General features: G+C 41.4%; 3 protein-coding genes across 3 annotated transcripts; 1 reads left to right on the top strand and 2 right to left on the bottom strand.

The window, feature by feature from the left end:
• Window positions 1–546: 546 nt before the first annotated feature.
• Window positions 547–6027, bottom strand: LOC124141212 (ADP-ribosylation factor 1-like). Its single transcript, XM_046509150.2, has 5 exons — window positions 5684–6027; window positions 4604–4681; window positions 3924–3997; window positions 3475–3709; window positions 547–2442 (listed from the first exon to the last, which is right to left on the bottom strand). Exons 1-5 carry the CDS (start codon window positions 5745–5747, stop codon window positions 2207–2209), a joined length of 687 nt encoding a protein of 228 aa, XP_046365106.1. The 5' UTR covers window positions 5748–6027; the 3' UTR covers window positions 547–2206.
• Window positions 6028–12228: 6201 nt separating this feature from the next.
• Window positions 12229–20394, bottom strand: LOC124141211 (ADP-ribosylation factor-like). Its single transcript, XM_046509149.2, has 5 exons — window positions 20126–20394; window positions 18756–18833; window positions 17186–17259; window positions 14478–14724; window positions 12229–13226 (listed from the first exon to the last, which is right to left on the bottom strand). The coding sequence occupies exons 1-5, from the start codon at window positions 20265–20267 to the stop codon at window positions 12958–12960; spliced, it is 810 nt and encodes a 269-aa protein (XP_046365105.1). The 5' UTR covers window positions 20268–20394; the 3' UTR covers window positions 12229–12957.
• Window positions 20395–25978: 5584 nt separating this feature from the next.
• On the top strand, window positions 25979–61579 carry LOC124141215 (protein mono-ADP-ribosyltransferase PARP14-like). The gene is made up of 18 exons (XM_046509153.2): window positions 25979–26053; window positions 26979–27099; window positions 30499–30891; window positions 31347–31408; window positions 31646–31759; window positions 34442–34675; window positions 35257–35481; window positions 35815–35896; window positions 36663–36794; window positions 37711–37776; window positions 38742–38918; window positions 43598–43804; window positions 44965–45164; window positions 45834–45914; window positions 46538–46862; window positions 47996–48141; window positions 55515–55671; window positions 58888–61579. The coding sequence occupies exons 2-18, from the start codon at window positions 26994–26996 to the stop codon at window positions 59196–59198; spliced, it is 3018 nt and encodes a 1005-aa protein (XP_046365109.2). The 5' UTR covers window positions 25979–26053; window positions 26979–26993; the 3' UTR covers window positions 59199–61579.
• The last annotated feature ends 10510 nt before the right edge of the window (window positions 61580–72089 follow it).

Raw genomic sequence — 72089 nt, 5'->3', positions numbered from 1 at the left:
ACGTGAGCGAACCGTGATTCAAACCCACGATTATACGGTTCTGGCACCCCTAAGGGACGCAACTCTGCACAGCGAATCGCGGAGCGTTACTTCGACGACTTGGCTACGTACGTATTAGTGAGTTGGGTATAACCACGCTTTAAACAGTAAATCAGATATCCAACTAATTCCAGTTCCGCGAAACCCACGAGCAATCGAGCAGCAATATACTGGTGATATATGGAGTATAACACGACAGAGAACCAAAGATCAGCTGATCCTGGCACAGCTAAGGGACGGAACTGAATTGCGGTGTCCCACTTGGACCCCACATTATTCTTAAAAGGGGTTGGTGGATTTATGAGTCACCGAGGCTTCAGTTTCAGCAATATACCGAGATAACCTACCTTCTTATACTTTAATCACCTGACTGTACAGGACTAACTATCTAGTGTTAGTGGTTACTAAATCCGAGGGTTGCGGGTTCGAATCCCAGATTCACCACGGCTTGTCCGGACATTTCCCACCTTGGTGACCAAACAACTCCGTCACAAATAACAATACTTCTTTCAGGCAACGATATTTATTCCCAAGAGGTGAACATGTGATACAATTAACTCTTTGAATTTGTTGTTTACATGTGAGAATACAAACCGATTCATATGCCGATATATTGGTTCATCAACCAGTTCATATAACAAGTACAAGATGTACACCATAATCCGTATTCAACCATGAAGGAGGGAGTACTCTGTCAATATGTCCTCATAGTCACCAACAAATCAAAGAATATCTTCTTATTGCCGATGCAAGATTAAATCTTTCCTCGCTCACTATCAAATCGAAGACAAACAGTTTTCTCATTATTATCCAGTATTAACTCCTCTCGGCGAGTCTAGATAGGCACCCTATTAAACTTGTCCTTCTAACGTCGGAGGGCTTCAGCGAGGCATCAATATCTGTTGCACATGAAGCCCTTTACACACACAATTACAACCAGATACAGGATTTGGCAAAAAATAGGGGTGCGTTTTATAATTTGGCAATTTTCATAATAAGTAAGTTATAGTGTTGTAATTAGTGTACTTCTAGTATGCCTTTTCACCTTCAAAGCTTCCAAATGTACCGATGTTTAGTATGTTTAGTTTTGTTTTTCATAAAATGGCCGGTGTGGGGTATGTATTCTACTCAACGTTTGAAAGGGATAAACATGCCATTCTGTTTAAAAAACCCATTTGACATATGAGAATCAGTTTTGTTTATTATGGAAAAAAAAATATCCCTGTTAAAAGTTGAACAGTATATATAGAACATGCCGTTTTGACAATTCTGATTCCTGTGCAGTCTCACTCCATCCCCTGGCTTTTGCCGCTCCCTACCTACTACATCGGGCTGCAACAGTGGTATGGTGTAATCCTAGACGTAATTATGAATGTATCAAGGCGATTATTGCTTCTTTGCTCCGACTCAAATGCCAAGTGTATTCCCTTACACAGATTAACAACTGATTAGCTGGTATATATGTGCTATTTCAGTGCTTACAAATCAAGCGACAGGTCGACAGTTTGGTACAATTTGAAAACGTGACCAACTCATGAATGAATGAACTTATAGTACTACGTATATTTCCATATTTAGCGGCCTTAGTCTTGCAGCCCACCAGCTGTGTATACGTGTATGTCACGTGATGCACATTATCGATTTTCTTCCTGCGAATTATTGTTCGTGCTTATTGGCAGGTGTCGAATGAAAAGCTGATCGTCAGAAAAAAAAACTTGGTTTGTGTTCAATATGTATAGTAGTATTTGTAGACGTGACGTAATGTTTTTGAAGGTCGTGATTAAGATTAGTGCAGTTACAAGCAAACATTAACACTGAACACTTTCATACACTTTGACAGATAAATAAGTTCCGTGGACGCTTTCTATTTACATTTCAGTGCATTTCAATTATACTTATAACATGTTTTAATACTTTTAGATAGCAATTTTGATCTAATGAACCAATATTCTTAAAGGACGTCCTACTTTCGGGTACTCGAGTACGAGTCGAGTTTCCCTCCTCGGGTACTCGAGTCCAAAAAATTGGACTCGTGGAAGCCCTACTGTGCAGTACAAGCACATAGCTAAGATGACTGTCCCTCAATCTTATGGTCTCTGATATAACATAACATGTGTGCTTTATTTTCTCGAATTAAACCAAGACCCGTTATCGTACACGTAGGTGTTCAACCTAGTTTCGGTAAAAACGCTTTCAGAGACTCCAGTGTTCCTTTCATGTAAGTGGACAGAGACCAGGGAGACTTTTCAGTCTTCTTCTCCGAGGTTGCATCTGTTTCCGGGTCACTAGGGTTAGCATCCGGGCTTTGCCGTGACCTCCCCTCGGCAAATTCCTGTGACATCCAGTGCAGGGCGTCATTAAGTCCCTCACCTGAGATAGCACTGCATCCTATGATGGTCGCTCCTAGAATAAGCCAATAGTGAGCATTTTAATGTGTTTCATTTATCATAACTAAACAATAGCGTCACGGCACTGTAGTTCCCCTACAACAGCTTAACTGTCAGACCGCTTCCTTGGTCTAGTGGTAGAGCGTCCGCCCGGAGAGCGGAAGGTCCGGGGTTCGATCCCCGGCCGCGTCATACGTCAAAAGACGTTAAAAGATGGTACGTGTTGTTACCCTGTCTGGCGCTCGGCATTAAGGGGCTAAAACAAGGACTGGTCGGTTTGGAGTCAGTATACTGTGTCTGAGTGGGGTATTCATGTTAAACTGCGGCATGGTATTTCACCTCACCTTAAATGTCAACAAAAGTTATGTCATCAAATATTTATAGGGGGCGGTCGGGTAGCCTAGTTGTTAGGCTCGTCACACCGAATGCACGGGTTCGATTCCTCACATTGATACAATGTGTGAGGCCCATTTTTCGTGTCCGCCGGCGTATTGCTGGAATATTGCTAAAGCGTCGTAAAACCATACTCACTCACCCACTCAATGTTTATAGTGTCACAGGCAAATTTATGCCACGTCTTTCAAACAATAGATTGACTAAGATGATGTCTTTATGTGATTGAGAAACACATGTGTCCGCAAGCCTCGGGACTTATACCATTTATTCACTCCGTACAGATAGTCAGTAACTTTTTGATCGATGGTAGAGGGGCAGTGGGGCAGCCAACTGGTTAAATCGTTTGAGTGTCACTCTGAAAATTCGGGCTCGATGCCCACATGGGTACAATGTGTGAAACCAATTTCTTCTGTCTCCCACGGTGATATAGCTGGAATATTGTGTAAAACCATACTCATTCATTCATTCGTTGTTAGAATAGTTCAATATGTCAAAGGTGTGAGAGGGAGTTCCCAAAGTTCCCACTATGAACATACACGCATGGGTCCGAACATGTACAAGGATGTTCAAAGTGTCTAGTCTGGTGATCATTTCAAAGTATAAGTTTACAAAACTATAACAATCTTACACTTATATTATTCTTTCAACTTACTATGAGTTTTCAGTATCCCCTGGAAGTCCACTGCCTTGGCAACCTCTGGAACTGTCATGGCGCCTGGCAGGTCCTGCTTGTTGGCCAGTACGAGGAAGACGGTGTCCTTGAGGTCCTTTTCCTCAAGCAAACGTACCAGCTCGTCCCTGGCTTGCTCCATACGTTCCAGGTCATTGCTGTCAACCACGAACAGGACGGCGTCGGTGCCGGGGTAGTAGTGGCGATACAGGGGGCGCTGAAAAAAAAAGACAGTAAGCATCATATGCTTGGTCGAAATATTTATGACGGTTGGATGGCGGGACCATGGATTACAGCAACGACATAAGCTCACATGGACTTCCGGTTAACCTGAGCTAAAAATGCAAATGAAAGCATGAGTTTTAAGTGATCTGCACATTATTTTTCACAATCGACAAACAAAAAATACAGGAATGAGCATCCCAACTCACGATAGCGCCTCTGCCACCCACATCCCAGGACGTGATGTTGATATTCTTGTATGTAACCGTCTCCACATTGAAACCTGAAATTTCGAACAAAGCGTGAATTAAGAACCATTTTAAATTTCAATCGAAAATTTTCCCTACCATGAAACCCATGAATATGCGGGTTTGAATTGGTCTTTATGACTGCAAACAGAAGTATAGAATGGATGTTGTCAGATTCTTGATGAATATATATATTTTTATAAGGCCATCCTATCGCTGGACCCGTGAAGAACCCAGGTAGAATCGGTCTTCAGCAACCCATGCTTGCCGTAAAAGGCGACTACGCTTGTCGTATGTGACGACTAAAGGGATCGCGTAGTCAGACTCGCTGCCTTTGTTGATGCATGTCATCGCATTCCAATTACGTAGATCGATACTCTTGATGTAAGTCACTGGATTGTCTGGTCCAGACAATTTTTTACAGACGGCCGTCATATAGCAAACAAACAAAACCCTATTAATGAGCTGTGCAGTACAGTGCAGTGATTGATGACGGGAAGCTGACAGTTACGAGTTACTTGTTCTGTATTAATAAGCCCATTAATCAGAATTTGAAATGCTTCGCTCATTATATAATGTCGGCCCTCAAGGGATATTCTAAACATTTATAAATTCAGAAAGTTATCTCCAATCAGGCTCACCAATTGTTGGAATGGTTGAAACAACCTCTCCGAGTTTAAGCATGTACATTATCGTGGTCTTCCCTGCAGCATCGAGTCCTGGAAGTAAATAAGGTTGACCATGCATCACCCCGCATAAAAAGAACATTCTTACATCACTCAGTTCTGTAGAATTGTGTTTTATCATGAGTTGTAGATTGTTGTTTAGCTCGTTCAATGAGGACAAAATCCTGACTATACGGTTGGTTTCAGGTCGACCAATTAACACAGATGAGACACAGTTTATTTGTACGTGTTATCTGGTTCTCAACTCAAGAAAATACACTTCCTTGTTGCAGTCGCTATATTGCCGATGCGACTTTAATTTTGAACTCACCTACTCGCTATCCAACTATGCGTGTGACATTGTCAGTTTATCTAATCTGTTGAGATCAAATACCCTCGATTGCACGACCTGTTCGCTACCATGGCGTCCCCCGGCAAGTGACGCCACTATATCAACTTCTTATCAGATATTTCCCAACGAATTTCTCGCGCACACGAGTCTACGTTGGTTGGACTGCTATATTTAGCATCGCATAATTCAACGGGGGCTCAAAACAAAGCTATATGGTACAGTGGAGTGAGTGAGTATGGTTTTACGCCGCTGTTTGCAATATTCCAGAAATATCACGGCGGGGGACACCAGAAATAGGCTTCACACATTGTACCCATGTCGGGAATCGAACCCGGGTCTTCGGCGTAACGAGCGAACGCTTTAACCACTAGACCGCTCCTTCTATATGGTACAGCATGGAGATACTATTATTATACAATGTATAAGTCACTGTGTCAAGGCAAACATTTTTTCTCCGAAATGAGAGTCTATTTGTTACAGTTTAACTGGAACATTTTATTTCTTAAATCCCATCCCAATTCGTATGGTCATGTTTTAGAAACAAGTATGTATGCCTGATAGTAACATATAAGCAGTACATAGCTTCGACTTCGGAGCTAGTGCTTCATGTTCGGATCTTGAGCTACCAATATTTTCGATATTTTCCAAACGAAACTATATGGTAATGACTCAATAGGAACAAAACGAAATGAAATTATACCTACCATGCATAAGCAGTCTAACATCCTTCTTCTTAAACCATCCAAGTTTGCAGAAATACTGCCCCATGTTGAGTTGGGACAAAACACACAGCAAATACCTTTTCAGTTGCTAACACGGTCGGCTCTTCCATAAACCTCCCTATCTCGTTGTTTTGAAAAGTATGACTTGAGTTAGGCTATGCATAGACATACACCTCTAATCACCTCATACACAATCTAATCATCGCCTTCGCTGTTACACACACTTCATCTTGTTGCAGTCGCTATTTTGCCAGCGTGGATATGACAGGTAAACAAAACAACGACCTCGTGGTTTTGTTTACCTGTCAAATCCACGGTGGCCGGAAGTCGTTGCACTGTATAATCCGGCAAATTCTAATGTTAGAAGCGCGCGTAAAATATTCACGCTTGGAAACACACACACAAACATTCTTCGGCAATAGGTTTTTGCTTTATTTTAGGCAGTGACATCAACTCTGCAACGGCTTGGTCAATGCGCTGTGAACTGTCGGAGTGGATTGAAACCTCATATCCCAGGGTTTCATACACCTTGAAGCCTCGCCGTTGCAAAGGTTTTACGTCGTCGTCAATCGTTGCACTCGCTGAAAACATCAAATTAATGACACTTAGCATGTCCACCGAACCATTTAATATATGTGTGTGAAACCTAAGAAACACACACACACACACACACACACACACACACACACACACACACACACACACACATCCCTGAATTAATAAATTTAGTGAATCAGTCGGGTTTTACGTTTTGCAATATTTATATATTATTTATTGCAATATTCCAAAAACATCCCAGTGGGGGTCACCGCAATATGCCTTCATCCACATTGCACCCACCCATATTGAGAAATCAAACCCGGATTTCCAACTCTTAAACCAGGCTACCCAACCAGGCGAGGTGATCAATATACCCGGCACATTTTGCCTTCTTTCCCGGTCTTCATATCACCTGACAAAATTAATGTTCTCTGTGTGTGACATTTAAATTATAGTGACATATTACATTTAGGGTAATATCAATTAATTGCCGTTTTGCCGTCACCCAACTGACATTGCTTTCATATACTAAAAAACTCACCAAGTTGTTTTCTCAAGGAAAAGTCTGAACATTAATGTGTCAATGTGTAAAAAGAGGCCGACTATTTTTGATATTCATATTGTTACTGCCACAAATATTACATTGCTGAAATGCATAGGGTTTTTTTTAGTTTTAAAAAATATCTGGTTTTGCAGCTGAAAAAAATATCTGGTGTGGATATAAAATCCCAGCCCACCACCCACGCACCCCACCCCACATCACCCCACCCCACCTCCACACCACACCCAACCTCCCGAATATCAAATGGTCGGTCTCTAATCCAATACTTTAGACGTCGCGCGAACCTTTGACTAAATCAGTTATATCAGTCTTACAATAGGCTATTATTTTCCAACCTATTTTAATATTTGCTTTAATGGTGAAAAAAAACGATGTTAGAACTAGAGACACCGGAGAACGCTTGACAGTTTTTTTCCACTTGTTAGAGAGCCATAAACAAAACCTCCTGTTTCTTCACTGGGGGGTATTTCAGGGAAGCACATGGCACAACGGTATAGTCCAAGGTGGTTTTATTTAAAACAAGACATACATATAACGGTATAAATATTGTATAACATTCGGAAAACATATTATTTTTTAGACATGCTGAAATATGTACATGTTTTACATATTATATTTTTTAATATCATATAAATATTTTCCTTTTTTTGTGGCAAGAAATACAACCCGTAATAGAACACTAAAAGTAAGTTATCATACATAAACCTAAAACTGTATTTATATTATTTTGTTATTCTTTTCATGGTTTCAAATTGAATCAGGTAAATGTATATTCAGTAATGGTTCAACATGCCGCACACTTACCCCATTTCTCATTTACCAGAGCTACACACCGTATAAACCCATGAAGTGTTTCACAAAAAACTACCATTGGTATGATCTATATCATGCTTGGTTCTATCTCGAAGGATCTTTGTCCAAATCTTGAAACTGAATTCATCCAGAGGCGAAACAAACTGACCCAAGCAACATTTCAAGAGATGCCCTACAATGCTTGAACACAAATAGCATCCGTCGCGTAACCTTGGATGTCCATATCATCAGATGCTAAATGTCGACGGTACATCAATTTCTTCGGGTTAATTACATATGAGCAATTAATCTCCACTTTACATCTATCATAGTAGCATCACAACAGAAAAGATTCATCTCCTCTTTAACAGAGATTCAAGATTTACACATGTTAACATAGTCAAATCTCAAAGATACTATAAAGACATAGCTTACATACACATTGCAGATTTATCACGTGGAACTTCAGACCGATCAATCATCCAAATCTGAAAGTTCAAGTTGAAAGTGTCCTTTCACTGTCCCTTATGCTACAAACATATGCTAACTGCTTACCTACATTCATATGTAGGTCTCCTCAAACGAACACAAACATGCATGTTTCTTTGTGTAGGACAAAATTCGTGTTACAATGTCCTTCTCTTGTGTTGTCTTTTCACAAGTGATGAAGATTCTCAAATATTCTATTTCAATATATCGATCTCATCAACAAATAGGTGGACCATTTCCTCATCTGTACAGGAAAACTAAAATTAACGAGTATGTCTTTCACAAGATCTCAAGATAGCGTAATTGTTTCAAGTTGAACATCAGCTTAGCACAAAGTAAGAGGTCCATTTCCTCATGTGTAAAGAGGGCATATAATGGCAAAAAAATCACTTCTGGAGCAGGTATTGTTTTGTGTCCTTTCACAGTCTTATTTCCAACATGGTAGTTCCATTTCGAATTACACACAGAGAGGCCAAGTTGGTTATTTTTAGAGGATGCTGTAGATAAGGCAGTTTTTATTAGGCCAGATCACAAAATGATGTTTCATTGTGCACTTTTGTTTATTGCACAAGATCTCGCGCACTCGTTGTGTGATCTTCAGTCGGACTTTGCAGGAGAACGAATTTTCTCTGACCTCCCGCAGGTCTCCCTCTCCTATTTTAGATTGGCCACACCCTGGACGGCATCGAGACCTCTACTCCTCCACCTTCCCCTCCTTCTTTGCCTCCTCCTCCTTCTTCTTCTCCGCCTTCTCCCTCCTCTTCTTCATAGCGTCCTCCTCTGCAGCAACGCTCAGGCCGTTGACGATCCTGCGAGCCGATTTGTCAGACTTTGGTACCAGGAACGTCCTCTCGACGACCCGGAATCCATCGTCTCGGGACACGTGGTCATGGTTGATGATAATCTGGCTGTCCCAAACTGTGAACACCACAGTGACCTCAACCTCCTCCTCTTTCTCTATTGGTGGCATGACATCCCGACGTGAGAAGCCGAAGGGCGTAAGTTTCAGAGACTTGGGGTCAGCCATCACAGACTGCATGCATGAGCGGCGATAGACCTCCTTCTTCTTCTTTGGTTCGGGTTTCTGAGATAATTTCCCGCTATGGTCAATTGCCAAGAAAACAGTAGTTTTATCCTTTGGGACTGTCTTTGTCTTCGACCTAAACAGCTTCTTAAACCTAGAGAATCTGGACTCGGACCTGAGCCCCGGCTTCTCTTTGTCTGCAGTTGGGGCCGGACCCACGCGGCTATGGATACACCCCATTCTCAGTGTCTGCTAGTGTCTAACAGTCGTAGCATCATTGCGACATACTGACATGGCGCACTGCATCAAAGCGACCAATTATGCCCAACGCCATATTGCTGACTGTTCCATGCTGTCGTCTCCAGGCAAATGCCATTGGGCGACGACGTCGTCAAGCCTGTGACGTCATAGAAGGGCAGGCCAATCACGACGTCGTCCCTGAACGCGGATATGTAAATACAGGAACCTCTTTATAAAGGGGATACATCAATATATTACATTTCAGACAATTTCATTAATTTAGAAATTGAACATTATACTCATCATGTGCTTTAAATGATAACCGCCATGCAGCTGGGATATTGTGGAGTGCAGTGTTAAACAACAAAAACAAATACCACTAGTAATACCGCAATGAATAAGGTAATTCTCAATAAATACAAAAAAAAGTTCTATAATTTATCCGATGCTTGATTAAACAATAAAAAATATATGTTTGAAACATCCCAAGGTAAATCCGTTTAATAAAGTGTTTGTAGATAAGTGCAGTGTGTTTCAGGTCATATCTGCACACGGAAAACGATAGCAGTGTGTCTGTGCGTTCTGTGTCAAAGACCCACGCACCGAAAACAAATCAAGTCTTACACAAGAAGCAGTCATCATATAGGCGTAACAACACTGTTATATAAATCCCTGCATGATTCTCTGTTGGGATTGTGGGGATGAGATATCCCTTTAGTAGCCAGTTCTTATCGCAAGACACCCGCGAAGATTCCGGGGTAGAATAGGTCTCCAGCAACCCATGCTTGCCATAAAAGGTGACTGTGCTTGTAGTAAAAGGCGACTAACGGGATCGGGTGGTCAGGCTCGCTGACTTGGTTGAAGCATGCCATCGATCCCAATTGCGTGGATCGATGCTCATGATATCAATCACTGGATTGTCTGGTCCAGACTCGATTATTTACAGACCGCCGTCATATAGCTGTAGCATTGCTGAGTGCGGCGTTAAACAACAAACCAACCAACCAACTTATCGCAAGAGGTGGAATATAGGGATAGGATGGTGTGACCTGGCTGTGTGCCATCGTGCCCCGAAGGTGTAGGTTGATGCTCATTCTATCAACCTCTGGGTACACTTGCACAAAGCGATCCTAGTGCTATGACGATCGTAACTCCCATACTCTAACACAGACTCTAAGATCGCTTTAAGCAACTGGGCCCTCTTTAGCCTGGCCAGATTTTTACTTTCATTGGGGCACGGGTGGCCCGGTCGTCTAAGGCGCTGCAATTCGCTGTGCAAATGTTGTGTTCCTTGGGCACGCCAAAAAACCCGTGGTTGTAGGTTCGAATCCCAGTTTGCCCCGATTATGTTTATGGGTTTATCAGCACCGTACCCGTGCTCTTGGGTTTCACCAAAGTGGTAAACGTCTGAGACCTGCACTTCTTCGGGCTTTCCTCCTACATTAACCTGATGCGCCGTGATATAACTGGGAAACTGTTCAAAGCAGCGTTAAACCTAATTAACTCACTCACTCTATTACTTACAGGCCGTTGTGGATAAGCTGGAGTTGCTGATTGACGTAAAACACTCGAAAATAGTGGGTGTAGCGACAATCAATTTGATGACATTCAGCATAGTCATAATATACTCCTCATTGACAATATCCATATTATTAAATGTTTGATTAAATACCTTTGTCAAGGACTAAAGATCAGAATTAAGCAAATCATCTATACCTGGAACAAAGTGTTATGCATTCCAGCCGTTTATTCAGCATGTAAATAATATTAATTATTTTCCATCTTGTTTGTATTATTGGCTTTGGGCCTAAAATACTGAATAAAGTCTGTCTGCCTATACCCTTCAACACGTGAGTGGGCTCGTGAGGTTATCATTTACGCCAGACATAGTAATTTTATGCCAGCAGTCTGTAAATCAATGAGTGTCCAACAGACAAATTATAATTGATAAAATGGGCTGCTGAGTGAGAGTATATATCCAGTGCCACAGTGAACAGTATACATGCAGGTAATTTAACGTGTTGCTTATTTTTAACTAGCGGCGTGCCTTTGTCTGGCACTTCAATAGAGTTGTCTCTTTACTTAAGCGTTATCTCCCTTATTTTCGCGGAGCTCTCAAGCTCCTCACAGCAATAGCCCGTGTGTAACGAAGGTGTCACGCGCTGGGAAGGAGCTTGGCGGAGCTCTCTGTTCCCGGATCCTCCGCTTGGTGTCGCTGCTCTTGCTCTGCTTTCCAGTCTGTCGTAGGAACAAACGGAAACAGGAACCAGTCTACTCTCTACCGAGAATGTAACGAATGTTTAGGAGCTCATTCATAAACAGGTGCTCAATTGTTTAAGCTATATAGAAACAAGAAAACAGGGTTATTATTTTTTTAGAAACCCCAAAACATCAAAAGGCACTAGTTCAGCATGTGTTTGATACATATGCAAAGTTTCACTGTAAAATATTAAACACTATGCTCCAGAAATGAAATGTGACGGATGGACGGACAGACAGCCCCCATTCCTATATCCCCCTCACACTTCGTGGCAGGGATAATAATGAACTGTATTCTTGGCACACAATATTGCACACAAGAAAAGGTCAAATTATGTTTCCTACAAACCATGGCATAGGTAAAAAGAAATCAGTTAAAAAAAAGGGTTTTTTAGAAAAAAAATACAACATTTGGAGTAAAATACACACACAAACACTTTGATAATTACAAATATACTCAGTTGAAGTTAAAGAACACCCATGACAGATTAACTATGAATAGGAAAGAATCAGGTGTTCTTTAATTTCTTTTGAGTAGTATATATTGTGTCATCTGATGGGTAAATGACAGGAACTTGATCCAGTAAGATTTAGTCTTAGTCACAACTGCAAGACAGTGCATAAAATATATTCTTTTATTACATGGTTATAGTTGTCATGTCATAAAACACCCTGATATAAAATATGATATTCAACAACAGTAACAAATGTTCAATCAATATCCAAATACAATTGTATCCATAAACATGATAAACAACAAACAATATCACAGTTGGATACAGCAAGGAAACGGTGCAATGAAGTATATTAGGCCTACTTTCAGAATTTGACCGGTGCTCCGGCTTCTACTGGCATAGCTCTAATACACGAAAAGGTGTATGACAAACGTATATGTCTTGCTTGAGGGCATGCAAATAAACATTAATAAGCTATGTCCAGTGATGTTTAGGTCACTCTGCTGAAAAGAGACCTTTCTTTGCCGTTCAGGAAAGGAGCAAGGTTGGCCAATTGATGTTTACGTATCACTATTGATGAAAGTAAAAGTAACTGAAATGCACATAAAATATACATCACAAAATCTTATTCCTTAAACCATAGTTTGCACATGCTTCCTCCATCACTCAACCCGACTTGCAGAACAATAACGTAAGTGGTCTGGGCCAGACAAACCCGTAATTGATATGATGAGAAACAATCCACACCATCGGGGACACACTGACACGCTATCAATCAAGTCAGCGAGCCTGAGCAATCAGTCCATTTAATCACTTCTTACGACCAGCGTAGGTTTCAATTCTAAACTGGAATCCCCAGAGTCATATCACAGAAAGTTCTTTATCATATGAAGTTCTACCACAATCTTGGCAGCAAGCTTTTGAAAGTTGTAATCGTCCCCTTCACATAAGATGAGAATGTCCAGGGTTTCTTGTCACTATCTGAGCCTTCCTGGGATGGAGCCTTATTAGTTTTGTCCTTCGTTTTCCCAGTTTCAGATGAATACCAGGACTGGAACCAGTAGCCAGACTTCGGCACCAATTCTTCACTCAGCCAATCCAGTGCCTTAAGCAAGTCACCTTGACCCTCAGGCGTCACTGCTGAACATCCAAATATGTTCATTTCTGAAAAAGAAATGTCACTTTTCCATCAATATTGACCACAATATGATATTCAGTCAGCATGGATATAATTGTCATTGTTGTCATGATCACTATTTGTCATAAGCACTTAGACATAAGCAGTATGTTTGCCTCTTAATAATGGTTATTCCAGTTAGATTTCTAGGGCCCCAAGTATCCGTGGATACTTGTACATTGTACTATAGACAGGAAGGACAATGAGAAGGCAGAATATTCAATTTTAAACATTTATCTGCTCAGTGTAGATCATATTTAGCACTACATTGACTAATTGCAGATCTACATACATGTAGATAAATTTTATATATACACATCCAGAATTTAATTATATTATTGATTGCTGTATCGTTATACTTTAATGTCGATATTAACATTTCAAACCAATGACCAGCCTAGATTCTGGGGAAGAATAGGTTCACAGTGCCAAAAGCTTCTCTACCTTGGGTCACCAGGGGGAAAAATTCACTCAAAGTTCACAATTTACAATCGAGGCATGTAGAGCAAACACTCACAGTAGATATTTTGACAGCTTATGAGTAAAACCTTATTTCTCAGTTAGTGTGCACATGTTTTGGCAAAGTGATGAACATGTGTGCATTTAATACATACTTCCCCCAATATCTAATATGTAGCGACATTCCAATGAAGACGTCTCAGAGCTATGATGTCAGCCAACAAGGTCACAATGCAGCGACGTCATAGTAAACAGAACACTGTGGTGCCACTCTCATTCATGGCCCATGACATCATACTGCTTGTATCACAACAAACGGGCTTAGACCGATGACATAATGTCATACCAATGACATCACCCCACACTGCTTGTATGACAACGGACAGACAGACCAATGACATAAGCTTACACTGCTTGTATGACAACGGACAAACAGACCCATGACATAAGCTCATACTGCTTGTATGACAACGGACAAACAGACCAATGACATAAGCTTACACTGCTTGTATGACAACAGACAAACAGACCCATGACATAAGCTCACACTGCTTGTATGACAACGGACAGACAGACCGATGACACAAGCTCATACTGCTTGTATGACAACAGCCAAACAGACCCATGCCATAAGCTCACACTGCTTGTATGACAACTGACAGACAGACCGATGACACAAGCTCATACTGCTTATATGACAACCAACAGAGACGCATGACATAAGCTAAGCTGACATTGCCTGCAGATCTTGACTAAAACTAAAACAGAAACACACTCACTTTTCCCAGAAGGTCTTTGCTCACATAATTTGTTGTAGTTCATTTTTTCCTTGATCTCCTCCACACTCATGGCCGAGCCCATGTCCTGCTTGTTGGCCAGGAGCAGAATCACAGCCTCTCCCAGCTCTGGGTCCATCACCAATCTCTTCACCTCATCAGTCATCTCTTCAAGCCTATCCTGATCAGTGCTGTCTATGACAAACATGAGTGCTGATGCTCCAGGGAAGTAGTGTCGGTACAAGCTCCGCTGGAAAAGAGGAAGTGAGGAGGACTGAACAAACTACTGCTTCTTTGGTATCTTCAGACAAGGACCATACTTGATTAGGGGTGACTATTGGTCTGGAAATCACTAATGCGATAACTATTGATATTGAAAGAAACTATTGCGATAACTATTGATATTCCAAACAACTATTGCGATAAATATCGATAGTTTTCAGTGTATCATTTTAGATGGATTTTAGAGTTGAATTAAACCTTGGAACTGTAGTTTCCTTTGAATGTGATAACCATAACAACAAATAAAAAGTTAAGTTTGAGATATGACTGACTTGTTTTTTCTTTACCCTATAAATAATTTAAGAAAAAGAAACTTCAACATTATCATGTGTAAATTACTAGCACTCATGATCAAAAGAAAAACAAATTTGAACAGCATTGCATGTACAATAGAAATTATCAATATTCCTAACTGAAATCGATACTATTGATTGGAAACTGATTTAACAATTGATTTATTGACTTTAAGTGCTTACCAACAGCAATTAATCGATATTTCAATTTATCGCGACACCCCTATACTTGATACTGTAAACATGGTAAATCTGGACAGTTTTGCGAGCAAGACAGTATTGCAAAATGTGGGGATGACACACACTTGCAATAGTTTTATGATGCATTTATTTTTCAGACCAACAAGAAACAAATAATGTAAAGATGCATATTTCTTTTGTTTACTTCTACACATTGTCAAACCAGCCAGTGCATGAATTATCAAATAATATACTCAATTACACATTGTCCTCATTGTCAAAAGTTTAATCAGGAAAGTTCACTTAGCTGTCACCGACTAGTCCAGACATAAGCCAATCAGTTCTTTACTGTTGAATAAACCCTACTCCAACCTCCCTTGTCAACTACAACCACACATGTGCCTATAGTTAAAAAATTACTGACTGACCTTGGGTTATCATTTCACCGATGGCAAGGGTTAAAATCTACAGTATTTGTAGAAATACCTCACAATCTACTTTACAATATACTGTAGATTTTACTTCAAATGTCTCTCTACAATTGTTATATTATGTGGTGTCTTCGCTGGAGTGTGTAAATACATTATCACGTCACATTTGTAATTTATGACGTTGTCATAAGTATGACATCATTCATATGTCATTGTCAGTTACACTGAAGAGCTGTCATGAGAAAGTCAAAGTACTATGTCTGAAACTGATAAAAAGAAGATGTTGGACTAACATGGTCTTTATTTTTTATATATTACATGTACACCGAGTGAACATTCGTATGCCTCGATTTTGTGTGTATGCATATATATACTCTTGTACCATCATTTGTCGTTTTTCAGAGAAATAAACTGAAACTGAACCAAGCCCCTTCCTACTTACAAAAATGAAATGCAAAAGTTATAAGTAGCTTTGTCCTTTGTCAATCTTATCAGGGTGTCAAAAATCTCTCCAGGTTAAGTTAAGGCAATTGTTAGCCACTCACAATAATTTCATGGCGCAAACCTTTTCAGTACTTGTACGATGTACAGTTTGGACAAGCTGCATCAGACATCTCATATGTAACCATTGTAACACAAGTTTAATGCTGAACATTTCTTCTTTCAATATTTGGGAAAATATAATGTGGCCAAAATTATATCTTACCCAATATTTATTTTCATTGTTTTATATACCCAGTTCATATTCTATAGTATTCAGCCATGATCTAATAATTGCTTCAGAATTCCTTGTCTCAAAAGCCATTGTGATGCAGGAATAAACATAAACTGCACAGAGGGACTGTTATTGTCATTGTCTATTCATTTCAGAAATTAGGGTTGGGACGGGAAACTCGGGTACTCGGGTGGGTCCTGAGTAGGACCCGGGTACCCACAGTACTACCCAGACCTGTGGCTAGTCACCTGATATATTGTTTAATGACAAAAACTCATTATAGCTCAGTGGTTAAACTACAAGTTGCTAAACATGCTAAAGTTCGCCTTTCCGTCTTACGATGCAGACATTCCTTTTGACTTGTACATGTCTGACTACAGATAAAGCTTCAGTTAACTTCAGTGTACGCACGATCTGATCGTTTGATACATGTACCTAAAGAGTTTTGCCCAGGGCTGCGGTAAAACATTTCCCAATCAGACATTTTGTTCTCAACTCTTGAGACCTGCAGTGGGTACCCAGGTAGGGTAGGGTCGGGTAGTAGGGGATCGGGTACCTAGGTAGTAAATCAGGACTCGTCCCAGCCCTATCAGAAATCAGTAGCCTAAACAGTGAAACCATCAAGTCTTTCACTTTAGGCAAGGAAACAAACAACTGCCTTGTCAAAATGGATTACAGTGAAAACCTAATTCATTCAACAATCCACATTCCTGAACTGGTGAAAAGCCCTAAACATGCAATTTTTTAACTCTTTTTACATGGTAAATGTGTTTGACAATTGTCCAGAGCGATGTTATTAAAACTACTTACAGCTTTGTCCCTTCCGCCAACATCCCACGCCACTATTCTGATATTCTTATGTGTAAAATGCTCCACATTAAAACCTGAAATAAAACACAGTGTATAAATTTGCATGGTTATGTCATGGGTTCTTACATGACATGCAAAAAATAGCACTAATACCTATCATCACTGATCATGTCAACACACAATATGTACAAGATAACATGGGCGTCACACTAGAACAGGGGGCACGGGTGGCCCAGTCGTCTAAGGCGCTGCGATTCGCTGTGCAGAGTTACGTCCCTTGGGCATGCAAGAAACCTAGGATTGTGGGTTCGAATCCCAATTCGCCCCGATTATGTTTATAGCTTTGTCAGCACCATACCTGTGCTCTGGGTTTCACCGAAGTGGTAAACGTCTGAGACCTGCATCACTTCGGGCTTTCCTCCCACATTAAGCTGACACGCCGTGATATAACTGGAATACTGTTAATAGCGGCGTTAAACCCAACTCCCTCACAATAGAACATGCTGTGTATATGCTCTGTTGGGATCTGCTTTTCTGACCCAGAGTCATCATGACCCGTGAAGATTTGAATTGGTCTTCAGCAACCCATGCTTGTTGTAAGAGGCGACTGAAGGACCTGGGTAATCAGACTCACTGACTTGGTTGCTGCATGTCATCGTGTCTCAATTGCGTGGATCAATGCTCATGATATCAATCACTGGATTGTCAGGTCCAGACTGGATGATTTACAGACCACTGTCATATAGCTAGAATAAATCTGAGTGTGGCATTAAACATTAAACATTAACATGATTGAACCAAACTCACTCTCCAACATAACCAAAGTCATAACGTATCTACATAGCATTATCATGATTATATTTACACAATAAACATAGCCTTGTACTTGCCTACTGTTAGAGTGTTGATATTCTGAGACAAAAGTCAAGTTAATATCACTGCTGCTACTTACCTATCAAAATACTAAACAAACAAGACAAAAACTGAGCAGGGCTCACTAATACCCTCGACTTCGATTCCAACATACATGATGTACTTCTAAGTTCAAAACATGAAATCAAACTTTGCACTGCACCTCTCCTAATGGCATAGAAACTGTATCCCCAATTTAAAAGAATCCGTGAAGTATTTTTTCAGTTATAGCTTGCATAAATGTAAAAGTTAAAAAAATATTCTAATTTCAAGACATGCAAGCACTGGTAAAGAATCATATTTTTTTCAGAAAATACACATATCAAAATTAAACTTTGCACTGCATCTCTTCTATTAGCATGATTAGTATGGAAACTGGTCCCTAAATTTGAAAATAATCCATGCAACAGTTTTCTAGTTATGGATCACATATATGTGCAAGTAAAAAAATGAATTAAAAGCTGCACCTCTCCTATAGGTATAAAAGGTGTTCACCACATTTGAAAAAAATCTATGAAGTAGTTTTTAAGTTATCATGGTTATAGGTCACACACAAAAATGTCCTCAGAAGGAGGGAGGAAATTCCTTGGTATAACAATATACCCACCCGCCCTTTTAGGTCGGGGCACAAAAAACATATCCAAACATACAGACATACCAATTGTAGGAATGGTTGTCACCACTTCTCCTTGCGTTAGGACGTACAGAATGGTTGTTTTTCCAGCAGCATCAAGACCTAATGCAAGAAAGAAGATTGTGTTGAACATGTTAAAGATGACAGACCAAAGCAGATATGCACATGATGCATGGAATGGACTTTTCTATTCTACAGCCTCATGTTGATCTTCAATGAGGTGACTTCTAGTTCTATTTGTAACCATGGTAATGTCCCCGGCTTTGAAGAATTCCAAGGGAACATGGTTATACAGTAGTGAAAAGCAGCCAATTAGAGGTTGGCTCTAAAATAAAATTAGCAATCCTACCCTTATTCTGTTCACATCTGTGACAAGAAGGGATAGGGATTAGCTGAGTTTGGTCAAATGTATGGTATTCAAATGCAGTGGGGAGAAATCATTGCCTGTAGTTGACATGAGTGATGAGGTTCAACAGTAGCCTGGGGCGGTCGGGTAGCCTAGTGGTTAAAGCGTTCGCTCGTCACGCCGAAGACCCGGGTTCGATTCCCGACATGGGTGCAATGTGTGAAGCCCATTTCTGATGTCCCCCGCCGTGATATTGCTGGAATATTGCTAAAAGCGGCGTAAAACCAAACTCACTCACTCAACAGTAGCCTAGTCAGTATGTTATTGTCTTGCATGTCAATTGGGTCCCAACAGAGCTCTCAGCTAGTCATGCAGACACAATCACGGCTCTGGCTATTGTTCACGCAGCTCTTGTTTGGAGGGCGTAGCTCATTTAAAAAACTTACCCTCAGATTCAGCTCATAAAGTGCAAGTATCATCATGGTTAGGTACAACTATGCAGAACTGGATACATTTTGTAACATTGGAAATTCAAATATCGCATTGGCACGTAAATAAGGTTAATTTAATCCTTAGCAGTGGCTATCAATTTAAAAAAATCAACGTAAGCAGGGGCTTTATATATAAAGGCTCGATATACAAAGGAAATACAGTAGGGTAACGCAAATATTAGCACTATGAACATTAAACTCAGCACACTAACCATTCCAACTGAAAGTTTCTCATAACGTCAAATTAAATCATATATTTTTCTGTAACAAATTTAAATAAAACACAGAACTGTCAACTGTCATGATCTATGGAGAAAGGGCCCGGGGTCTAAATCGTCAAAACTTGACCCTACTGTTGAGCTAGCCGCGATACCTGGCATTGGGCCAGTCAAGAAAACATTTTCTTGACTATCAGATCTCGCCGACTACTGTTGCTCCACATGCTCGGCTACTCATGAACTAGGGGCATCGGTAGTTGTGCCATCTGAAATGAATGTTCTAACAGAGACCATATATGGTCTCTGGCTCTAAGTATGTAAAACAGTAGATCTACGCACCAAATATAATAATTTTCATATCTTTCTTCCACCCGAGTGTTGCAAGTTTACAGAGAGAATGTCCCATTTTCGTCGTTTTCTGTGTAGTTATAAACGTGAAGTTCGTTTGACGGTAGTACTCCTCCAAAGTCAGCGGTTTCATTCACCGTCATCAGGATATAAACGCCTAACCCGCGTTCCTCCACACTTCTTCCTTCTCCGTCACTGTTTATATGTTTCGCCAAGCTCCTCACAGCGATAGTCCGTTCGCGGCAAGCTCCTCACAGCGATAGTCCGTTCGCGGAGCTCTCTTTGTTACCGAGAGTGTAACGAAGGTGTCACGCGCTGGGAACTCTGGGTAGGAGAGTGCTTTCGCAAGACACGATGGCCGGAAGTGATGTAAAAATCGAATTTACTAACCGGACAAAACCGAACAAAATGTGTACTCGCTACCGACCAGTTTATCGTGATTTTTTTTCGTGTTATTTCTGAAGTATTCCGTGTATAAAGTTGACTATACCAATTACTTTGATTTTCGTAAAACTATGAGCAGAGATCATAATGTCTCGGGTTCTGGCCGACGATGTAATGAAGTGGACTGAGGCGGTGAAGATGGCTTTAAAACTGTGTATTCGCTGTAAAAGATAGCATCAGTATTAGATGTTGAGTCGAGGGAGCAAGAAGATCATTGCTCGGCTGTGGCGTGACAAAATGAGCCAATTAGATATGACAATGATATCGGAATATATTGAATACACGAGTAGCTAAATACAATATTCTAACGCTGTTACTTTATATACATTGGATGTAACAATGAATGCTTTTGACGGCATGACCGAGTAGGATACTGACAGTTGATTACAATTATGATTTAGACTCTACGATCTCGTTACCTATTCTATTGATTAGTTTACCATAGAGGAAGCACATAGATAAAGATAATACCTGTAAACGATATAGATTGCATCAATATTAATTGATGTTCAGTGGACGTTGGAGTAGAGTTCTGTTATAACGCGAGAGGGAATCAAAACAGTGCAGAACTTTCCCGTCGACTAGGTGTACCTGTTATCGTCATCGTCTAAACAGCACGCGGCCACTCGCACTGCTTTAGTTATACAATTTACATTTTTTTATTATCTATGGTGTCGGACCCAATTAGTTTTTTCACAAAAAGTTAATAAGAAATGCTTTAACCAATTTGTCGTCTCCAACCAATGTAAACCAATATTCCCAACATATGGTCTCTAGATCTTCCCATAGAGATTACTACGCGAGTGTCTGTCAGATACCATTTATCTAACAATGATTATCCATAACTATTTACTTTTGATTTCACGATATATTCAGGTTATACAATATTTGTAAAATAGACAAATAAGGTTTTAGAATTATATTTTGGGGGGTGACAAAACTAAATGTGAATCATCGTGGGTGAAGTTTTGTTTACACGCGTGTCTCTTCTGAAGTTGTATTCTAGCAATGTGCTTATAAGGTATTTTCAATATTTTCCAACACGAGTCAGTTTTGTTATTAATGTTCGTATAAATATTTCTCTCTTCTAATGAAAACAAGGGGGCACGGGTGGCTCAGTCGTCTAAGGCGCCACGATTCGCTGTGCAGAGTTGCGTCCCTTGGGCACGCCAGAAACCTATGATTATGAGTTCGAATCTCGGTTAGTCCCGATTATGTGTATAGGATTGTCAGCATGCCCGTGCTCGTGGGTTTCACCGAAGTGGTAAACGTCCGAGACCTGCATCACTTAGGGCTTTCCTCCCACATTAAGCTACGACACTTAAAGCGGCGTTAAACCCAACTCACCCACTCTAATGAAAACACGCGAGTGAGTGAGTAAATATGGTTTTGGACCCCTCTTAGCACTATTCCAGCAATATCATGGTGGGGGACACCAGAAATGGCTTCACACATTGGGGAATATGGGGAATCGAAACCGGGTTTTCGGCTTGACGAGCGGACGAGCTACCCCATCGGCTCTGTTACTATAATATGATGTCGTCCGTGTGGCGTTGTGAATGAATACTCAGATGATTGCATGTGATGTGTCCTTACATATTTATGAACGTGTATATTTATTTTGAAGTTTATGTTCCAGAGCGTTTGTTCTGACTTCCGTTGAAATAATCCTCATTACACTACGACATGTGTGTTATCTGTGCACTAGACCGGACACAAACAATATATTTCAAAAACTTAACAGACACTACTTGCATACATATAATTTTAAGGGGAAATGCATTTAATAACTTTCAAGAGTTGCACCTAGAATGAATCATTCTTCCCCGCCCTGAAGGCGGGGAAGTATACGGGAAACGTTAATTTTGTAGCATGTATGTCGACATGTTGGTTTATTTGAAATTTCAAGCCACGCATTTACGGAAACAAAACATACAAATCATGTGCGTGGAATGTTGATGCTATTCTTTTCCAGCAATAAGAGATACTTCAAAATCGTCTTTATGTAGTTAATTGATGCATATGGCCGTTTCTGGTCATTAGCTGACCTTATTAAACCATTCATGTGTAACCCGATGTCCCTTTTTTCCTCAAGGACTAATTTTCTGATTTTCACGGTTTATACAAAAGAAGAACTCCGGAGATCGTAAATAACAGCATAATATAAAATATGTTCTGAATATGCTTATTCATGAACAACGACGACATCTCAATTTAAATGTAATATGGCTGAATTCCACATTCTACATACCACACTTTTTATTGTTTGGATGCTCATGTTCACTGAAAATATTTGGAATAGTTATGTTCCGTATTTTGAATTAACCCAGTCCCCCGTGCTTTTTAATCAGTGCACCGCACATAGCCACATGTGAAACGTTTGGTAGCAAAGTCATAACAAAATCGGAGTAGTGTGTCGGCGATGTTTCATCAAGGCTGTAGTATTTTTCAACCGTTTAATGGAATTCAATGTACAGCCGTAGCTCTGGTCGCTATCATATACTTTGTGTCCCAGGGCTAAAATCTATTTGCGTCAGTACCGTGTTCCACTGACCTCGATAATCTGTTGGATGAAGGCACAGCTCTCTACACTCACATAGTTAACACCGAAGGCAATGAGGGGTATTTTGTAGGTCATAATCAGCTCCCGGCAGCCACTGCCTCAAGCGATATTGTCTACATAACAGATCAGTTTTATGGCCCCGTCACAGGTGCTCCAAATAATGAAGCAGTCACTTTGGGTAACTTTTAAAGATGTCTCCATTGCAATTTTTACGGATTTTGATTCGTATGCATTATTTGACTCTCATCAGCGGACTGGTTTGGGTCAGACTGATCCGAATGGACAAGCCGTATTACTTCTGTTTAGTAGCATGGATGAATTGTTATGTTACATCTTTACAGTATATCAGGCGACTATGCTTGTCGTAAGAGGCGACTAACGGGATCGGGTGGCCAGCCTTTGGTTGGTGCATGGCATCGATATTGATATTAATCACTGGATTGTCTGGTTCAGACTCGATTATTTACAGAACGCCGTCAGATAGCTGGAATATTGCTGAGTGTGGCGTTAAACGACAAACCAATCAATCAAACGTAAAACGAGACGAGGAATCCGTTATTGATTAGTCCCGGTATTGAAATGTTCTCCAACTACGGGATAATATTTTGAGTATGTGCATCTGTGGTTGTGGCAAAAAGACCTTATCTAGTATGACTGATTTGCCATATGAAGCCCTTAGTATTTTCATTTACATTATTATAACCAAATGCCAAGTGTAAAAAGAATGTGATCTATTATTTGAGTATGTGCATCTGCCAATGTTGTTGGCAGTTTTTATACTATTTCCACATGTTTACATTTGTGCCAGAAATTACTTCCATTGCCTTCGATCTACTTTTTAAATAAAGACCCAGGTTAGAATAGGTCTTCAGCAACCCATGCTTGCTGTAAGAGGCGACGAACAGGATTGGTAGTTCCATGCTCTTGGTGTCAATCACTGGATTATCTGGTCCAGACTCGATTATTTACAGATCGCCGTCATATGGCTGTAATACTGCTGAGTGCGGTGTAAAACAAAAAAAATAATTTTTAAATATACCTACCCTATGCAAATGTATCAACTTTATTGCCCAATACTCAAAATAATGTTTTTTCCACAACCACGTTGTGTTATTTGTGACTTATATAACTTTCTTCATGCCTTTCAGTAACATCATAATTATGCGTTTGTGAGGCATCACGTATGGCGGGGAACTTTGATGCTCTGCATCAATGTTTTCTTGTTATATACCCACATTGACTAACTTGTCATGTATTGCAGGTGCATGGGTTAAACCATTCGTTGCGTCCAGGCGGATGGTTTTGGAGCTTTCTTCCATCACCATCAATTAATTTTGCACTTTTCACCGTATCTAAAAGTCGTCCAGTTTCCAGTTTCATAAAAGCTACCCAATCAGTGTGACATAGGCAACATTTTCCTTCAATTGTTAATCACATTGTCTACATACTCAGACCTATTGCCTCTTGTTGGCATATGTTCTTGTTTGACACCCTAAATTTGGTGGTGTTGTTTAACGCTGCACTCAGCAATATTCTAGCTATATGACGGCCTGTAAATATTCGAGTGTGGACCAGTCAATCCAGTGACTGACATCATGAGCATCGACCCACGCTATATTTGGATACGATTACATGAATCAACCATGTCAGCGAGCCTCACCACCCGATCCCGATCCCGTTAGTAGCCTCTTACGACAAGCATGGTCGCCTTTTACTGCAAGCATGGGTTGCTGAAGACCTATTCTACCCCGGATCTTCACGTGTCGACACCCTACATACCTAGGTTACCCTTTAATAATGAGGCTGAGTATATATTGTCATTTTGATGCATAATCTAAACTTTGATGCCCTCTTTGTATACGTTATCATGCATTTATTAAGTTTTCTTCAGTTTTTATCAAGACCGCCTCAAATGTCTAGTGGTAGAGCGTCCGACCGGAGAGGGGACGGTCCAGGGTTCGATCCCCGGCCGCGTCATACCAAAATACGTTAAAATATGGTACTTATGGTTACCCTGTCTGGCGCTCGGCATTAAGGGGCTAAAACAAGGACTGGTTGGTCCAGAGTCAGTATACTGTGTCTGAGTGGGGTATTCATGTCAAACGGCGGCATGGTATCTCAGTGGGCAAGCACTATAAAATTAGTCCGGACTAGTAGACAAGCACACACACACGCATACACACACACGCGCGCACGCACACGCACACACACATGTGAATGCACGTCGCTATATAAATGCAATAATCTTGGACGCGACGTTAAAACTCATTTCACCTCACCTCTGTTGTCATATCATTATATAAGAATACGTACGTCTCACAACTTGTGGCTGATCCATTTGTCTTTTGACAATAAAATGTGTAAACTTTACAACTATCTAAATCATACAACTATGATGCAAGCACATTTCAGAGGCAAGTAGTGGGGCAGATGACGGCCCGTTGGTTTCGTCGTTCAAATGATGATACGTCATACAAAAAGCACATAAATGTGCATGCTTTGGGTAATTTGTGACAAATGGTTAGCAACCAGAAATCCAACATGATCGGCATTTCATCAAGATGGCCGCCAATTGTATCAAGTCCTGCTTTACTTGATTAAAATTCTCCATATATACGCCACTATTGGTGTCGGTAGGCTATGTTGTAACCACACCATTGCGTTCCTGCAGCCCACTGCACATAGCAAAGAGCCGAGCTGAACCTTGTATTCACTGATAAACGCTCCATAGCATGTTATTATAATTACTGACTGTCATCGCTCACAGTATCAAAACGGAAATGCAATATGTAGGTTATACAACGGATTTATCAGATAAAGCATGCAGGGAGGCCACAAGCCACAACAACTTCCCGATACAGAGGACACACATCCACTCATTCATCTTGGTTGAAGGATCGCCATTTCAAAAGGTGGGTGTAATAATATGACATGCATTGTGCGCATTTTGTCTGTTAAGTGTTTTCTTCTGACGTCGAGGATGATGTTATCGAAAAGTATGAATTGTCGCCGAAAACACTGGAAAAAATAATAATGCTTCAGACTATTGACAGAAAGAAATTGCTTGTCACAAAAATAACATCGTTGCAAGGTGTCTTTCTTTAGAAAAGCCTTCTCTTATATATAGTTTTAAAATAAAAAATGTATAGTTTTGTAGCTGTAGCTGAATAAATGTCTAATTTCGATACAAAATGCAGCTACGTCCCCAAGATCCCCCCTTCTTCAGTCCCTTACAGATTAAATTCGGAAAGTGTCTATATGTATCTATAACTGTGATTAACAACTCGAAGCAATGTTGATGTATGTACTGCTCCACTTCACAGCGAGTTATCAGTTCGTGCAGATAGTACACAGTATTCACAGATCCGAGGATGACAGTGGATCGCGCATGGGCTTCACTTCATTGTCCGGTCAACAGTTCAGTACATGATCATGGAGTTTACCGCACTTTATACCTCAGTCGTGTCAAGACGGCCAGTTTTAATATGAGACTAGACATATACCACTATTTGTGTTTGTTTGTTGTTTTACGTCACACCCGCAAAGCATTCAAGCCATTATGGTGGCCTCAAGTAATCCAGTCTGGATTAGGATGCCACAGTATAAAACAATTCACCAGTAAGTGGCCTCTTACAAGCACAGGTAGCTGGGGGAATATTCTAACCTGGAATCCCCACGCAGTATGGGTATGGTGCCGACACACGTAGGACCATGACGGTACGAACCTGGGGTTCGAATCCACACTAAATGGATTCCACCATCGTCAGACATGACTTAAATGCTGAATCATATTCGTTTCAATAGCGAGGGCATAATGAAAAATATGCGTGTCTTTAGGAACACCGTACTAGAATGGCGACTCGTGATGGGCATCGTGCAACGTCTACATCACCAGGCCTGCACGTACCAGATCATCCAGAAACAGCCCCGTGTCCTGTCCGTGAGAACGTGGCGACAGGTAGGCAATCTTCGTTCAACAGTAATGTAACATATATCAGCCTCGAGGATCCGTTCTATTAAAACTCTATTCCACTATGATATATCATTCGTGACCAACTTTGTTACTCCGGGACAGGCCGAATAGCGACTATTGCCCTGCGACTGGGTTCCGTCTAAGCGCAAACGGACATTGCTAAAATAATTGTCATATCGTTCCGTAATGATTCATGTATATTCCCCACATATTGTATATATTGTAGACGCTACTAAAATCGCATCGGGACTTACAGTATTATACAGTTTGATTGAACACATTTGACTGGATTGTATGTTTTTAAATGCAAGACACATGTAATAGCAAAAATTATACCTGAGGGATTCTTTGAACGAAGTCATATGCGCATTCTGATTGGTTTGTCGCATTTTAGCACATAGCATTTATCGATAGGGGGACAAGTCTTCTTGCAGGTTACTGAAAGGGGCGAGTGGTGACGAATGTGTTAGGGACCAATTCACCCACAAGACTTCGTTTCGGAAGTGACGTCACCATCTCTATCACTGTTATCACCAACTTATCATGGGATTTCTCAGGCTCACGTGTGTGGTATTATTGGACGGTTATTGTCAGCTTCTTATCATACGTTTCGGGCTAAAAACAAACTTACGGTAGCAAATAGTTGCAGAGTAGCCGTAATAAAAGAATATATATACATATATATATTCTTATATATATAGTAATAATTATATTAGTGAAGTAAGATTTCAACTCTTACCACGTACTAAACTGTGTTCAATCTTACTCCACTTATTTAATTACTACTATATTGTGCCTGAGAGTTAGGACTTTACTGTGCTTTTTCTACACACATACACACATGCTTTTTCTACACACATACACACACACGCACACGCGCGCGCGCACGCACGCACGCACGCACGCACGCACGCACGCACGCACGCACGCACGCACGCACGCACGCACACACACACACACACACACACACACACACCGCCTATTTGAAAATAACCGCTTGAGAGCCATTGGTATGCTCCAGTCAGGAACGTCGCAGCGTGAAGTTGCTAGGCGATTGAACGTGCACAGAAACACCATTAGGAAGAAATGGCAGCAGTGGCTGGCGGCAAACAAACACTGTCAGAGACCGACCAAGGAGCGACAGGTGCCCCGTTACGAGCGTCCGTCAGGATCGTTGGATTCGAACCACCCATCAGCGAAATCAGGTTCCAGCCTGCAACAATCACTGCAAGAACCATCCCTGGTCTTTGTCGAATATCGGCACAGACTGTGCGTCGCCATCCTAGACGTTACGGGATTGTTGCGAGGAGGACATCCAGACGCCCAATTCTGACCAACAAGCACCGCCAATTGCGTCTGCAGTGGTGTAGACAGCGAGTGCGTTTGACGACAGTTCAGTTGAGACAGGTTCTGTTCACCGATTTCACCTCTCCGACAGCATGGCCGAATACGAGTTTACCGACGTCGCGGTGAACGTTACGCTCAGAACTGTGTTGTGGAGGAAGACCCGTTTCGGGTGAGTCAGTGTTATGGTGGAGGAATCACCGAGTGACAGAGGAATCGTTTGCAAGTGACCAATGGAATTTAGAACGGGCAGCGTTACCGTGACGAGGTCACCAGCCTATCGTTGTGCCGTTTTTGAATCAACATGGACCTGGCATGGTTTTTTTTCAGCATTTCAACGCCCGACCCCATGTAGCCCGGATTGTTCAACAAGCACTTGGACAGAACAACGTGAATGTGATCCCATGGCCTACTAGCTCTCCAGATCTTTCTCCCATTTAACACATGTAGGATAAAAGGAACGCCGTCTCCGACGTTTATCACGTGCTCCGACTACAGTACAAGAACTGGGAGACAGGCTGGTGGAGGTATTGGATGCCACCCATCAATACTGTGTGAGACGTTTGATCCGTTCAATGCGAAGGAGATGCATTGTATGCATCCAAGCTAGAGGTGGCCCACACGCAACACGCAACTGACGTGTTTAATTGTATCTTTCTCTTGTCATTTCTGTGCTAGACATTAAATGTCTACACCTGTTTTCCTGGTCCATTGTCTGTTTGAAAATATGAATTCTTTCACATGTGTGCGTCTTCTTTGATCAGGTTCTTGTTTTATTTCGTGTCACAGGAACTTTTATTGCTGAGAATATTTATGGGGCCGGGGTGGTGACCTCATTGGTAAATTCAAACAACTTACGTCACATCCGGTAATTCAAACACACTGAGCTGACATACTGTTAAGTGTTGCGCGAAACCAAAAACATTCAATAGTTGTAGTTAAACAAATAAATTTCCATATTTACTTTTCTTTGCATACACCATAGTGTTGATTCAACATATCATTGCCATCATCAGCACCACCACTGCAACACACCATCGCCATCATTAGCAGTACCATTGCAACACAACATCAGCATCACCGTTGCAACACATCATCGCCATCATCAGCACCAACATTGCAACACACCATCGCCATCATCAGCATTACCATTGCAACACATCATCGCCATCATCAGCATCACCATTGCAACACACCATCGCCATCATTAGCACTACCATTGCAACACTTCATCGCCATCATCAGCATCACCATTGCAACACACCATCGCCATCATCAGCATCACCATTGCAACACTTCATCGCCATCATCAGCATCACCATTGCAACATATCACCAGCATCAACAGCATCACCATTGCAACACATCATCGCCATCAGCAGCATCACCATCGCAACATATCACCAGCATCACCATTGCAACACATCATCGCCATCATTAGCATTACCATTGCAACACATCATCGCCATCATCAGCACCACCATTGCAACATATCATCGCCATCATCAGCACCACCATTGCAACATATCATCGCCATCATCAGCACCACCATTGCAACATATCATCGCCATCATCAGCATCACCATTGCAACAATCATCAGCATCACCATTGCAACACATCATTGCCATCGTCCCCATACTTCACTCATATCAAGTACAGTTGAGTGCATGATAAAAAGCCGTGTCAAACTATTGGTGACTGAATGTCGCAAGAGGCGACGAAACTCGACCATATATTCAGGCCCTGTGACGTTTACGGATGTGCCCCGATTGCGTGGGTCGGCGCTCACGTTTTCAGTATCTGGTTTTCCGTGTCCAGGCTTTTTTTCAAACAGGTAGTCGTGATCTAGCTGAAATGTTGCTGACTGTGACGTTACAGAACATTCACTCACCGTTACCGACACATCATACACATACACATCATGTTTGTAGTTGGTATATACAACTACTTCAACAAAGACACAACACAGTATTGAGCTAGTTCGTGCTCCCATTAACTGAGACACAGAGAAAGGCAATGTTTGTCTGCTGTCTGTTGTAGCCCAGAGGGATCTAGTAGAACCTGTACGAGAGGAGGGAGAGCACGACCTCACAACCGCCTCTGCGTCTCAGGATACATCGACAGCATCTCCCGGAGTCGGGCGGCTTCCTGGAGATCATCACGGAACCGAAACCATGCTAATGCCATATCAGGATGATTCATGTGACCTTTCATCACGTGGACGCAAAGAAGGAATTGAACAATGCAAGTCGAAATTCCCTCGCCATGATAAGACAGAACTGCATAAAAGGTTTGCCTTAACCGATGGAGCAGCCGCTATGTTTCTACGCTCTGTTAAGGGGCGTATGTATGTTAATACTGTAGCACAGCGGAATGGCTGCCAGATTTACCAAACCACTACTGATCCCGAAGGGGCTGTGGCATTAGAATCTGGTAAGTGTTGTCTTGATGAAGTTCAATAGCCTTGCTGTTGTGTAAAGTTAATAGAAAGATGACATTTTTATCGTTTATTTGTTACATTCTTACTGCTCTCTTTGAATATTAGATTAAAGTGACCGATCAGGATTCCCAGTATCACCTTCAAGTCAATGATTGTCCTGTTAGTTTGGCCTAAATATAGACAAATATAGGCATTAATACCGACTTAACTACTGCCGTACGAACAGTTTTAATTCTACACTACGTCAGGGACGCGTGTTACAAAAAGACATAGCGCCACATTGGGGTGTTTGTATCTGCAAATGTATTATGGCTACTGGTTCCCGATCGTGGGGATGTTCGTTTTGAACAGTAGTGTACTGAAGAAACGTGAAACCCCTGATGACACAGTTTTGACAAGAAAGTATGTCCATTCCCAATGTCCTATTACACACATTTCATTTTGCCAGTTGAACCAGGGCAACCAGCAATATCTAATTGGCACGGGAGGAGGAGAAGCTCTGACTTTGGGGTAAGTATCTGTCATCGTACCCCGACAATGTAAACGTTGCTTCAACCACTTGTTTGGCTGGTCCAGACACAATCAGGTGCGACCGCCGTCACATCGTTTGAATTTTGCTGAGTGTAGCTTTATGCACAACAAAAACAACAATACTTTTATCAACGTTCTCTAATAGCAACTATAAAATGTTTTATCAATGTTTTTAGGATGTTGGGGATTAAATCAATCTGTCCGTCTACTTTACAGATACCACATCCAGAGAGTGACCAGGACTTCCGGTTTCGACTCAACTCTCTTGCAGTCAGGAAGGGTTTTCCAAGGAAAGTCGAGCTTCTCACAGGTTCAATCGCCGAGCATAAGGTAAAACAGGTTTAGTTTCAAAATCAATGATACCTTGCAACACCCGTTTCCCTTGGTTCAAACAATTAGCATGTAAGAGTGATAACTTTTAACGGGTTCAAAGCTCGACTAAATTGAGTCCCACCAAGTTTAGTTCAAGTCCCCCAAACTAAATTTGTCTTCACATTTACCATGTATATCAATCATATCCTAATTACATTTACACTAACGGAAAAAAGTATCCATGCTTCATATAAAGTTCAATAAAAATTAATTCATTCTGAAAAATAAGTGATGTATCTTTCAGTATGTATTCATGAAGAAATCTCCTCGACTTTAAGGTCGTGATTCAAAATCTGTATGTTTGCATGTTTGTTTGGGGCATGATACTCACTCACATGTTTTTTAATGTGAACAGCGCACAATGACTGTCTGGCTATGAGGTGCTGATGAAAAAAATAATTGTTCAGCCTTAAATAACACTTAAGTAATGCCACGGATTGCTGAAAATCAACGTCTACAAAAATAGTGGTCACACCCGATATTGATATTGTTAATTGAGTTGTGTCTATGTCTACCGTAACCAGAGTAGAATAGGGTAGAATAGGTCTTCATCCATGACGTAAATGGCGACTATGCTTGTCGTAAAAGGCGACTAACGGGATCGGGTGGTCAGGCTTGGTTGATGCACGTCATCGTATCTCAACTGCGTTATCTGGTCCAGACTGCATTATTCACAGACCGCCGTCATATGGCTGGAATATTGCTGAGTGCGGCTTTAAACAACAAACAACAAAATCAGTTTGTGGAGAGAATGTCACTTCTGTGTTCTACTTAGGTAAACTCACATACATTTATTGGTACTTTTGATAAGTGGACATGGTGGACTTTATAGACTGGACACTCTTCTGACACACAACAAATTACTGTAAGGGTATACCAGGGAAGCTTGGTGCTATTTTGGAGCATAGTGGGGTGAAATACAAAGTATCTCCACAAATCTCACGATCCGTCAGTCCAAATATTGCACCAGCCCACTTTTTCAAGCTTTAGCAACGCGTCAGATTTGCGCGGTACTAGCTCCATACCTTCTCTAAGTATAACAGCGGATCTCCGCGACAGACTTCCCTATCCTGTATGTGCACAATTGTTTTATCTGGCTGCAACAGAGCCTCATAGAAGACACCAGAGAACGTCTCCTGCAATACTAAGATATAACAAAGGCAACAGTTGCATGAAGCGAAAGATCACTGTAACTGAAAGTTGCCTTCGAGAAGTTCCGGCAGCCTAATCTTTGGAGGGTAAACGTGAACCGGAAATGACGTCATATGAAGGCAACATAACGGTAATTCCGAGGAATTATCAAGTATTGGGTCTTTTCAGTGAATATGTTCTGACTATACTTCATTTATGCTTTAAATTTTAGATCCTTTATAAATAAGGATTTGTCGTTACCTGCCCCAGGATTACTAGATTTCAAAACCCACCAGTCCCACTGGTTATTCTGGAAATGATGTACTATAGGTATGGTATTCGCAGGAATTGTCAAACATAATTATCATTGTTAATAATTCTAAGAATACTGCGTTTATAACATCAGGAGCAATCTTCCCAAATAATCTGCATCTAGTTGGTTTTCCCGCCTGGAGCATGTGCAGACCAATGGTGGGGAAAAAAACTATTATCCACACAACTAATTGGGGTCAGCTGACGGTTAAGAGGACCTCTGTTGTAAATTTAAAAGCTTTTTATAATGCGCTGACAACCAAAATACAGGGTTATGGCAATGATGTTACAGGGGTAGTATTCTTATAAGTATTTACACTGATAACCTTCGTTTCATGTTTTGACCTAACTGAATTTCTTCAGAGATTGCAAAACAATCAAGCAAATCCTTGGTATTAATTCCACTTGTGTCAAACCCTTTCTATGAAAAATATGAAGAAAGACCTTCCTTGATTGTATTAAAGATTTTAAACATGAGTTTAATCTTCGAAAAAGAAAAAGTGCTTTAAAAGATGATAGTATGAATAAGGCTTTGTTTGTTTTGTATTTGAGTATACCATGCCATGACACCACGTTCGTAATTACAGTTCTAGCCTTTTATATATAGTAATAATGATTTTACTATATAATGGATAGTAGTATCGATGCCATAAACCAATCCGATAAACGTGGTATCAGGATAAATATATATGCAAATGAAGTCACCAAACAGGAAGTACTTTTAACGTCCATTCATCGCCGGCTTGCTCAATAAGCTATTGCCAAACGTTCCCAACTCCCTATAACTATAAAGAGGGGGTTCCTGGTGTGTTGGTTATTGTGTAGACAAATATGGCTGAACACCTTTCGAATCATTGGATAAAAAGGGTGGTTCACTCAAACAATGTAGTCCCGCACGGTTTCTATAGTTACTTCAATAAGGTCTTAAACATCGATTATTTTAATACTGACGTGATATAATATATATACCATTACCCTTTGGTTTTCGTATGGCAAATATCATACATATATATACACACACACACACACACACACACACACACACACACACACACACACATATATATATATATTACAATCGTGACGTGTCGCTTAATACAATTCGCATTTCTGAGATGATATTTATGACAGAGTAAAACACTCAGCTAATCATCGCAATGGATCTATATATTACTGATATATTCTCCGTCACAATAGGCCGACGTGATTGTCAACTCGACCAACTGTGAGCTGAATTTGAGTGCCGGAGCCCTGTCTGCATGTATTCTACATGAAGCTGGAAATAAGGTTGAGAAGGAAGTTAAGAAGCTCTACCCTCATGGTATCCAGCTAGGGGATCTTGCCATCACTAAAGGGTACAAGCTACAGTGTGCAGAGATCTACCATGCTACCCTGCCAATACGGAATACAAAGGAAAGAATAAACGAACAGGTAAGTCTGAATTCTTGATTTGATTGAACTTGAGTAAATATTGTTTGGTGTTCCAGTCAGAAATGTTCAGGATCTATCTTGGTGACCTGTAAATAAACAACACAAACAAGCGACAGAATGCTACATGTAGAACAACGGCCCGTGCAATCAGGGCACAATGACAGCCTGTCAGCCAATTCCCTTTGCCAGACCTCCTGAGTGAGTGAGTGAGTGAGTGAGTGAGTGAATATGGTTTTACGCCGCTTTTAGCAACATTCCAGCAATATCACGGCGGGGGACACCACAAATGGGCTTCACACATTTTACCCAGGTCGGGAATCGAACCCGGGTCTTCGGCGTGACGAGCGAACACTTTAACCACTAGGCTACCCGACCGCCCCTCAGACCTCCTGATCCGTTACTGGAATGTTATATGGAGTCGAGATATTTTTCATTTACTTTTGCAAAAACATATTATTTTAATTAAATAATTAAAAATTATGAGTCTAAAATAAAGAAATATAAACAGCTTTCAACAATGTATTTTTTTGTGGCAAACAATTTCTTACCTTGTCTCTTAGAAATTACAGTTCCTTTTTCAGAATATAAAGTCCATTGTCACGCGTTGTTTGGAGGAGGCATCAAAGAAAAACCACGCCAGTCTCCTTTTCCCTGCTCTTGGGACAGGCCGACTAAATTATGACAAGAACGCCACAGCTAAAACAATATACGAGACCGTGAATGAGTTTTGGGAAAACAACCCTGATACAATGTTGAAAGCCGTCAAAGTTGTTGTAATCTCTGGACAACGCGATGGTGTATATGAGGTAATGGTCCATAAACTGAAGAGGCACCCATGGTACCCTATCAAATGTTGATGATATATGCCCACACGCCATTTTTAATTTAGCTCCTTATTGCTTTTTAGACCTGAACACACACCGTCAGATCAGTCGTATTTGTTTTCAAGCAGTGTTCGAAGGAGGAACGTGTGTGTCTTGGTAACAACATTCTGGCGTTGCTTTGAATCTTATTTTTGTATCTCTATTAATTGTTATGTTATTGCATTATGGCTTTTCATTCCTCGAAGTGTTAATTTATAATGTTGGCTTCTATTAAATCTGAAAAATGTATAAACAACTACAACATTGTAACTGCAGGCTTTTCAAGAAGAACATGAGAAGCTCTACGGAAAGATTCACATAAGAGGATCACGCAGGCTCAGTGTCCAAGACGAAAAAGGTGAAACATGAAAACGCGCACACGTTGGTAAAAGTAAACTTATACCCAAATACCCATTCACTTCTGCCAATCAGACAGAATGACCCAAGTCCAAGAAAGTCTGGTCAACCGAAGTATGACTAAAATCGTACCAAAGTTAACTTGGATTAATATACCAACTCAACGCGAGTTAATCAAGGTCGGCATGCAAGGAAGACCCCTGAAGATCCGGGGTAGAATAGGTCTCCAGCAACCCATGCTTGCCGTTAAAGGCGACTATGCTTGTCGTAAGTGGCGACTTACGGGATCGGGTGGTCAGGCTCGCTGACTTGGTTGATGCATGTCATCGTATCCCAATTGCGTGGATAGATGTTCATGTTGTAAATCACTAAATTATCTGGTCCAGACACGACTATTTACATACCGCCGTCATATAGCTGGAATATTGCTGGGTGTGACGTTAAACAACAAACAAACAAACAAACAAACAAACAAATAAAGCATGCAAGAAACCTATGATCATGGTTCGAATCCCAGTTTATATTTCTAGATTTGTCAGCACAAAACCCGTGCTCGTTGGTTTCACAAAAGTGGTAAATGTCAAAGAGGTGAATCACTACTGGATTTCCTCTCACATTAAGCTGACACGTCGTGATAAACTGGAATAATGTTCAAAGCGTTGTTAACTTGTTAACTTACTGAGTCATCATGGTTTTGAAACTGAACGCAAGCACTGTTTATATTCTGTATGATCACGGGCACCCAGATAACTATTGCATGTTGACAGCAGCCGATGCGCATGTGGCAAGAGGCGTATTGTTCGGGAACGTTCGTTTCCAGTTGGTTGAAGGCGACATCATGCAGCAACGTGTAGACCTCATTGTCAACGGCAGTAACAGCAGACTGGAACTCTCGTTTGGTACATTCTTATTGTTCATAGCGTCGTCTTCATTGAATTCGGGGGCGTTTGGGTAGCCCAGTGGTTAAAGCGTTCGCACGTCATGCCGGAGACCCTGGTTCGATTCCCGACATGGAAGCCTATTTCTGGTGTCGAGCGGCGTGATATTGCTGGAATATTGCTAAAAGCGGCGTAACTCACTCAATTTATTGTATTTGATATTATCCATAAACACGTCCATGGTGGAGTTGTACAGTTGAATCTTTCGGGATATCTTATGATTATGAAAAGGGATTTATTGCTTTAATCTCCAAAGTCTTCATCACGAGAAGTTAATTTAGGAAAATCTGCAGATCCCACTTAATTATTGTGACCTTGACCTTAATAACAAGGTAATGTGTGGCGATTTGGATGTTGTACATGTTCGCTTCACTGATCACTTCCTACTCCGGGTAGAGTTGAGAGTGATAACTGGCTGGTGTTTCCTACTCGACATCATCTCGAGATAAAGCCTGCCGCTGGGACAGGCTCGAAGGTGTCGCCTGTCGAAGGTCAAGGTCACACTAGGTAATATCCTTACACTCGGGAAAGACCCTTGTGGCATTCTCATACTCGATTATTTACAGCCTGCCGTCATTTAGTTTGAATGTTGCCGAGTGCGGCGTAAAACAATCAAACTAGTGGTGTGTTTTAAGTAACGGAATTGACATTTATTTGAATATAAACAGATATTTTGGAGGTCGATCGTCAGCTGGTCTATTGATTTATTGCAAACAAATCATGATAAATGTTTCTGGAGGGATTAGAGGATGTTTTAAGATTTGAAAGTGGTTATGAAATGCTTTCACTCTCTGCATGCAATACACAAAGCTTTCGAATTTTCTTTTCTTAGACCTCTCTGAGCGTCTAATAGTTTGTGTTTTTATGTGTTTTCAAGGGATGTTGTCAAAGAAGCTGCGAAAGAGGTTTGGAAAAGAACTGGAGAAACAGTGTAAAGAAGAAGGTAAAGTTTATAAACCTTTGTATAATGCTTAATGGTATCATAATTTGATTATAGCTCTGAAAGTTTGCTGATTTAAAAAGCCAGTATCCGAATCTTTTGTGATTAAAGGAGGTGTGTTAGTGCTACCAAACATTAGCATACCCGTGAAGATCCGGGTAAGTTTAGGTCTTCAGCAGCCCATGCTTGGGTTCAGCAGGGATGGGCAACTCTGGTCAACCGAAGTATGACTTAAAAAAATCCCAAAGTTAACTTGGGTTAATATACCAACTCAACGCGAGTTGATCAAGGTCGGCAAGCAAGAAAGACCCGTGAGGATCCGGGGTAGAATAGGTCTTCAGCAACCTATGCTTGCTGTAAAAGGTGACTATGCTTGTCTGAAGAGCAGACTAAGGGGATCGGGTGGTCAGGCTCGCTGACTTGGTTGATGCATGTCATCGTATCCCAATTGCGTAGATAGATGCGCATGATGGCAATTCATGAATTGTTGGGTCCATACTCGATTATTTACAGACCGCTTACATATAGCTGGAATATTGCTGAGTGTGACGTTAAACTACAAATAAACAGACAACATTAGCATAGGAATACAATAACTGTGCCGAAGAGAGGCATTGAGCAGGTTAACCATTTTAAAATCTGACAGTTTCAAATTCACATCCATCTGTACAATACTCGTAAATGATTATTTTCAATTCCATGTAGCCATGTACAGCAATTATTGTAAAGGAAAAGTAATATCTTTCCGTTTCTTATCCACAAACGCATAAAGCTATTTCAAGGGACCCATATCCAACGTGACAATGTGATTGCAGTTACACTGTTGGATATATATCTTGACTGGTGGTGAAATTGTTTAGTCCATATCTTAACGACGACAGTCAGGTTTCCGTTGTAGATGAATACGAGTACATACAGGTACAGGTGCCCATTCCGCTAACATATTGTATGCCTGTTCAATGTTGTAGTGGGTAACATCACTAAAACGGGGCTTGCTGTCACCAGTGTGTCCGACGCATGTTTCAAGGCAGTACTGCACTATGACATTCACTTCTTCCGTGGCATTGACATGGTGCTACCAGCGTTAATGATGAAAGCAGATGAGCTGAAGTATACATCTTTGGCGCTGCCAGCTCTTGATCAAGGTAAGAAAATACATCAGAAACATCATTTTGCACAACTGTTGTCCCCCGAATCTGTAAAAAGTAGAGTGAGTGAGCTGTGTTTAACGCCGCTTGATAATATTTCAGCTCGATTTGAAACCAACAAAATGGGTAGTGCTGGCAGACTAAGGGGCGGACCATTTGATATGTGTGTCTTGTGGGTGTGAGGTGGCGGGTGTGAGGTGGCGGTGGTTTTAATCATGTTTTTTTTTTCTTTATTATTAGGGGGACATTTCAAATGTTTGTTTTTTATGTAAATGAAAATTGAAAGAACTGTTGTTAAATTCGATTTTATGTCTATTTAACCATCACTCATTCCTGCAACAGTTTGTAAAAGGTAATCTATGGCTGGGTAATTTTATGTACAAATAAATTGGCACAATGAATTAGCAGCCGCATAACCCTTACCATGTTTGAACTGTTGTACATTTGTGCCGAAAAAAGTAAATTTATTCATTTTCAAAGATAAGATGTCCAACATATCCATCATATTGTGTATTAAGCGAAATTTTAAAAAGTTTTAAATCACTCTATTTTTTGTTGTTGAATAATTGAACGATTTTAATACCTTGGCACATACATAATTATAAATGCCTGACATTAAGTACATCGGAAATAGAGTAAAACAGACGATAAAAAACGACAGGCGAAATCGTCGCCCAAACGAAAAATTCTGCCACTGCATGAATTTCCCACACTGGAGTTAAAACGGATTGCCTGTGACGCGCTGTGCAATTTCAACGATAACGTCTGCCTGATGGTTTATTGAGGGTCTTCCTACTTGTCCCACACATAATGTTATGGGTACAAATTCAGCCGGGCGTGGTGATGGGTAAGGCAAAAGTGTGACGCAACTTACTGGTGAATATCTCACAAAATATAACAACACAGCTAATTGGTGAACTATACTCAACCGCAAAAGAAACGTCACCCCAAGTAACATTGCATGAAAAGTTGTCATTTAAATATTTGGGTAATTCTTGTCAAAGTTACTAAATTCAACAGTACCTTTTCCGGAAAAATGAAAGTTGATGGTAAAAAAACAAAGCAGATGACAATAAAACCGATCGCCCAAACGCATCACGGCAACGGCCATGGTAACCCGATGCACGCGAGTTCCGTGCAAATTGAAATGCACATGCGTTCCCCCATTTCTTACCCTATAGAAATCCACCCAGATCGGATAACATTCATTCGTTATTGAATTGCTGCAGCATGCCAAGATTGACATGAAATCATCGACACCAAGCCCTTGGACGATTGCAAGCTGGGCAAACCGCCCGGCAAGTAGCCAGTGCATTTCAAGTCCACGTAAGGACCATATACAGGCTCCAGCAACGGTACCAGACCACCAACACTACAGATGACCGACCACGTAGTGGAAGACCAAGGGTCATCACCCGACGTCAGAATCGTCAGATTGTGCCACAGCATCTTCAAGATCCCTTTGTCACTGGTTCGGAAACTGCTCGACAGACCTTGGGGACACACCAGCGACACTTTAGTGCGGACACCGTACGTCGACTATTGACGAGCAGACACCTCCACTGTCACAGGCCACACCGAGGACCCATTCTGACCCCACGTCATCGCCGGGGCCGTCTTCAGTGGGCAACACAGCACCAGCATTGGTGCCACCAGCAGTGGAGAAGAGTCTTCTTCTCAGACGAGAGCCGTCACTGTATCTCAACAGCAGATGGCCGAGAGAGAGTCTGCAGACGCCGTGGGGAACGTTATTCGGATGTTTGTGTTGTTGAGAGAGACTCGTAGGGTGGTCTGAGTATCATGGTGTGGGGTGGAATTGGTCTTGAATAGAGGGTCGGCCCTGTGGTCTTCTAGAACATCGGTTCAGGGAGAGGCAATGGTGTCACAGCAGCTCGGTACATTGATCAAGTCTTGAGATCACACGCCAAACCTCATCTGGCACGTCGCCGCAACCACGAATTTCAGCATGATAACGCCCGTGCCCACACTGCGAGAAATAGAAGAGACTTCCTCCAGCAGAATGGCATCAGAATGGTGCCCTGCCCTCGGTCCCGATTTTAATCCCATTGAGCACCTGTGGGACGAGATTCAAGACGACTGAATGACGTCCGACCAAGGCCGACAACTGCAGCTGAACTGCGTCAAGTGTTCCTCAGAGTGTTGGCTCAAGTGCCTATGGCCTTCATCGATCGCCTCATCCATTCCATGAATCGACGTTGCACGGCAGTCATCAATGCACATGGTAGACACACGAGACACTGACTTGTGATGCCATTTTCTGGGAGACTATTGTTGTGTTTCACATTAAGGACATTTGACACTTTAATTTCAACCTTGATGGTCAGTTTTGCCAAGTTTCATTTTTTTTATATGTCTCAAAGTATGTTTACAGTGTTTGGAAAAATAAAGATTCTCATATATCTATCCATGGTGACGTTTCTGTTGCGGTTTAGTGTATATTTCACATACACTGTACTGAGTGAAAACTTTTCGTGTGTGCGTATTTTCCAAAACATCCTAAACGATTCTATGCTTATCAGCGACGTTGCAGAATTATCATTAGTGATTTGATACCTGCGATCACTGATATGCTATTTTTCTACCTGAATTATTCGAGTAAATATCCTATATTGAGATTTCAAAACACAAAGTAAATAACGCTGTTAATTGTGATTTGGCGAGATTTACAATGTACCTTTTTTTCAGAAGTCACTTTCAGTAATTGTGCTTGCCTAAAATGACAGTAAATGATATGTTTGTTAACGCTTCTTTGACTCATCAAGTTTGGTTATTACAAACCTGTATCAATAGGCATTTCACATCACAGCCAAGATCTGTTTCAGTCATATCACAGAGGGGCACATGGAATTGCCCAAGGTTGTCCAAGAATACAAGGCAGTACCTTGGGTGATATGGCCTCTTGAAATGGAAGAGTTGAAATGATGAATACATAAGTGTTACAGACATACTGTCTCTCATGGCTTTGCTTTAATGGCTTTGCTCACGACATACTCTATATTGATTAGATGGGAATACTGAAGCCGAGATTCTTTATTGAAGCTTAGATATATACTCACACGCAAAAGAAACACAAGGGGTTTTAAGCAAATAGGTAACAAACACGGAACCATAAATTGATACGAGTTTTAGCATGAAGTGAAGCCTGATGGTGTTATCAATATTTTTGGTTGCATTTTGGAAGCCCACAGTAAAAACGCAACATAAAAAAACGAATCGCCAAAAGGCACCATTTCAATGAATATGTGGGTATCATGCACCAATTTCTCGCGAAATCGAAAATGCACGAACTGTCACGAACTGTAATGGGTATAAAACTGTGGCCGATTCTTCGACCTACCACTCCTTGGTCAACAATGCCACGCCTACCTCAAATTCAGAGAAACCAGGCTATCGGACGTTTGGAAGCTGGAGAGTCTGTCCAAGATGTTGCCCGTCATTTCAACGTTAACATAACCACAATTTACCGTCTCCTGCATCGATACAATGCTACACAGACCACAGATGACCTTCCTCGGAGCGGTCGTCCTAGGGTCACCACACCTCGACAAGATCGGCATATTACCCGTCAACACCAGCGACATCCGTTCCTAACTGAAAGTGCACGACACACCATAGAAACACATAATCGACACATTAGCCGGGACACTGTGATCCGACGTCTCCGTTCCAACAACCTCAGATGTCGCCGACCAGCAAGTCGTCCTGTTCTCCAACCACGGCATCGACAAGCACGACTTCAGTGGGCACAGGGTCATTGCAATTGGTGTCATCGTGAGTGGAGGCGTGTCATCTTCTCTGATGAAAGTCGCTTTTGTGTCTCCCATGCAGACGGAAGAGTCGGAATTTGGCGGCGTCGAGGTGATCGTTTCACTGACAGAAACGTTGTGGAAAGGGATCCAATATGGGCAGGGATTGGACTTAATGCGAGGCTTGGACCCATGTGCTTTCTGAATGTTGGTCAAGGTCGGAGACACGGCGTCACTTCTCAGCGGTATATCGACCAAGTGATCAGACCCAACGTTGTTCCATTTTTTGCACAACATTGACAACATATTTTCCAGCAGGGTAACGCTCGTCCCCATGTTGCCAGTGCTACCATGGCCTTTCTGCAACAACACAACATCCGTGTTCTACTGTGGCCAGCCGTCAGCCCTGATCTGAACCCCATCGAACACTTGTTGGATGAGGTTCAAAGGCGTCTGCACAATGTGCGCCCAGTCCCTACAACTGCCGATGAACTACGCACAGCTGCTTTGGGTGTGTGCAGGAAGATCCTTAGGGCCTTCACAAATCGACCTGAAAACTGACCCGAAACTGTGTAAGCCCTTAACATTTGAAAAAAACAGTTATGTCATCTGCCTTTTAATCCATTAAACTGTCTTCAGTCAAATCTTTGTCAATCTTGCCCTATTAGTATTTCTTGTCTTTACTGTTGAAAATAAATAACATGTATGCTGCATACTCGACTTGGGTTTATTTTGCGGGTGAATATAAATAAGCAGATGAAAGCAGGTTTTTTTCACACAATATTCTTAGCTGCAATATTTGTTCAAAGGAAACCCCGGCGCTTTACCTGACTGGGCCTCCCGTGCAATATCGTAAAAGCTCTAGCATTTTATACAATTCTAGGGGAATAAGCCTGTGTAATGTTGTAGGCCGCAAGGGTGGCATATCAAAACAGAAGCTAGCGGAATATGTCCATAGCTCGCTGACGAAACACTCCGGCCTGCGGTGCCTACGTGAAGTTCGGATGGTCATCTTTGAGGACATTGACCTTTTCGACAGTCTGGTCAGCCTCCTCAACACCAACATCAACGAGCGTGGTGAGGGCAGTCAACAACTGACACAGGGACACAGAAGTGGTATGTCGCCTTTCTATCAATATGTAACCAAGTCTCAAATTGCTGATTGCATCCATGTTGTGGGGTTTGCGTGCAGACTAGTTTGATTGTCGTAAGAGTCCACTGGAATGTGGATTGGGTGGTTGTCCGACTGATTTCATGCCACTGATGGCGTGGAGGGACTTCTCTGGGACATGCGGGTCCATCCTCACCCCAAGCAATGACATGCAGAAAATACAACTCATATCAAAACACATCTTCCCGAGGCAAGAGAGTTAACCGACTATAAAAGTCCAGTTTCCACCCTTGCCGAACTAGGCTAGTATTATGGAGTTACATTTTGGCTGGACTAACGAGTCTATGCATAGTCCAATCAAAATCGCGCACCGAAATCGAAATCCGGTGCGTACACTGTCGTACAGATTTTGGTCGATTGCAGGGTTTACAAAGCATGTTCACCGCCAACTCGTTGTCAGCAGATATTTTCCAAATTTTTTCATGTTTTTAATCAAGGTGCTCACGTGATTTGATGGATTTCGCGATGTAAGACCCGTTTTATCAGAATATAGATCTTAATTGTCGACCAGATCTAACTGACCGGGCGCCACCATTTTGTGTGAAGCAAACGCAAGTGATACGAGAGGTGGAATCTGATTGGTCCATAGGAGAGGCATAGAAGGGACATAACTCGTAATAGCCACTGGTGGCGCTACGATCGAGCCCAGTAATTCCAGCCTAGTTCGGCAAGGGTGGAAACAGTGTGTGTGTGTGTGTGTTTCACACACATATATTGAATGGTTGGTGGACATGCTGATTCGTTGGTCCCCTTGTATTTCCTTCTTGCTAGAGTATGTGAGTGTAGTTTTACGCCGCTTTTAGGATTATTCCAGCCATATCACGGCGGGGGACACCAGAATTGGATTTCACACATTGTACCAATATCGGTTATCGAACCCGGGTCTTCGGCGTGACGAGCGAACGCTTTAACCACTAGGCTACCTTTAACCACTTGCTAGAGACTGACAGCTTTAAGGTAGCGTTTAGGTTAAAGCTTTGTATCTATTTATACTAACCTTGCTCCAGACCAGGGATGATGGATTATGTAATTGCACTATAATTACTGCTGTTCCTAATCGACGTGTCCTTAAGTGTCATTAATTTGTTGTTTGTGATGTTTTCAGCGACTGCAACAATGGACGACGGCGTAAAACATTTGCAACGGCGAGGCTCCAAGGTGTATGAAACCGAGGGATATGAGGTTTCAATTCACTCCGACAGTTCACAGCGCATTGACCAAGCCATTGAAGAGCTGAAGTCCCGGCCTAAAATAAAGCAAGAACCTATTGCCGAAGAATGTTTGGTGAACTTGACAGTTGACCAGGTATTTACTATTAATGTTAACGGGACACGCAATAGTGCATGTCATGCAATAGTTTTGAACGCCTGTTGCCTTGGGAATTTATAATAGCCACAATGATAATACTCCTTTCTGGATGAGGGCAGGAGCTTACCAAGGTTGTCTGTCAAAGAGTACAAAGTGAAAATCTCACACACACTATTCTTCCATATTAGGTTTCTTTACAGATATATCACGTTATATTGCAGTCTTCGCCAAAATACCTTCATCGGGAGGTATCATTGGGCGTGTACCACCACTTTGGTATCACCGTGCTTACAGGTGTTGATGAATAATGGCGAGTGTTGATGTTAAACCCAACGTTCCCATCACCGAATCAGGCCAATCTATTTATCCTGAACAGCAAAAGGCACCACTTCAGCAGCTGGGTTTAGAGGGCACAGGTTTCCTACCGTCTAATGCGCGGCATCTCGCTGAAGGAGTTGCGAGTAACTTGCGACCCTTAATCACGTCAGGATCCGTTGTTTGTCGATTAATATCCACGATTAGCCAATTATTATGCTTATGATTCTTGCTGGTGTCCCCATATCCGTGTTTAAGCGTCACTTAGGGGACTTCCTCCAATATTAAGACCGTAACTAAGATACTATTCAAAGCAGCGTTAAAACAACTCTCTCGCTCTGATCGTTTCAGCTGAAATATCTATATGACCATGCAAAGATACACAGCGTAGGCATCTCCGTGGACACCAACGGTGGAGTTGTCAATGTTATGGTAAACCTTCATGTCGAATCATTTCTTTGAGGCTTTTACACTTCCAAGAATTAATAACGACATCAAGTCAGATATCCTTTAAATGTGATAACTGCCTAAGAGAAACTTTTGATATATGCACACACAGGCAAAAGAAAAACTATACGAAGTAAGATAGGACGGCCATTGACAGAAGAGACAAGACAGTTGGGAAATGATAGTTGTAAATGTCAAATACATCAGTTTGCACAAGAAATATTTCAATCGTGAGTTGATAAATAAGGCATGTCTGCCAGCCTACTTACCTACCTACCTACCTACCTACCTACCCATCCATTTACCCACTCACTCACTCACTCATTTCCCTTCAAATTTGGAGTACAGTAGGTCTTAAGCAACCCACGCTTCCCACAAAAAGCCACTATTCTTGTTGTAAGAAGTGACTGACGGGATCGGGTTGTCAGGCTCGCTGACTTGGTTGATGCATGTCATCGTATTCCAGATACTGGATTGTCTGGTCCAGACTCGATTATTTACAGACCGCCGTCATATAACTGCGTTAAACAACAAACAAACAAACAAACAAACAAACAAAAGAAACAAACGCTAAAATGTATTTATTTATTAATTGATTTCATAAACAGGGGTTTCCTGATGATGTTTACAACATGATGAAACACGTGTATGAGATATGTGTAGACATACGAGCTTCCCAAATCGAGGCTAGGGCCATACAATGGTACTTTGTTGACGAGAAAGAGAGCGGGGAACAAGTGCTGAAGAAATACGAGTCTGGTCTCAATGAGGAAATAGAGCGGGCATTCCGGAGCAACGCCGTAGAGCCTGAATGTAAATTGACCACTGATGACGGCGTCAACTACGTCATCGACTTTAACGACATGGAGGAATTCAAGGAAGGAGACAAGGAAAATACGTCAGTCCCTGTCGTCAGAAGGAACCTTACTGAAAGTAGGTCAAATAGGATATCCTTTCGGTTTGTAATATATTGGCGCCAGCTAACTACCAAACAAGACCGTATAGATGCTATGCGTCCATGCCAGATTCCGGTAATGTGTTTCATTGGTAGATTGGGCGAGGTAATGCTGTTTTAAAATTGACGACCACGGCAGCCATATTGAAAATGTCAATTTACCAGTGACTAATATCCATGAAGTGTTTGTCATGCGCAATGCGTACTTTGATTTCTGATATGGCAATGGCCTCTGAGTTCAAAGACCCTCATAAATCTGGAGATGTCACAAACCATTTGGTTTATAGCTTTGAAAATTAGCGCGCTGCCCTTTTGTCCTTTATTACTACCTAAAAAGCTAAAAAGTATCCAGGCCGTTTCTTAACATGGACATCATGGCTGCTATGCTGAAAAAGTCCCTTTTGTCATCTCTGCTTGAATCAAAGAGGAATTTGGTATGCAATATGTATATGTGGTTGTCATAGAAACGTATGTTACCCCTTTTTACCCTTATCTCAAAATTGTCAGTTACTTTTCTTTATCAATCTAGTTTTACTCAAATTTCGGAAAGCAATGAATTAATTAAGCTAAAATGTCTTAAATTTGTCTACTCATTAAATCCGAGCATTCTCCAAAGTCCCGGGGGACCGCCTCCGTGGTCTAGTGGTAGAGCGTCCGCCCGGAGAGCGGAAGGTCCGGGGTTCGATCCCCGGCCGCGTCATACCAAAAGACGTTAAAAGATGGTACTTGTTGTTACCCTGTCTGGCGCTCGGCATTAAGGGGCTAAAACAAGGACTGGTCGGCTCAGAGTCAGTATACTGTGTATGAGTGGGGTATTCATGTTAAACTGCGGCATGGTATCTCAGTGAGCTAGCACTATAAATCGGCATCAGTCCCGACTAGTACAAGCAGCCACACAAACACACACACGTGCATGCACGTCGCTATATAAGTGCAATAATCTTGGACGCGACGTTAAACCCCATTCCTCCTCCTCCTCCTCCAAAGTCCCGGGTGCCGTTGTACAAAGCGGTCATAGCGCTAAGGTGATCGTAACTCCCATACTTTAACATAGACTTACGACTGCCGTAGTGCTAAGGTTGTTTTGTACAACGGCACCCTGGTCGTGTAGTTTCAGCGAGAGACTTCCACCCACCGCTGTCCTGGGAACCCATGGATCCCGGTGAGAATATAAAGGTGGTCCTTCTTAACCAAGATGACCAAGAGTACAGGGATGTGGATAACAAGTTTTCAGTATCAAGGATGAAAGTAGTAAAGGTGAATTGATAAACAGATAGGCATTTATGTTTTCAGATATAATACAAAAAATATATAATCTTGCTGCAATGCCAATGATTCAATGTACCACATGTTTTGATCAACATAGCCATAAAATAATACAAACTTTAAGAAAAACACCAATAAATCATATTCTCAGAAACCACTAGGCCCCGAGGTGTTTCAGATCCTAATGTGGATTAGATTTGTTTATGGCACGCAAATGGAAAAAGTTTAAATGCAAAATTAAATTGAAATATATTGTTCAATTCTAGAAACTGATTAAGCATTCTATTTTCAGAAACCGGTTTGCAGTGATATTTTTGGAGGAGTTTTGTTGCAATATCAATCTTTTTTTCAATTGTAAAGAATATTATATTGAGAAAACATTGCGCAGCCAGTTAACAGTCACACTTTCCCGCCTGTGTGGCTAAATATTTCAATACACACTACATTAGTTCATATGGAAGGTCGCTTGTGAGCAACACAGCCTTGGCGCTATTTGTGTTGGTTGTTAGTAGTTGAGTGCAGTACTTCAGTACCGCTCCTGGCTTCTGATTGGTCGGTTGGGTCACGTGCTCTCTGATGACGTCACTTCCGGTTTCGGTTTGCGCAGGGCATTGTGGGTCATGCGTGTGCATCCAAAATGGCGGCACATCCGTTTCCGGTGGCGTGCGCACCTCCAAGAGGGGTGACTCATCCGTTTCCGGGGAGGAGGGGGAAACCCAAAGAAGCGCTCGTACAATGTGAAAAGCTCAACATTGAAAGAAGCGCGTATAAAATCTTTTTTTTGTTCTTTTTTTTCTTCGGGCTCGCGTGTGGAGATGGTCATGAATATGCATGAGGGCGTCTATTTTTAGATACGGACTCCTGTGGTCGATGGCATGTGGTGAAGATAGCTCACTGAGACGAGCTTATCATACACAGTCGACGACTCTGCTAGGTTGACGTCATATCGGCGAAGGATCTTGCAACAACATTCCACAAATCATGTCATCGGGTATGGTGATGTGAATGTAAACTATGAGTTGCAAGGTCTCGTTCCACAAGGCGATCGTGTATTGTAGCCCACTATGGCAGTCGTTCGTCTAAGTTAAAAGTCGGTGAGTGGCGATCACCTTAGCGCTACGATCATGGTGTGGAATTCTAAAGGTGTTGGCTGAATTCCAAAGGTGAATCGACAGGCACAGACATGAACGTGATGTAGGTATATGCCTACGCGATGTATTTCGTGTCTCCATGCAAACATGGTGCTACGCGTGACGACAAACACACGTTGATCCATAGGATGGTGACGTTGTCATTCGTTCATCCACACCGAGGTGCTGGCACTCGTGTAGGTCTACATGCGTACTGTCACGTGTGTCTCCATGCAAACGTCATGTACTTCGTGTTGCCATGCAAACGTGGTGTCACGCGTGACTACAAACGCACGTTGATCCATAGGATGATGACGTCGTCATTCGTTCATCCATGCCGAGGAGTCGGCACTTGTGTAGGTTGACATGCGTACTGTCATTCGTGTCTCCATGTAAACGTCACGTACTTCGTGTGTTTCCATGCAAACGTGATGTACATCATGTTGCCATGCAAACGTGATGTCATGCGTGTCTTCAAACACACGTTGATCCACAGGATTATTTAACATATTTAGTATTTTATAAGGATAGAGAGAGAGAGAGAGATCGATAGACATACGTGATGTTTGACTCGTGTCTCCAGGCACACGTGATGCCACTCGTGTACACCACCATACATACCAACATATTTATTTTATTTTGAAACATGGTGTCACGCGTAGGCGTGTACCTCCAAGAGGACGAGGGGGAGGGTGTGGGTTCTTTTGGATTGTTGTTGTTTGTGTTGGCAAAGCAAGCAGGGTGGGTGTCGATTAGTCTGGACACCATGTGGACACCAGGCAGCTGATCTTTCAAGCATAGCCTTTCTCTTTTATCTATTCTTTATTTTATTTCTTCACTTTGGTGTGCACTGACATGACAGACAGACAGACAGACAGACAGACAGACAGACAACGTAGACGACATCTCAACTCAGCCTCTACCCTCGGTTCAGCATCCTGTTGGAGTTGAGATCAATCAAGACACAAAGAGTCAGTTCAATTTATCCCTGTTTAATGATGACACCTAACACACTTCAACTTAGATACAGGGCAAACAATGCGAAACAATGCGAAACAATACGAATAATGTGAAAACGTGGATGACAACCTTCGTCATCGTCATCACACAGGTAGCCTTCTCAATGTTGCAACGAGTGCTGCTGTTGCTGCTGCTTCTGTTGGTGAAGGTGTTGCTGCTGCGGCTGCTACTGCCGCTCTGTATAGTGCTGAGATGAGTTCTGGTGGTGCTGCTGCTGGTGAGGGTGTTGTTGCTGCTGCGGCTGCTTCTGCTGCTGCGTGGAGCACGTCAAAGAGTTCTGTTAGTGTGGGTGTCGCTACTGGTGCGTCTATTGCTGTGGGGGTGGTGGCTGCCACTGCTGCTGCCACTGGTTTTGGTGTGGGTGCTGTTGATGAGGATGCTGTGGTGACTGCAACTGGTTTTGGTGTGGGTGCTGCAGCATCTGAGGTGTTCATCGATGATGGTGAAGGTGGTGGTAGTGATGACTGCGCTGAAGTTACTCCTGTTACTACGGCGAAGTGCAGCTGTTGCTGCTTCTACTGCTGTGGGTGTGGCGGCTGTGGCTGTTGCTGCCGCCCAGGATAGTGCTTAGGCGAATTTTTTTGTTGCTGCTGCTTCTCGGGATATCCCCTCAAACCTGCCGTGCATTGCGCCATCTGTAGTGCATTGATGAATACTTTTAGTGAGGGTGTTGTTGCTGCGACTGCAGCTGCATCTTCTTCTGCCTGTGTGGTGGCTGCTGCTGCTGCTACGGGTGTTGTTGTTGGTGTTGTCTGCACTGAGTACTGCTGCGGCAAGGGTGCATGTGAGGTTACTATTTGAACGAGTGCTACTGTTGCTGCTTCTATGGCTGCAGGTGTTGCTGCGGCTGATGCTAGTATGGCTGTCCATAGTGCTGAGTCGATTTGTTGTGCTGCTTTCACTGCTTCTGAGGGTGTTGTTTTCAGTATGGGTGCTGCTTCTGCCGCTTCTGCCGCTGCTGACGCTGCAATGAGTGCTGAGGTGAGTATGTGTGTTTCTTTTGACGTTCCCTCTGCTACCACTGTGGTAAGTGCTGCGATGTGTGGTGCTGCTGCTTTTTTGGCTGCTTTGAGTATGGATGCTGTGAGTGCTGCTGCTTCAGGTGTTGGGGTTGACTTTTCCACGTAGAGTTCCATGCTGGGGATGCAGATGCTTTGTACAAGGCACTTGTTCTCATCATCTCCCAATGTAGAACTAACCGCACCTCCAGGATGTCCGCCATTGCATGACGGAGATGCTTGCTATTGAGAACGTCCTCGTCCTTGTCCCCCTTCTCCTTCTTCTTCTGTTTGATGGTGAGGCGGTAGTAGCCATTGTTGTTATACGGTAGTAGTAGCCGGAACATGATGGTGTTGTTGCTTGGACCGTTCAGTGAAAAGTGATGACCGGAGAGCGTTGGTCGTATTTAAAGCCACTGATACCCTGCTTCCTGATTGGTCCGTTCCGGTGCCTGGTCTGAGCCTCAATTTTTCCAAAACAGACCGACCCTTGTGTTTCTTTTCCATAGGGTCAGGCTTGTAGCGTGAGAGAGAAAGCACAACATCGTTGCGACCCATCAGAGGGCCACCCAAGGCAAAGGCGCCCTCTGATGGCTCGACAACCCAAGCTTCTGATTGGTCAGATGTCAATCCGGTTTTTCTGTAGGTGTCCATGTCCATGCAGATTGGGGTCTATCTCCATCAGATAATTTAACCAGTGCATACAGGCTTGTGAATAGTTTATCTTGGGTTGGTAGCCTTGGGTTGGTTGCCTTGAGGTGGAAGAATGGCGATGGTATTGGGTTTCAGATCATGTTTTTGGAAGGATTTAATGGTGAATGCAGCGGCTGTCATCACCTCTACAAAGGGATCCATGCGAACCGACCTGATGGCGTTCTGTCTGAAGTCAGCGCATCCCCGTCTCAAAATGTCAACATGGCTCTGGCAGTAGGCTAAGAGTTCTCCTTGCAAGTCAAACAAGGCTCCTTCTTGCACTTTTTGGGCATGCCATTGGAGGAAGACTGTGCGTTCTGTGGGAGACATGCCATCGAGATCCTACATGACGGCTGGTGGATAGGGACCTCTGAAGGTCTGGTTGGCTTCGGTATTGAAAAAGTGTGGAAAATACCCTTTCTTCAGTTCTTTCAGCCCAAATCTCTTTGGAAATGCTTTCAGTGGGTAGGGTATGAAATTTAAACTGTCTTCGAAACACAAGCGTCACAGGGTCACCTGTAAAATCTGTTGTCTATTTCGAATCTTGGTGGGGAGTTTCACCAGAAGGGGATACAGGCACTTCAGGATCAAGTGGATATAATAGGATCATGCATTATGTGCCATCACATAAATGTGGTCCTCCTTCTGGACTGTGGTGGTAGTGGTGTTCTTGTTCTTTGTCTTGTTTGTCTTCTCCTCCCCTTTTTCCTCCTTCAATGGGGTGGGCGCGTCCACTTCCATGGCATCTTCCCCCTCCACCTCCTGCTTGGGTGATGAATGTCGTTGACGTTTTGAAGAGTGCTTTCTTGAGGGGGTTCCATCCCGTTTTCTTTTCCCAGGGTGTGCTGTTGTCCCCTTGCGTGCTGTTACCCCCTTGCGTGTGCTGTCCTCCTCTTCCTCTTGGTTCTTCTTCTTCTTGGATTTTTCAGCCAGCGTTGTCAACCACACACACACATCATGTCGCGTGGTGGGGCCTCCAAACACGATCTCACGGCTGGGACCATAACCTTCTTTTCTCCATGGACAGTGTTCGCACAACTCCTTGCTTACTTCACTGATACATCGTCCACATCCTAACTGCACCACACACAAATTTGGAATGTGCTCCCCCGTGTCTTGCATGCATTTAAAATCATAGAACACAAATTTGACGTTGTCTCGTATTTGATGTTGTTCCTCTTCCCCCTCTTCCTCCCCCTCCTCTTCCTCGTGGGCTTCACGGAGCGGTGTCATGTAACAGCGATGATCTGGGGCCATGGGTTCTCGACACACTAAGCAGGGATGTTCTTCATCTGAGCACTCATGATGAGCCATGGGGGTCTCCAACACGCGGACCAGCTGAAAACACGTCGGGCACCAGTGAATCGATTGACAGGCGCTGTGTTTTCCCTCTGACGGTGACTGGAGATGTTGGGTGTAACACTGTTGATTTGGGAACCAACGTTGACATGTCAAGCAAGGGATCCCGTGCTCTTCCTTGGGTCCGCAATAGCTAGAGTGGAGGCAGCGGTGGCAGCGGTATTGCTTGGTGCAGGGATGGAGTTCCGGATGGTCGTAACGGTGGTCGCAGCGTTCGCAGTAATGGCTAGATGCATAAAAAGCTGGCATGGAAGTGATGACATCGTAGTGCTGATCATGATGGTATAAATGCAGCACGGTGGCATTGGGTGGAGCCTAATCACACTTGTACAACAGTCTCTGGTCCACCTCTTGACTGTAGACTTTCAGTTGATAATTCAGGTGGGCAAAGGCGCGTCCCACGTTACTTAAACGAACGATTGTCCTTGTGCTACAATACGATCGCCTTGTGGAACAAAACCTTGCACCTCAAAGTTTATGACGTCATTTGTGGAATGTTGTAGCAAGATCTTTCGCCGATGTGGTGTCAACCTAGCAACAAAGTGAATGGGTTGTTGACTGTGTATGATAAATTTGATAAGCCCGTCAGTGATCTATCATCTCCACACGCCATCGACCTCCACCCTGCTTGCTTTGCCAACACAAACAACAACAATCCAAAAGAACCCACACCCTCCCCCTTGTCCTCTTGGAGGAACACGCCTACGCGTGACGCCATGTTTCAAAATAAAATAAATATGTTGGTATGTATGGTGATGTACACGAGTGGCATCACGTGTGCCTGGAGACATGAGTCAAACATCACGTTTGTCTATCGATCTCTCTCTCTATCCTTATAAAATACTAAATATGTTAAATAATCCTGTGGATCAACGTGTGTTTGAAGACACGCATGATGAAGTACATCACGTTTGCATGGAAACACACGAAGTACATGACGGCTGCATGGAGAAACGAATGACAGTACAAATGTCAACCTACACGAGTGCCGACTCCTCGGCGTGGATGAACGAATGACAACGTCATCATCCTATGGATCAACGTGCGTTTGTAGTCACGCGTGACACAACGTTTGCAGGACAACACGAAGTACATGACGTGTGCATGGAGACACGAAATACATCGTGTAGGCATATACCTACATCACGTTCATGTCTGTGCCTGTCGATTCACCTTTAGAATTCAGCCAACACCTTTAGAATTCCACACCGTGATCGTAGCGCTGAGGGTGATCGCCACTCACCGAGACCTTGCACCTCAAAGTTTACATTCACATCACCATACCCTATGACATGATTTGTGGAATGTTGTTGCAAGATCCTTCGCCGATATGACGTCAACCTAGCAACAAAGTGGCAGAGTCGTCGACTGTGTATGATAAGCTCGTCTCAGTGAGCTATCATCTCCTCATGCCATCGACACACACACCCACCAAAACAAAACAAAGAACCTGACTCCCTTCCCGCCTTCTCCCTCCCTCCTCTGCCGCCGCTGTCGCCGCCGCCGCCAACGAACCTCCCCTCCCTTCCCCCTCCGCCGCCGCCTGTGACGCCAGCTCTCCCTCCACCACCACCACCACCAGTTCTACTTTTTAGAAAAAAGAACAAAAAAAAGATTTTATACGCGCGTCTTTCAATGTTGATCTTTTCACATTGTACGAGCGCTTCTTTGTGTTTCCCTTTCCTCCCCGGAAACGGATGTGTCACCCCTCTTGGAGGTGCGCACGCCACCGGAAATGGATGAACCGCCATCTTGGATGCGCACGCCACCGGAAACGGATGTGCCGCCATCTTGGAAGCGCACAAAACCCTGCGCAAACCGAAACCGGAAGTGACGTCATCAGAGGTCACGTGACCCAACCGACCAATCAGAAGCCAGGAGCGGTACTGAAGTACTGCACTCAACTACTGTTGTTATTTGAATAAAACATGCATTGGCATAAATCCACCCTGTGTGACATCTACGTCGTCTTGTGGCAGTATTTGTGTCAGTTGTACATAGAGTTATCAATTTTAGGAGTGAGTCCAGTGAGCAGCGACCCATGCCATCAGGGTACGATGACACGCAATCAACCAAGTCACCGAGCATAACCCCTGGAACCATTAAATCGTCTATTTCGACCAGCTTAGGTTTCTGGGAACTTATTCTCACTCACTGCTTCCAGATCGAGCGCATTCAGAACAAGACCCTGTACAAGCAGTACGACGCCAAGAGTATGCAGTTCAGAGAGCCGGAGATGCAACTCTGGCACGGAACTGATTGTAAAGCAATTCCCTCCATCAACAGAAACGGCTTCAACAGGAGCTACTGCGGCAAACATGGTGAGCGACAACTGTTACCTATTTGTATCCCCTCATGTTGGAGGCCTATCTTTGATCATTAAACATGATGACTGTATTCTGGACATGACACACAGAAACCCTTCATGTGGGTGTATAAAAAACACTATGGCATATCTCGCATGCCTTGAATGCCTTGAACCATTCCAACATATTAATGCATGGGGTATAGATCGTGAAGCACGTGTGGTGTCTCCTCAGGCAAGAGACTCGAAGTATATCAGCAGTGAATGGGTACCCGGTAGGATGAGATGTAATGTGATTATTATTATTTTTATTGTTGTTGTTGTTGATTTTTGCCCTTTAGGCGTCATTATATGTCAGAAATATACGCCGAATATATATTCAGAATTCTTAACTTTAGTGGGTGGGGCGTTTTGCTTATCCGAAAACGAGGCAGGGTAGTTGGGGATGCTGAAGACTTTGTATTTCACAGGTATTAGTGTGTGTGTTTTTACAAAGTGGTGGTGTTGGTTGGTGTCAACAAGAAATGGACAAGATAATCATAACCGTCTTTTCACACACTTTGTCTAGTGTGCTCTAATGTTGGGTACTAATTTCAGATCTAAGTATTGTTATGTGTAAGTAGTGTTAGTGTAAATATATTTGTAGTGATTGGCAGTGGCTGCAACTATTGAAAGGATAATAATAATAATTATAATTATAATAACATTTTATAATCAAATCTGTGATTTACCGATTGAGAAACGGAAAACAAATTAACCAATCATTTCCAAAGAATCAACTTCATAAGTTAAATGACATTATTTCTGTTACTCTCAATGCGGACTGCTCTTTGCATGACATTAACTGCTGCATGTATGCTGGTGCTGAAGACTGTGTCCAAAGAAAATGAACCACAAAAGGGAAATATACCAAAAGATCAAAAGAAAAACCAGTTTCAAATTAAATTGGATGAAACAAGGAAAGATGTGTCTTGGATATAACTTTGATTAAAACTGCGTTCTTCAGGACAATCTATGTCAAAACGCCAGAAATCGATTTGGAAAAACATAATAACAAAACACATGACAACAAAGGTTAAAATTCTCAATCAAATTCTTGATTCTCTAAAGGCAAAGTTTAAGGTTTGGACAGAAAGAAAAAACAAAGTGGGATAAGATAATAATTTCATAAAACAAAATAAATTGTTTTAACTCTTTTACAGGCAATTAAATGCAATGAATGAGAGTGATGAGAAAAGACCCATCATGGATTCCAGTGAAAGGTTTTGGAAACAGTTGTGGTCTATACGCGGCAACTGTAACCTCGATGAACCATGGGTAGAGGATTACAATAATAGTGTACATGAAAAAATGAGGTCACTATTGGTGTGTTTCATTACACCTGATTGCCTAAAAAATGTCATTAAAAAGTCCAAATCTAAAACGGCGCCAGGGCCTGATGGTATTCGAAACCGGTATTGGAAACTGTTCCCTTGTGTCCAAACGCCATTACTTCACTGTGTTAATTCTCTTGTGGATGCAGGGGATGTTCCGCCTTTGTTCTGCAAAGGGTGAACAATCTTCTCCCAAAGAAAGGTGATCTGACTGACGCTAAAAACTTCCGCACAATTACTTGTTTGAACACACAGTACAAACTATTTACAGGGTGTCTTACAGATCTCGTGTCATTGTACTGCGCTTCGAATGACATTATCTACATGGAGCAGAAAGGAGCCAGAAAGGGATGTTGGGGTTGTAAGGATCAACTACTAGTTCAGAAAATGATCCTTAATGAGGCTAAAACTTACCACTGTAACCAAGGTGTTGGATAGACAACAGAAAAGCTTATGATTCTGTACCTCACGAATGGATTTTGAAGTCACTGGAATGTATTGACCTCCCCGAGCTACTACTTGTTTTACTCAAGTCTTTAATGAGTTACTGGTCAACTCAACTTGAGATGTATTCACAGGGGCAGGTGGTGACTTCGGAACCCATTTCTATTAGAAGAGGAATATTTCAGGGCGATTCTTTCAGTTTTTGCTTTTCTGTTTGTCATTAAATCCTTTGAGCTTTTTTCTTAGCAAAGAGGAAGGTTATCATCTTGGACCTCCTCAGCACAGATCCCCAACATCCCTTACTCACCTCATTTACATCGATGACCTTGAACTTATTGCCAATGGAGGATCCACACTCAAAAAACAGATGAGTCCTTTCCTAATGATATCGACATGTCCTTTGAACGCGACAAATGCAACATTCTTCATCTGAAACATGGCAAGGTAGAAGAGGGAAGATCAGTCAGTTTACTTGGAGGATGAGTTATTGACCATCTCATGGAAGGTCAGGCCTATACGTACTTAGGGATGTAGATTAGGGACAAACTCCAGAATGCCCATATCAAGGAAAACACTTCGGGCAGAGTACAAATGTAGACTTAAGAAAATCTGGAGTTTAGAGCTTAACGATCGCAATAAAGTAAAAGCCACAAATACTTATGCTGTACCCATCCTTTCAAATTCTTTTGGTGTCGTTGATTGGACGAAACAAGAAATTCAGGGTATTGACACCCTCACACGAAGAATCATGTCTGACAATAGATCCCACCACCCTCGCTCTTCCCTCAATCGCTTATATATATTTAACAATCATTATGGGAGGACGTGGTTTGATTAACGTTAGGGCTTTTCATGACAGAATTGTTTTGTGCACTTTTGCATCAAAATGTGAATATGAAATGTAAATTATGTAATTATGAATTTAATGAGACTGTCCAACACATTGTGAGTGGATGCCCAGCTTTGGCACAGACACAGTATCTTAGGCGACATGATGGAGTGACTCGATCATTTTATTACCGTTTTCAACAAGGTTGTGGTTTTGACACAGAGGTCCATCCATGGTACGACCCGAAATATGTAGAGGCTGTCATGGAAAATGATAAATACAAAATCCTTTTGAATAGGTCCGTATACAGCCTCAGACATATCCATATGGCCCAATGTATTGCCTATTGTGATTATAAGCCTGAATCTGTGTTAAAATATATTTTATTGATTATTCATTGATGTTGTTTTTGTCATTTATTAGTTTCACAGTTTAGTTCTGTGCAAACCAATTGATGGGTTAAACTCTTCGTTTGAATTTGGAAATCACCTTGTAACAGTATAGACCCTGTAATTAGTGCTACTATGACACATGGGCATAGTATGGAGCTCCGTCCTCCTTTAAACATCATGTTCTTTTCTTTCAGCCGCCCAATATGGAAACGGTGTCTACTTTGCAAAAGACGCCAGCTATTCCACACAAGATAGGTTCTCCCAACCTGACTCTGCCGGCTACAAATACATCTACTTAGCGGACGTGTTGACAGGGGAGTACACTCAGGGGAGGAAGGGAATGAGGGTTCCTCCTCCTCTAGATCCGGCCACCCCAGCAGTCCTCTTTGATTCTGTTGTTGATGATATCAAAAAACCTGAAAAGTTTGTCATCTTTCATGACACACAGGCCTATCCAAAATACCTGGTAACTTACAAAGTGTTGGTGGATATGGCGTCCAAATAGAATGTGGACTATGGGAAGCAACAGAGAAGTCCTGAACCATAATGTGTCAGTGACACAACTAGTTGTTTCAGAAAAGATGTCTAAAATGTGAAATGTAGACTTCGGCTCACCTTTACATATTGAGCTCAACATAAGATGCTTGTTATGTATATCATAGCCAATGGCCATTCTGAGGGTCACCCACAGACATTTTACACATTAACAGAAAGGCGACTTTATTTGGGTAAATGTTTCAGAAGACTTTGATAGGCATGGCATGTTAGATGTACCTGCTTGACTTTTTACTGGAAATATTGTTCCATGTAGTGGTTAACTGATTAGATATTGGATATTTTACTGATAATATTACTGGTAGTAATGTTGGCATATGAGGGTTGGTCAAAAAGGTCTGAGCCTAACAATCAAAACCAACAATTGTTAAAGTGTTTTTAGTTTTAGTTTTCAAGGTAATCTCCCTTTGTTTCAACACATTACTCATATTGATAGTGAAGCTTTTCAATGCCAGTCGGAAAGAAGTTTTCTGAAGCCACCCTGAAAAATCCATTTACAGCAGCTTTGAAGTCATCGTTGTCGTAATAGAGCTTTTCACAATGGTGTTCTTTCAGTTTAAGAAACAAGTGGAACTCACTTGGTGCCAAGTTTGGCGAGTATGGAGTGTGAGGAAGCTCTTTGAACACACTGTCACATTGTTGCAAGTCAAGAGATGTGGAAGAGGCATTGTCATGAAACTGTAGAACTCCACCTGTCAGCATTCCTCACCGCTTTTCTTTGATAGAATCTCTCAGGTGATGAAGCAAAGCAGCCTAGTAGGCACCGGTAATTGTCTTTTGACTTTCTAAGTAATCAACAAGGATCACTCCCTTGCATCCCAAAATACAGTGGCCATAACTTTTTTCACTTATCTTGAAGACTTGAATTTTCTGGTGCCAGAGAAGTGAAATGGTGCCATTCCATGGATTGACGTTTTGACTCGAGATCATAGTAGTGGAACCATGTTTCATCACCCGTTACTATTCTCTTTTTGAATTTGACGAAACCCTCCTTTAATAGCTCTAAATTTTCTTTGGCAATATCAGTTCTTTTTTCCTGAAGATCAGAATTTAGAAACTTTCGCACCCAACGATCAGATATCTTATTCATCTCTAAATGTTCATGAATAATAGTTTCAGTGGATCCATGGCTTAGATCTGTGTCTTCCTCAAGTTCAGCAATGGTAATACATCTTTCTGACAGTATAAGTTTTTTCTATTTCCTTGATTGAATCTTCATTGATGGAAGTTGAGGGAGGTCATCATCAAGACTTGTTCTCGCAGCCTTAAACTCGCAGTCCAATGCTTAACAGTGGAATAGCTAAGGCACTTGTTCCCATACACTTGTGACATGCAGTCATCAACTCGATGACTGCTCGGTATTTGTTCTTTGCCATTTCTGTGTCCATTTGAACCCCTATCACATTCAACTGGCTGTCACTAATACACAAACAGCCTCAACAGACCAAATACACTTGCAATGAACTACTCAAACAGTGTACTGCATTGAATAGTTCACTTTGTTTAGGCCCATATTTGAAAGTAGTCATACTTTGAACTTTTTGTCCAGCCCTCGTATTATGTGTTAAACCCATCTGACAAATCTCATAATTAGCATGCACAAGCCATGCCATTCTGACACAATGGCACATTCAGCCAACTATGCCCAAGTCAAACAGCCTGAATATGTATGAACATCTGCCTATTATCCATAATCATACTACAAGTATTATTAAGATATGATATGATCATAATCCATGTAATCTTAAAATTAAAAAACAAAAACAATAAATATTGTCAACTTTAAGCATTTATTGATTCAATCTTTAGTTCAACAAAACATCCAGAACCCAGGTACAGAAGCTCACCTTCCAAACATCTGTCACACATAGTTAACTACAAGCTTGTTTTTGTTTACCTAAACAGTATTTAACATCCCTTGGAAATTGAATGCTTTTGAATTGCAGGAGTGCTGGATAGATACAATCAGATGCTAATATTCTCCGTCATAATGAATAGCTTTTTAAATGTCAACACAGTTGGAAGGCATGTCAAAGTATGGCAATGCTTCTTCCGATTTCTGGAGTAGCTCTGTAGAGGGGTCAACAATATACCTTGTCTGGGTGTGCGGTATTACCGGTATTATTGGTATATTAAGGTTCATTCTTTCTGTGACATGTATCACAATATCATTTTTTCATGCTCAATATATAAAGTGATTTCAAATAGCGGTTTTTATCATGTGTTTAATGTCATATACTTGCCAAATGCCTTCGCGGCCCTGGAGCATGCACCCGAGGCCCCCAAATGGCTTGTATTTATTGACTGAGTAAACTTTATGTTGTACCAGCATCTTGTCTTGAACATTTATGAACTTCAATTCATACCTTAATGTATTAGGTTGCTCCTGAATTCAAAATTTAGAATTATACAATATATGGTGATACGTCTCACCATAGGGCCTTGTGCATCGCAAACTATTGTGATACACTTTAAACCTCCAATACCCATCCCTACTGGATAAAGATATATCTCCAGAAGGCCATATAATAAAATCCATGTATGTTTGACATTGATGTTTCATGTTTATAGCCATATTGCATTAGTAAAGAAAATGACAAGAGAAAAGTAAATACACCTGGGTCCATTAGACATGAAATGGATTGAGCATGTTGAGACCTATTTAAAACACAAAAGAAATTCATTTTCAACCCATATTACATATCTTTATCATGTATACCTGTATCCTTTTGGTTAGATGTTACAAACAAAATATAACAAAATTGTATCAACACAAGAAGAATATCCATGGACATCTTCCTGAGGCAAGCGTGTCCACCAGCCTATATCAAAGCCTAGTTTCTACCCTTAACACATCATGGATACTTTTCTTGACCCCGGCACCACCTTGCGTTGATCACGAGTTGTTCCCCTGTGCCCCTGTGACCCTGTGCCCTTGCCATTGGCGACAACCTCCTCGAACAGTTAATGAAAACATTCATGATTTTATCTCTGACACAAAAACATAGGCAACCGTTTGGGTGTTTAAAAGATGAAAAAGCCGTGTCAACAAAGACAGACAGTGGTAAATCACTTTCATACGAAGGTGTACCAGTTGTGGATGTTGATTTTATGAAACGTTCTCTGACTGGACTATCGATATGTGCGATAGTCCAATCATATTTAGCACAGGAAAAGTGGGCTTGATGTGGCAAGGGTGAAAACAGGATTTGGATAAAAGGCTAGTGGACGTTCTTGCCTCTGGAAGATGATCCATGGAGGAGTACTTTGGTGATCCCTATCTCTGCATGATAGAAGGGCAATACATGTTAACATTGACACATGTTTTGTGCATAAGCCCATTATCTTAAATAAATAAAAGTCATGTACAGGCAAATGTCACCAAATGCTCACACAAACATATTGTAAGGCGAGCTCCCATCAGTGGGAAAACATCCATCCATCCTCATTCCACAGCTTCACAACAGAAATACTCTTTATCAAGGTGTTGCAAGGGTGCAAAACATTCAGTCCACTTTCATACAACTTTACCAAAATCATGTACAAAAGGAAATTGTTTTCAAAGACAAAACATATGAAAATATCATCTGTTGAGCTGGATTTCACTACTGGCAGTTGGGGGAAGCACTATTACCTGGAAGCTGAAATTCTCCAAAATTTGCTAAAAAATGTTCACATCAAATATTTCTACTACCCATATTCTACCATTGGCATGAACTAAAGGTATAACTGGTATATATACTAATTGGAATAACTTCTATAAAAGAGGTATGAATAGTGTCTTAGGAATTAGTATTTGATCATTTTAAATTTATTGATTTTGAACTATTGTTTAATACTTGATAAGATGTAAGCCCTTTGCATCACAAGATGTAGTAATTCTATTGATATTTACAATTTCCATACATTGACCTATTTATACAATTTGAAATGAAAGCATCTGTTTTTTAAAGCTATATACAAAAATGATTAACAAACATGAACGGAAGTATGGGAAAGTATCGCAGTGGGTGAATTCACATAAGCATAAAACGTCAACGCTAGAAAATAATCACAATATAATCTCAAATATCTGCCGAAAAGGATTTCATAAAAGACATAGTAGTGGTAAATATCCTATGAATCAATCAGTCTGAAATGTGTCAGTGTTTAGTGAGTCAGAAATATTAACTGTCTGATTGTAATCCTTAAGTGATGCAGTAACTTTAAAAACGCTTAATTAACATGAAATATGAATCAACTGATTCATCTGAATGATTCATATTAATTCAAATTTCATTTGCAGGAACTAAATTTAGTGAGTTTTGCTTAAAATGTATTTCAATAATGATATGGAGAGCCTGCAGGTCTTAACTGTTTAGTAATCCACCCAAGTGAAACTAAAACACATAATCAGAGCCAAATCTGGATGTGAACGTATGATCATGGGTTTCTGGCATTCGTCACCACTTGCCCCTTTCCGTAACCTTCAAGAAGACTCGTACCCATCAATGAAAGTTATGTGCAAAAATACAACAAACCAATCAGAATGTATGTATGACATCAAGTACTTCGATCAAAGAATCCCTTGGGAATAATTTTTGATTTTATCCATGTCTTGCATCTAAAAATATACGCTAGGTACAGCTAACTGTGTCCAGTCATACTGTTAAAAATACTGTAAGTCCAGATGTGTTTTAAATAACATCTGGAATATATATGACATGGGGTGAAATATATGTGAATCATTACGCAACTAGTTGACAATTCTTTTCCTTATGTCCGTTTGCACTTAGACGGAACCCAGCCACAAAAATGGCCACGAGAGGGGCACGAGTCACTATTTGGCTTGTCCCAGAATAACACAAGTTGGTCACGAATGGGGTTTCTGGCACAAGAAGCGGCTCTGTACAGTAAATTGCAGTGCCTCAGACTGAATGATAGGTGAAATGATAGAGACCATTATAAGTAGGAAGAATTGTTCTGTTTAAATAGTCAAATGAAAAGGTAGGCCTTCAAAAGACCAAATATGCTTCTAAAATGTATTATCACCACATTAGAGGCTATATTTTGAACACATTGTTTAACATGGAACATACAAATCAATACACTGTACAAGTCTTTTCATGCTACTCAACTGGAGCAAAAGACCTAATAACAATACTGAAAGTTTGTCTTTCCAATGGAAATTCGAACAGGAATTAGCTCACTGAGCAACAGGGAAAAAGTAGAGTTCATCTTAATAAAGCTCATAATTCACTTTAAATGATTATACACTTCAAACTAATCCAGGAAAATCAGAGGTAACTGACTCAAGTTGCTTTGACGATGCAGTATTGCATGAATACACCTTTAAATCTCAAGCCAATCTTTCCTGAAATGTTTCATTTGTGGTTTTACAGAAGGTGCATGTGTAAAGTTCTTGAACAAACCAGAAAACCACCAAACATTAATAAGAAATTGTGACAGTCAAACAAGAAACTCACTTCTCAGCACATCCTGGTCTGTGGCACCTGTTACAGGTGAAGTGTTCATATGATGACACAGAGGGCTACACTTGTCTGCATTGACAAGACACTGCTACAGAGCACAGTTTACTTCAACATTTCTTAACACAGACAACATGGGGAAGGCTGATGAATGTCAGGGGGGGGGGGGGGGGGCAAGAAAACAATTTGAACATTTTCTTATCACATCACTGCAATTATCAAGTTACACTGAAAAGTTTTATGCCTTATTGGACATGTTAGAAGTAGGGTTTTAACACATTCATCAAAATCAGATGGTACATAACTGCTTATTACTGGAGTAAAAAACATAAATCAGCCCCCAGAAGAAATGGTTGATAGTCATAGGGCTAAATTAAATTATTAGAAATTCGAAAATATGAATGTCTGTGACACAAACTTTATGTAAAATCTGCGCGATATGTTGTGTTTACCATAAATAAGTGCAATGATAGTTACCTCCTAAGGGTTCAATCGGACTACTTGAGAGATGAGAATTGTAGAAGGACCTAGACACCAAACATACTGATGCTCCTGTATCCAACAATGATCTGACCTGTGTATCTCCCATATATAAATCAACCTCATTCGTATTTCCAACTAATCCCTCAGGAACTCTCTTCCTGGGCTGTCTTGAAGGACCTATGGCTTGCCCCTGCCCATAGGCCTGCATGAGTTTAAAGTCCTCCCACGACGACTGTGTTCGAGTCTCACTTGGCATCCATACTGGTAATGGCCTCTCTGTCTACATCGCCAACACTCTGGATCAGCTGCTTCACTTCCTGCTCGTTGGGATGGATAAGGCGAATATTCAGTATGGCCTTCTGGTCTTGGGTTAGTATAGTTGGACTTGGAGGGCTGTCGACTCCTCTACTGGTTATCTCCCCTTGGCACTTAGTCCTGGGATGTTCTCCAACTCTGTCGTCTTTGGTTTTTCATGTCGGCCATGTCTGTAGTAAGTTGGTGTAGGATAGTCTTCATATCAGACATTTCCTTAATCCACTCTGGTTCAAACTCCATGGCTCTCTTGACGGTACATGCCTATTTCTGTTGGCTAGCTGATGTGGCGCTGTGTTGATCTGCCTCAATTTCACGTAGTGCTTCCAGTAAGTCCACAAAGTTATGGATGCTGTCAAACTTGTGGCCAGATATAATTTTCAAAGAGGGTTTAAGCCCAGTATACAGCATATTATGGAGCATCCCATCCCGTGTCTCATACGTGATGGAGTTATCCATCATGGCCCTTGAAAGAAGTTCCTCTAGTCTACAACTCCATACAAATACATCCTCTTTCTCTTCCTGCCAAGCGCTGTAGAAGAGTGCCATACTGCACTCTCTCCTCTCCACAACACCAAATACGCTTTTGAACTTCCTAAGTAAGTCAGTGGTGCTGGCGTCTGGTTGCATGTGAACGGCAATCTTGGCCGCCTCCCCCTTTAACATGTTTAAGGAATCCCTTATAGTTTGGTCCTTAGTATCAGAGGAATAAACCTTGTTGTTAATGAGACAATCTACATGGTATCTCCAGACTTCATAAGATGTGTCTTTGCCAGATTTGTCACCGCTGAAGTTTGGAAGTCTTGGAAACTTCTGATACATGTAGGTAGGCATGCCTGGTGGTGGCTGTGGAGCTGTAGCTTGGGCTATTCCCTCCTTCGATTCCTCCTCTGATTCGACTGCAGAGTATTCCTTCATCCATGTTGCAAAGTCATCTGGGGTGTCTGCTTTGGGTTTAACACCTAACTTCTTGAAAGCCAGGACAATATTCTTCAATTCATCACCAGTGAGTTCCATCCTTATAAATAAATATTTGTCCAAGAATGAATTGTTTGCAATGACTATCAGAGTCAACAACTAAAACTGACTGAAAACCACGCTAAGTGTAGAACGGATACAACTGTCGTTCTATAAACGTACAGTGAAAAACAGTTACAACTGTCGTTTTGTTGACACACAGTGTGTATGTATGTACTGTTTGGGTTTAAATTGGATTAGATGGTTTAATTTTGGTTTAAATTGGTTTAAGTAAACATAGTTGTCGTCCAACTATAAAGCAAAGTACATTGTACAGTGTAAGTACAGAACAGTTTAGGTGAAAGCAGTTTCAAAAGTTACCTTTTATGACCCGATAATACCACCTCTTAATGAACTATCACAACATTACACTGTCACTTGATAACAGCAATTACTTCACCTCACCACCCTCTTGTGGTTAAGGAAGTGTAATGCAGTTATACATGTGACAGCAACACATTGTACTTATTGTATGATACCTGAAACGGAAACACAATGTAAGGTAGGTATTTGTAGTACTAAGTAACTGTATAGGAATAAGTAACTTTAATTACTTAATGTGACTAAGTTACTCCATGGCTAACTACTACAAGGTTAAATATAACACCAATAATACTGAATGAATATGATACTGTACCGTGATATCTATCCTATTTGAGTTCAACCCCACTGACTAACTAATAACTAAGGTCAAACTATATAACATTAATCCTATTAGAAATACATGACCCAAAACAATACTAAATTACTAAATAGCAAATGTTAGTTTGCATGGTGAGTAATTGATACGTGCTATAATGTCTGTTCAGTTCAGTGTTCTGTCTGTTGTCAATGAGAAAAAAACAATAAGGAAACCTACTAGCCTATATAGGTAAAGGTATTAGTATTTATCATATAATGGGTAGGTTTCTCGGCAGGATAAAGCCAACGGATAAAAACGATATCCGTTGGGGTCATATGCGGATAGAGATGCAAATATCAAAGGTCAAGTAGGGACTACTTTCACTGTTTATAAACAAACATGGCGTCGCCCTCGTCATTCGGCGATCGAGTCAGAATTAACCATCGGGAATCTGGATAAACTACAGGGATAATTGCTATCATTATCAAAAGAACAGTCTAATATACTGAAAATCAGTGTCTAACTGTGACGTAGATAAGGCATTTTATAAGTTTTGGCAACTTTGGAGATATATAAATTTCGAAACAATTTTGCGAGGGCACGAGGCCTAGCCAAGCAGTAGCCATATCTGTGCTTGTAGACCTCTGCGGCTTGAAACCTTCTCCACAAATTATAATATTTGGATTTAGCCGAAATATATTTGAATTGTTACCTTGTTTCGTTTTGTCGCTGTGTGTACATCTGTCTACACTTCTTAATGTTATGACAGGACAGACCGACTGTCAACAAAGTCTGACCGTTGCCGTGACGTCTCATAGACTAGGGTTAGAGTAGCTTCCCTTTGACAAAGGGCAGTTACTCTAGCGGACAGACCGATGGATTGCGGCGAAAGGCAATTAAAAACAATTGTTGTTTTGCGTTTATGTTGCTTCGCCACTGTATAAGAAATAGATTTCAGTTGGAACTATAATGGCTACTGTCACTGTCCGACTGATACATCACTTGCCCTGTGACGTAATAAATATTAATGCGCGCATTCCAGGTAAACTCGCAATGTTTCGTTAATGTTTGTGAGAGAGGGAAAGCGATTTTGAAGTACAGAATTAAAGAATGACATTATATGATAAAGAGGTTATCACGCTTGTGTGTTTGGGGATGGTAAATATCTTGTATTAGGAATGAACACTATGTATTTAGCTCGCAAAGGCTCGTATAATACAATGTTTATTCCTAATGCAGGATATTTACCATCCCCAAACACACTCGCGTGATAACCTCTATTTACGTAGCTTTAGGGTAAGTTAGGTTTATGTTTCTTTGAAGTGAAAGTTAATAATTTATTTACTATCCCTCACAACACAAGACTCATTCACACTAAACTTGAAACTGAGATTGAATATGCCAGCATTACTATAATAAACCATGGTATACCAAAGCATGAAAACAACAGGAAATATATTTCAAATGGATCAAATTAAATAAACAACACAATCAGTGATCACCGGTATATTTTCAAATCACGACAACACGGCGCGTCAAGGGGATCCCGCAATCTGTGAAAGTGGCCAAGCATCTCGTTTCCACGTACTTACAAGGAATAGTCCGAACACATATTTCACGAAGGTCACAATCAAGAGTCACTAATCATGCCACGATAAACGTGATAACGCGTAGGCCTATATGACAATATGTATTTTAGATAACGCGAAAGGCTGAAATAATCAACTATTCAAGCACTATGGCATCCCGGGCAAACCATCACTGTTCATTCCCACATGTAGTCGTCAGATCCACACTCAATCATCAAGGTCCTCACTGGGGGCTCCATTTTGTAGCAGAATATGTGTGTGCATCGATAAATGATGCCAAAAACACAGCTACGGGTGTGATTCGTTTTATTAGATGACGAGTGGTATACCTTTCTTTCACACCCTGAAATGCACAATAACACTCAATAAGAATCTTGTAAATTATGACAATTAAAATGAGAACATGATACTTCATTAGGATTACCTTATATATATTATAGAGGATATGTATACGTCAGAACATGATACATCATTAGAATTACATTATACATACATATAGTATATGCATACATCAAATCAAAATACTTCTTAGGTGGTGTAAAACGTGATCAATAGATAAACATTAATAATATATATTTACATGTGGTGACAAGTAAATATACCAGAAGTATACTAGGTGTATGTTACACTTTAGTCTGTCACGACTACATGACAAGGGCTACAGTGACATCAAAGTACCTATAAATATGGAAGTTATTCTAAATGTACAATAAAACTAGCTTCCTTACACAATGCTCATGCACGTGTGGACATTATTATCAAATCAGTGGTTGTTTATACATATTTACAGATCTGAACACAGCACTTCTATAAAACACAATAAATTACTAAACATCCTAAAACTATCATAAATGTCCACACACTTACAATACATTTAACACATATATGATAATAGCCTCATAAACATATTCAAACAACAGACCCTAAGGAAAACAATAGGGTCAACCACTCAACCAGAACATTTGCCCTGGCTGACACAAAGCAGCTGATAGGGTAGTGACTGACCCAAGCATAACTAAGTTAAAAGGTGTTGTATCAAATCTTCATTAAAATCCATAAAACCCATACTGCAAACAAATACTAAATACTAATAATAAATACTAATACTAATACTAAAAACTAATGTTAATAATAATTCTAATGCTAATACTAACTACACTATGTATTATATACACTATATACTAATACTGACACAAATAACTAATGCTAATATTAATACTAATACTAACTACACTATGTATTATATACACTATATACTACTGGTATATTACTGGTTAGTTGACAGTAAAATAAAACCTGTAACTGCCACACTTAAAAAGAAATAAGACATACGTCATATCAAACAACTTTAAATATATCCGGCGGCAACAAAATACATTTAATGGTCTCTGCTATGAGCAAACGCGCTTATTACTGTCCGTGGAAAACGTTTGAGTAGAGTTCTGTTATAACGCGAGAGGGACTCAAAACAGTGCAGAACTTTCCCGTCGACTAGGTGTACCTGTTATCGTCATTGTCTAAACAGCACGCGGTCACTCGCACTGCTTTAGTTATACAAATTACATTTTTTTATTATCTATGGTGTCGGACCCAATTAGTTTTTTCACAAAAAGTTAATAAGAAATGCTTTAACCAATTTGTCGTCTCCAACCAATGTAAACCAATTTTCTCCAAATATGGTCTCTAGATTTTCCCATAGAGATTACTACGCGAGTGTAATCTTCACATACCATTTATCTAACAATGATTATCCATAACTATTTACTTTGGATTTCACGATATATTCAGGTTATACAATATTTGTAAAAAAGATAAATTAGGTTTTAGTATTGTATTTTGGGGGGTGACAAAACTAAATGTGAATCATCGTGGGTGAAGTTTTGTTTACACGCGTGTCTCTTCTGAAGTTGTATTCTAGCAATGTGCTTATAAGGTGTTTTCAATATTTTCTAACACGAGTCAGTTTTGTTATTAATGTTCGTATAAATATTTCTCTCTTCTAATGAAAACAAGGGGGCACGGGTGGCTCAGTCGTCTAAGGCGCCGCGATTCGCTGTGCAGAGTTGCGTCCCTTGGACACGCCAGAAACCTATGATTATGAGTTCGAATCCCGGTTCGTCCCGATTATGTTTCTAGGTTTGTCAGCACCATACCCGTGCTCGTGGGTTTCACCGAAGTGGTAAACGTCCGAGACCTGCATCACTTCGGGCTTTGCTCCCACATTAAGCTACGACACTTAAAAGCGGCGTTAAACCCAACTCACCCACTCTAATGAAAACACGCGAGTGAGTAAATATGGTTTTGGACCCCTCTTAGCACTATTCCAGCAATATCACTATTACTATAATATGATGTCGTCCGTGTGGCGTTGTGAATGAATACGTAGATGACTGCATGTGATGTGTCCTTACATATCTATGAACGTGTATATTTATTTTGAAGTTTATGTTTGAGAGCGTTTGCTCTGACTTCCGTTGAAATAATCCTCATTACACTACGACATGTGTGTTATCTGTGCACTAGACCGGACACAATCAATATATTTCAAAAAGTTAACAGACACTACTTGCATACATATAATTTTAAGGGGAAATGCATTTATTAACTTCCAAGAGTTGCACCTAGAATGAATCATTATATACCTACATTGACTAACTTGTCATGTATTGCACGTGCATGGGTTAAACCATTCGTTGCGTCTAGGCGGATGGTTTTGGGGCTTTCTTCCATCACCATCAATTAATTTTGCACTTTTTCACCGTATCTAAAAGTCGTCCATTTTCTAGTTTCATAAAAGCTATCCAATCAGTGTGACATAGGCAACATTTTTCTTCAACTGTTAATCACATTGTCTACATACTCAGACCTATTGCCTCTTGTTGGCATATGTTCATGTTTGACACCCTAAATTTGGTGGTGTTGTTTAACGCCGCACTCAGCAATATTCCAGCTATATGACGGCCTGTAAATATTCGAGTGTGGACCAGTCAATCCAGTGACTGACACCATGAGCATCGATCCACGCTATATTTGGATACGATTACATGAATCAACCATGTCAGCGAGCCTGACCACCCGATCCCGTTAGTCGCCTCTTACGACAAGCATGGTCACCTTTTACAGCAAGCATGGGTTGCTGAAGACCTATTCTACCCCGGATCTTCACGGTTCGACACCCTACATACCTAGGTGACCCTTTCATAATGAGGCTGAGTATATATTGTTATTTTGATGCATAATCTAAACTTTGATGCCCTCTTTGTATACATTATCATGCATTTATTAAGTTTTTTATCAAGACCGCCTCCAATGTCTAGTGGTAGAGCGTCCGACCGGAGAGGGGAAGGTCC

This window comes from Haliotis rufescens, unplaced genomic scaffold, assembly GCF_023055435.1.
Source record: "Haliotis rufescens isolate VD_foot unplaced genomic scaffold, xgHalRufe1.0.p SCAF_12, whole genome shotgun sequence".
NCBI classification, from domain to species: domain Eukaryota; kingdom Metazoa; phylum Mollusca; class Gastropoda; order Lepetellida; family Haliotidae; genus Haliotis; species Haliotis rufescens.
The sequence above is the reverse complement of the archived record's forward strand: the minus strand, read 5'-3'. Positions and strand labels throughout refer to the sequence as shown.

What these genes read in the sequence shown, in the direction of transcription:
- LOC124141212 (XM_046509150.2), bottom strand. Translation starts at nt 5,747, where the DNA reads ATGGGGCAGTATTTCTGCAAACTTGGATGGTTTAAGAAGAAGGATGTT. An exon ending in TTCAACCATTCCAACAATTG is followed by an intron (nt 3,998 to 4,603) that starts GTGAGCCTGATT and finishes TCGAAATTTCAG; the next exon opens with GTTTCAATGTGGAGACGGTT. An exon ending in TGGGTGGCAGAGGCGCTATC is followed by an intron (nt 3,710 to 3,923) that starts GTGAGTTGGGAT and finishes TTTTTTTTTCAG; the next exon opens with CGCCCCCTGTATCGCCACTA.
- LOC124141211 (XM_046509149.2), bottom strand. Translation starts at nt 20,267, where the DNA reads ATGAAACCGCTGACTTTGGAGGAGTACTACCGTCAAACGAACTTCACG. An exon ending in GACAACCATTCCTACAATTG is followed by an intron (nt 17,260 to 18,755) that starts GTATGTCTGTAT and finishes GTTTTATTTCAG; the next exon opens with GTTTTAATGTGGAGCATTTT. An exon ending in GCAAAGACCTTCTGGGAAAA is followed by an intron (nt 13,227 to 14,477) that starts GTGAGTGTGTTT and finishes TTTCTTTTTCAG; the next exon opens with AAATGAACATATTTGGATGT.
- LOC124141215 (XM_046509153.2), top strand. Translation starts at nt 26,994, where the DNA reads ATGGCGACTCGTGATGGGCATCGTGCAACGTCTACATCACCAGGCCTG. An exon ending in GGCTGTGGCATTAGAATCTG is followed by an intron (nt 30,892 to 31,346) that starts GTAAGTGTTGTC and finishes TCATTTTGCCAG; the next exon opens with TTGAACCAGGGCAACCAGCA. An exon ending in AGGAAAGAATAAACGAACAG is followed by an intron (nt 34,676 to 35,256) that starts GTAAGTCTGAAT and finishes TTCCTTTTTCAG; the next exon opens with AATATAAAGTCCATTGTCAC.